This window comes from Sceloporus occidentalis, unplaced genomic scaffold (assembly GCF_023333645.1).
Source record: "Sceloporus occidentalis isolate IW3139 unplaced genomic scaffold, rSceOcc1.0.p SCAF_5, whole genome shotgun sequence".
Taxonomy (NCBI): Eukaryota; Metazoa; Chordata; class Lepidosauria; order Squamata; family Phrynosomatidae; genus Sceloporus; species Sceloporus occidentalis.
The window spans coordinates 48,398,484-48,470,572 of NW_028316985.1; the positions used below are offsets into that span (position 1 = coordinate 48,398,484).

A 72,089-nucleotide genomic window follows, 5' to 3' on the forward strand; every position below is an offset into this window, starting at 1 on the left:
CAGGTCTAGCATTCTTCTCTCCCTCTGAGGCCTGGACCAAGGCAGATGGACCGGAGGGAGGGCTCTTCTTCTTCAGGCTAGCCCCTGATGGAACTGGGCCAGTCTACTCTCTCCCTCAGAGGCCGAAAGAAAAAAAATATTTTTTTATATATTATATATATATATATATATATATGCAGCAAAACAATACACATGCAAATCACTCCTGCCTTTCCAGGTCACACAATATATATATATATATATATATATATATATATATATATATACACACACACACACACACACACACACACACACACGTCCTTTCCAGGCAAACATTCTCTGAAGATGCCAGCCACTAGAACATGGCCACATAGCCTGAAAAACCCACAAAAAACTATGGATGCCAGCCATTAAAGCCTTCAACTTCACATGACCCTATTGGTTTTGCTAGACTGCTCAATGATGCTCAATGGCATCACATATTATATTTTTCTAGATTGCCCAACTGGGATCTGAAGGTACAGCTTTTGGGTGGCTCCAGACATTTTTGGAGGGACAATTTTAAAGGGTATTGCTGGGTACTCCTGTTTGAGCATACTGCTGGATAAAGCTCTGAATCTAGATGACATTTCAGCTATGGCAATGAATGCATTTGTATATTTGTAGCAAATATACCAATTGAATCCATTTCTGGAGATGTTCTTAGACCCAACAAAATTGTTAAGAAACTTCTGATAGTCCAGAATATTGTTACCACACTATTCACTAGGGCAGGATACCAAGGTTCTAGGCAACTTTATGTGTCTGGAACCTGATCAGTTCAAAGTGCTGGTGATGGGCTGACTTTTATTAACTACTACATGAGTTAGAATCAAGATATTTGACTGACCATATTCTTCTATAGAGTTTGCCCAGACCTTAAAATCCCCAAGAGAGGCCCCATTATCTGTCCTGCTACTGGAAGAGATATATTTGAGGGGAATATATCAGATTACTTTCTCAGTAATTGCTCCCAGTTTCTGTTACTCCCTGACAAGAATGAAGAAATGCTGCACTTTTACCAGTTCATTTGACATTATTTGAGTAAGCTTTGAATAAGTTATTATGAATGTGAGTTGGCCAGAAACCTAGCTTTGCTGATGTGTATTGGGCGTACAGTAGTGGCTACTTTGGTTATGGTTGCCTGGGAAGGTAGGTTCAAGGTGAGTTTGAAAATGACTAGTGGCGGAACCTTTCTTTATTTGCACTGGTTGTAGGTCAGGATGATCAACAAATGTGATTGGCAGCATAAAGGTCTAGAAAGAAGATAACTGTTCAGAGATTCTGGCCAGGAAATTCAAAAAGTGTACACCTTTACAAAGGAGATAAGGTTTTATGATGGTCATTTACCATGTTCACATGGACTGTTGCATTCACCAGATAAGGCACCAGAAAATCAACAGATGTTCACCCTAATTGAACTGCCTTCCTGCTGGTACTCTCAGCTGAATCCTGTACTAATTATCTCTTTATATATATTCTAAATGGGATCTATTCTTTGAATGTTAAATGGTTTCCTGAAGACAATAGGGATTTATAGCCTAGTGTTACCTGGCTTCCCATATTCTGCCTTACCATATGACAAACTGATTGGGTTGGAAAGTGACAGAAGGTCATCACTGCACATACCCTGTCAATACAACAAACAGTCTATGTTCACAACAGTTTACCATGCACAAAGATACAGAAAACAACATCACAATAAGGACACTTCATGACAGATTGAGATGCTCAAACTCCTCACCAAATGCATCAGTTCTCTGCAGAAGTAAGTCTAGATATGAGACAGTTATGTAATTGGTGACTCATTGATATATATTTTGTGTCTCATTAACAACACATTACTTTGGGTTTCATCACTATCTGCTGAATGTGTGAAGTACCTTTACTGAAAAAAAATTGTATAGCAGGCTAGAAGGAAGTTGTTTTTTTAAAAGGTGTGTAATCTCTGATGACTGTCTCACATATGTCTCACACATTGTTTTAGCCCCATTCAAGCATGTATTAAAGAAGTTGAAATCAACACAGGAGGAAGAACATACAAACGACCTTTTCTGATTGTGTTGCTCTCTTACAGTTGGCTCAGCAGGCAGAGATAACTGTTTAAAGACCTCCAAAGAAGGAGATTCCGGAGTCTGGTGGAGTCTCCTTCTTTGGAGGTCTTTAAACAGAGGCTGGATGGCCATCTGTCAGGGGTGCTTTAATTGTGAGTTCCTGCATGACAGAGGGTTGGACTGGATGGGCCCTGTGGTCTTTTCCAACTCTATGATTCTATTATTCTATGCCCCATGCCCACTGCTCTCAGTAGAGACCCAGCATAGTGTTTTGCACATTGAATTGTGACTCTGGAGATGAGGGTTCAATTCTTTGCTTGGCCATGGAAACCCACTGGTGACCTCAAGTGACTCACATACTCTCAGCCCCAGAAAACTTGAAGGCACACAACAACAACAACAACAACAACAACAACAACAGCAGCTTTCATTGAGAAAGAGGGATTTATGTTGAAAAGATCTGATAGACTGAAAATTGTTTTCCCTCACTAGAGCAAGCTTTCAGGGCTTTGAAAATGGCAGTGGATCTACCACACTTCCTCCTCTCTTCCTAGTGCTCTGTCTCTGTCCTAGGATTCTTTTGCATGCAAAGTATTAATAAAATAAGTGAAAAATTAGACACATTTAACAATCCTTACTTCAAAAATCACTAGTAGCTTTCCTAATAGTCTTTCCCCCTCCCCCGCTTTAAATATGAAATTGCTAGAAGTTCCTGCTAATAGAAATTTATGCTTGTGTAATGCAATGCTTTTCAGTAAGAGCAAGTGTTATGATCTCATAGACTAGAAACCTCAATCCCAAGATGCCTAAAATTCATATGTCACAGTCCACATAAAAAGACAAGTCCAGTGAATAAAGCAGAGGGAGGAATCATATTCTCTCATCAGGTGCTGAACTGTAATTCTCAGCATTCCATATGCTCTTTGGCGGGACCAGTGGCAGTTGCAGTCAGCATCATCCAGAGGGCTGAAAGATTCTGGAGTTAGGGAAGCAGCAGAAAGTTATATACGGAAATGCTTTGATTAAACACACATATGCACACATATATGCTTGACGTTTTAATGGTTTCCTCCGCATTTATTTAATGTACTGTTTATACATGTTTCACAGCTCTTCTCTTGAATTAATCTCCCTACTTTATCCACATATTTTATTCACATATACACACTTCTACATTTTTCAGTTTCTATTTAAAAATCCATAGGGGGAAAAAGATTTGGGAATTTACAGAACTCTGACATTTAGAACATAGATTCCATTTTTTCTACACTTAAGGAACAAACTACATTCAGATAGATTCTGAACATATAGACAATATTTATTATTTTATTTATTTACAGTATTTATACCCCGCCCTTCAGCCCTAAAGACAAAAGTGAGGATCTAGTCTATCTCAGAAGGGAATTCCAGAGTCTAAAATGCCTTTCTCTCTCATGCACTCATATGTACCTCTCAAGTGGGCAGGACCAATATTTGTAAACAAATATTAGGGACATGTTTTCAGTGTTAATTTTAAAGGTAATCTGAAACAACTGAGATCTCCACTGATCTGAGCCTCCATTGATGATCTTAGATTTCAGACTGGCTCATATGGAAGGCCATGTTTCCGATTACACTTTGATTGAAATGGGAAAGATGGCCTCCTCCCATATGAGCTTATCTGAACTGTAAGATCATCAATAGACACCTTGTTACATGTCCCGTCATTCCACAAGGTTAGGCTGGTGTGTACATGACAGGACCTTCTGTGTAGCAGCACCTCAATGTGTGGAGCACCCTTGCAAAGGAGGTCAGATTGACTCAATTCCTTCTGAGTTTCTGGCAGTGAGTAAAAAGTGTGATACAGTAACTCATGGAAGTCACTCTCCTGGAGATCTGGTGAGTCTAGGGCATGGCCCAATGGATTCAAACTACAGGAAAAGAAATTCCACCTCAACATTAAGAACTACTTCTGGTGTTAAGGGCTGTTTGATAGTGGAACACATTCCCTCAGAGTGTAGTGGAATCTCCTTTGGAGGTTTTTAAATAGAGGCTGGATGGCCATCTGTCAGTGTTCCTGCACAGCAGGGGGTTGGATTGGATGGCCCTTGAGGTCTCTTCCAGTTCTATGATTCAGTCCAAAAGCTATGGGGCTGTACAGATTAGAAGAAAGGGGCAGCCAGAGGCCATCCCTTTCTCTTCCAGATCATTGTCGCGGCAACCTCATGGCCATGACAATGGTCTGCCCCAAAGAAGAGTTGCGAAATGCAGCTCCTGGCGACGCTGCCAAGGTGCCATTAGCTCCCTGGGGCATTGTGGTGATGTCATGCATGCGCTGTCCCATTTGGACATGGTGCGCGCGCGCCATGTGGATGGTGCTGCATAAAGATGTTGCTACTGTGACATGCTAGGGTTCGGGAGCATGAGGTTGCTGCATGCTCCCAAACCCTAGAATTGGTGCCAGCACGCCGCTTTCTGCCTGAGTCTACCAGGCCTTTGTTTGGATTGTACAGTAGACCCTCCACATTCACTGGGGCTAAATGTACAGGACCTCTGTGAAAGTGGAAAAACTGCAAGTAAAAAAACCAACATCACTACTTGTTTAACCTAGAATACCTTTCTAGGAATCTCTAGGTCCTCCAGCAGAACTCCATCTCAACATGTTTCAGAATTTAACCATAGAATTATGCTGCAAAACCTACAAATGCCTAGAGAAGTGTTTTCTATGGCAATCTCTAGGTCCTCCAGTACAACTCTATGGTCAACTTCCAGCAGCATTTCTCTGGAGGACCTAGCAATTTTTAGAAACAATATATTAAACAAATCCGCAAATAATCAAATCCACAAAAGTCAAAGCCACAAGTGTGGAGGGTCAACTGTACTCTGAAACTCAGAAATCTATTTGTTTACCTCAAAAAATCACACTGGCTCCTGAAATTGGAGCAGAGGCATGGAGTAGCAAGGCAGTTTGTATTAACAAAGCTGGAGTTTAAATTTAAATGTTGCACTAAGTACACTGAGGCCAAACTGTGAGTATATCTAGTGGTTACAGTTGGGAGAAGCCTCAGCACAGAGCAGCCCCTCTCCCAAAATGGAAAATCAATGGCTGATCTTTTTGTCTCCAGCTGAAGGACAGAGAACAGCCACTGACCACGCAACCTGGCAAACATCCCTAGGTGTAAACTGATACCATCACACATAATTATTTTCCTCTAGTCTGAAGTTTCCACCTTGATCATTCACACTACAGAATAACTCGGTGTGGAAACTGGGTTATTTCAGGGTCGTTCACACTGGCACAGAGTTGACTCGGTGCAGTTTGCGGGAGGGGGCCACACAAAAAACCCAATTTAAATTGGTGTATTTGGCACCGGATCCCTTAGCAGTTCTTTTTTTTAAGAATTGCAATGATCTGATAATGTGAATGTGCTATTGGATTGATTTGGATCGCACAGCTACTGTTTAGGAAATGGAGGTGCCTCCATTTTGATCTAGAATGGTGGTAATTGGGAACTTCAAATTGGATGTAAATGCCGCAGAGAGATTCGCTGCCTTTAAAAAATTTTTTTATTTTTTATTAATATTTCCATAAACAAATATCTCCTACATTCTATTACATTTTAACAGATTATTTTGTATACCTCTCAGTGCCCCCCTTCCCCAGAGCCATTTCCATCTTTATATTCCATCCAAAATTTCAGTTCACCTTCTGGAGATAATCTTCCATCTTCTTTTCTCAGTACTTTCTCAATAAATTCTTTTCAAATCCCTTCAAAGTCATTTCTTTTCCATAGTCCTTTTTTTACTTTCAGTTTACATGTCAACTTATCATTGATAGCTAATTTCCATACCTCTTTGTACCAATCCTCCACTTCTACATCTATTTTCATTTTCCAACACCTTGCTGTTATTAATCTCGCTGCTGTAAGCAAATTTGTTACCAAATCTTTTTTTCTTTTTTCCATTTCTCTGAGTTATATAATGATAGCAAAACAATACTCAGTCTTCTATCTATGTTTATATTCATAACATCTTCTATTTCTAATAGCACTTTTTCCCAAAAATTTTGTACATATTTACATTGCCACCACATATGCATATATGACCCTACTTCTTGACAGCCTCTCCAACAATTTTTTGAGTTATTCTTATTAATATTATGTAATCTCACTGGAGTCAGGTACCATTTCCAAGAGATTCGCTGCCTTAAAACAAAGTGGGAATGGTTAATCAATTTTGAATCATTTCATAGATGCAAATCTTTCCCTGCAAAAAAAAACATAAGTGTGACTGACCCCTTCATGGCCACAGACAGCATCTGGCTAGATTTTCTGGACCTTTTGTCACTTCAGTCACTTTACTTGTAATCTGACCTTTTCCCACCTGTCAGTTTAAGTACCACCTACCCTGATGAAAACTTCTGGAGAACTTGAAAGCTTGTATACTTCTGTGATCTTTGTTTTAATAAAGGTATTATTACCCATTTCTGATTTTTCTTTCTACACCTGAACCATAGGGGTACATCTGAGGGGTCATTTCATTTGCTATGGAATACACTTCATTAGCTGTTCACGGAGACACCATGGGGCCATTCACACTTATGTTTTTGTCCCAAGGAGGTCTGGATCTCCGCGGTGACACAATACTGAATTGATGTTTCCACTACGGTTTACATGCTGGAATCTCTCCATGGCATTTAAACCCTGATTGACATTCACATATGCACTGGATTGATTCAAAATGGAGGTGCCTCCATTTCTGGAAATGATACCGATTTGGTAGCATACACACACTACAAAATATTTGGATAGCTCTGGACCTTTACAAAAGACTTGGTAAGGGACCCGGTGTTGAATACACTGGGTTAAGTGGGTTTATCCATGCTCCCCCCCAACAGCACTGGGTGCATTCGGGGCCAGTGTGAACACTGCAGAAATAACCTGGTTTCACACTGTGAATAGTGTGCATAGGGCCCTAACTTATCACCCAAAGGTGATGATTCCCCACTGCTGAAAAGGAACTGTATTGCACAAAGGGCTCCATCTTCTTCCAAACACTAGCCAAGACTTCTAATGTGGTTATTTTTGTTGTTGTTAACTGCTTTTGAGCTGATCCTGACTCTGTGAATAACCCTGTGACGTTTCCAAGATCCTTTATCCTCTCCAGCTCTGCTCAGATCCTGCAGGCTCAAGCCTGTGGCCTCCCTCATTGAGTCCAGACAACTGGCATGCAGTCTTCCTCTCTTTCTCCTACCTTTCCTAACATCGTCTTTTCTAATGAGTCATGCCTCCTCATGATGTGGCCACAGTATGACAGCCTCAGTTTCCTCATCTTAGCTTTTAGGGGGAGTTTTGGCTTGATTTGTTCAAGGACCCATTTGTTGGTCTTTTTGGCCGTCCACAGTATCCTCAGCAGTCCTCTCCAGTGCCACATTATTTTCTTCTTATCCGCTTTCTTTATTAGGCCAGCCTAAATGTTCAGTCCTTTTCTCCTCACCTCTTTCTATTTCCACTTTGCACACAGGGCTTCCTTGAAATCTTGTGACCTGCCTTCACGTTGCCAGTGACTTACAGAGACTCTTATCCTAGGGTTTCTCTTGGAAAGAGTGATTATTCTGAAGTTTGCTCTTGCTTGCATGTGAGGCTGAGTTTAGCCTTGTTCAAGCTCTGTGGCCCAACAGGGATTGTAACCCTGGATTCCCAGAATTTGGGGTCAACGCTCAAACCACAACAGGATCGCTCTCTCCCTTGAAATGTATCTCCTTTTTTCTACCCTCCAGCCCATAACTTTGGCTGCCCAGGAATCCACCACTTCTTCTAGAGGTGTGACAGCAGGAAATATCCCCTCTTACTGTCCCCAGTCTCTCTGATGCAAAGCCCAGGTAAAAGAATGAGCTTTAGGCTGCATCCACACTGCAGAACTAATCCAGTTTGACACCAATTGAACTGGCATGCCTCCATATGATGGAGGTGCCCCAACAAACTACCATTCCCAGAACTCCATTGCAGGGAGCCTGGGCAGTTCAAGTGGTGTCAAACTGGATTAGTCTGGAGGTGCCCCAACAAACTACCATTCCCAGAACTCCCTCGCATGGAGCCATGGCAGTTCAAGTGGTGTCAAACTGGGTTAGTTTGGAGGTGCCTCAACAAACTCCCATTCCCAGAACTCCACCTAAGGGACCCATGGCAGTTCCAATGGTATCAAACTGGATTAGTTTGGAGGTGCCCAACAACAAACACCCATTCCCAGAACTCCAGGGCAGTTTCTATCATGGCAAACTGGGTTAGTTTGGAGGTACCCCAACAAACCACCATCTCTTGGCAGGGAGCCATGGCAAAAACATTTTTGCTTTGTTCTCGCTGGAAAGCTAGTCTAGGGATGGAGGGGAGGGGGAGAGAGCCCCTCATTCTCCTTCCTTTTCATGCTGGGGGGGGGGAGGAGGAGGTAGATGATGGGAGTGCCCCCCCTTTTGCAGGCTGCTCTGCGTCAAGGGAGGGGCGGCTCCTCGGTCTCTCCCTCCCTCCCTCCCTGCTTGAACCGCCCCTGCGTAGGAAGAGCCGAGCACATGTCCCTCTGCTGCTGCTGCTGCCTCTCCCCATCCTCCTCCTCCTCCTCCTCCTCATCGCACACCGTCTTGCTGGCTCCTGCCCCTCGCCCAGCGCCCAGCACTGCGGTAGAGACAGAGAGAGACAGCGAGACAGACGCCCAAGCCACGCTGCTGGGCGCCCTTGGACAGAAGGTGAGCCCGGGTCGGGGCTGGGCTTTGTGGGGGCATAGGCAAGGGCCCCTGGACCCAGAGGGAGAGGGCATCCCTGGGTGGGTGGCCAAGGCAAGGGTCCCTGCTGCAAGGCAAGGCAAGCAGCATCCTTACTCATGATTCATTAGAGGGGCTGGGAGAAAGGCAAGATAGAAGACATTGTTATTACTACTACTATTGTTATTGTTATTATTATTAGGGTGGCTGGGAGAAAGGCAGGATCAAAGTTATTGTTATTGTTATTATTGTTAGGGTGGCTGGGAGAAAGGTGGGGCATAAGAAATGAAATTATTATTATTAGGGTGGCTGGATAGAAATTATTATTCTTGTTATTATTCATAGAGTAGCTGGAAGAAAAAAGGGATATAATAAATAAAATTATTCTTATTCTTATTAGGATGGCTGGGAGAAAGGCAGGCTAGAAGTTATTATTATTATTATTATTATTATTAAGGTGGTGGGGAGAAAGGTGGGATATAATAAATGAAATTGTTATTATTAGGGTGGCTGGAGGAAAGGCAGGATAGAAATTATTATTCTTGTTATTATTCATATTGTAGTTGGGAGAAAAGCAGAATATAATAAATAAAATTATTATTATTATTATTATTATTATTATTAGGGTGGTTGGGAGAAAGGCAGGATAGAAAATATTACTATTATTATTATTCAGGTGCCTGGGAGAAAGGTGACATATAAATGAAATTATTATTATTACTATTATTATTATTACTAGGGTGGCTCGGAGAAAGGCAGGATAGAATTTATTGTTGTTATTATTCATAGGGTAGCTGGGAGAAAGGCAGAATAAATAAAATTATTATTATTAGGGTGGCTGGAATTATTGTTATGATTGTTATTATTCATAGGGTAGTTGAGAGAAAGGTGGGATATAGCCATTATTATTATTATTATTAATGTTAGGGAGACAGAGAGAAAGGCAGGATATGAGTAATTATTATTATATTATTAATGGGGTGGCTGGGAGAAAGGTGAGATAAAAGTAAATATTATTATTATTATTATTATTAGGGTGGCACATGGATTGTGCCCACCCCTGGCGTGACACAGCCAAGGTGTGGGGATTGGGAAGCCATTCTCCCCCCATCTCGCCCAGGAGACTATTCTCCACTCCACTCTGACATTGAGGTTTTTAAACAAATTCCTTCCTTGGCCAGTGTGGTGGGAATGTGGGCAAGGAGGGTTTCTTTCCCAGCCAAGGAAAGGAGGATGGCTGGAATAGACCAGCAGATGGAGCATCTTCTGGGCATTTCATTGGGAAAAAGGCCCGATGGTGGTGGTACCCAAGGCAGGGAGGTATAGGACTATTCTCTCAGTGGCAGAGGGATGGGGAAGAAGAGCCTTGGTGATGATGATGATGATGAAGAAGAAGAAGATATGGGGGCTTCAAGGTGAGGGATGCTGGATCATCCTCATCATCTTCATCCTCCTCATCATCATCATGAGGGCAGCACAGGGCCGTGGCCCACAGAATTGGGCCGCCTGAGGCTAGAGAGGATGCAGAGAGCATCCTTCCCATGGTGGAAGTTACCCTGACCAGGGTGGCCACAAAGAAGGACAGGGCACCCCCTCAAAATGGAGGACATTCCAGAAAAAAATAAGGGAGGACAGTCCCAAATAAAAGCTTAAAATACTCCCAGAAATAGAAATGCCTGCTTCTTAGCCCTGCTCCCAAGGGGAGACATTTTGAATTTCCTCCTGAGGACAGAAGGCTGAGATGGAGGACAGGTCCAGGGAAAGGAGGACACCTAGTCACCCTGATCCCCTGACACAGCAGGATGGAGGCAGGCATAGGTCGAGGAGGGAGAGACGTAAACAGGAGCAGGCCCCCCAATAGAAACATGTAGGTTAGTAGGATTTGGGGGCGATCCAGTCTGAGATGTTCTGTGCAGTCCAGCCAGTGGGTCCAGTGGGATCATGTTAATCCAGTGCTTTCCAAGAAAGTAAGATCTCTTCCTCAGCATCTAGAGTCCCTTGGGATCTTCTTCAGAATAGCTGAACTCCTGCTGCTCCTGTATTAGTATTAGTAGTTAGTATTATTATTGTCATAGCATGTGCTCTCATGTACAAGAAGAGGAAGAAATCCGGCATTTTACATCAGAACACATGGGCAGGCATTTTAGGTTCCTTGTATTGCATCAGATGGAAGCCTGGCATTTCAGCAAACCCAGGCCTGAATCCTGTTGGTTAGCTGCAACTCGAGCAAACTTTTAGAAACCAAAGGACAATAATAACACCCCCAATCCACAAACCAGGGATGCCTTTCTTCAGTTGACCAAAATGCCCCAAATACATGTATTTGGGGGCCTTTTGGTCAGCCAAAGAAAGGCATCCTTGGTTTGTGGATTAGGGGTGTTATTATTGTCCTTTGGTTATATGGCCAACATGCCTACCCCAGAATAGGTTCCCTTATGGTGAGTGAACACATAGGTAAATCCCATCAAGTCAGTGGGTCTACTCTAGTTGGAACCTAGAACACGATCCAAGTTTCTTTCCCTTTTCTTCCCCACACAGACCTGCATTGTGCTTGTTCTTGTTGCTTTTCCTTTTTGGGTGGAATTCACACACACACACACACACACACACACACACACACACATCTTTGGGTGTCTGTGAGGCTTGTGAAAAGACCAAACTGATCTCTGTTCAGTAGATACTCCTGGGATAGATACTCCTGGAATAGATCCAGGAGATGAGAGATGGCATCCTGGATACTACACAAACTCTTTTCCTAGATGCAAAGGGATCTTCTTGTGACACAACCCGCTGAAAGTAAGAAACTAGTGGCATGAGCTTTCCTAGACTTGAGCTTACTTCTTCAGGGGCAAGTCCAAACTACCACTCCCACAATTCCACAGGATTGAGCCACAGCATTTAAAGCGTGGTCAAACCGGATTATTTCTGCAGTGTGGATGCAGCCCAAGTTGGAAGGGATCCAGTTGCTGGGCGTGGTCCAGCGCGAGCCTCACACCCGTTGTGACGTCACAATGTTTGGGTGGGTATGCAAATGAGGAGCTGATCTTGGTGTCTGGGGGCTCCCTGCCCCCTCCCTTCCTGGCTTAGAGACCTCTCCTTTCCCTTATTGCCAAATAATAAAGAGAAGACCATTGCTTTTATTAGAGAACCCTCCTGGAGGCAGACCCTTCCTCCCCAGTCCCTTTCCCCTGGTGGTTATTCCTTGCATGGGGCTGTTTCAAGCCAAACAAACCTGGCTTACCTTTCCTTTGTCTGGAAGGAATTCCATGTTCTAAAAGAGCCAGCATTCATTTGCTAATATGCTTTGTTTGTTAAGGAAACTTCTCTTTCAGGATCTAGTAGGTATTCATCCAAAATAAATGTATGTGTGTGTATTGTGTGGGTATAAAATACAGCCGGCTCTCTGCATCCACGGATTGAAAATATTCAAAATGCACGCACACACACATGCACACACACACACACACACACACACATATATATATATATATATATATAAATTTCAAAGAGGAAGCCTTTTTTGTAAGGGACATGATTTTACTACACTGTTGTACTTAATGGGACTTGAGCATCCATAGATTTTGGTACAGTAGGTCCTGGAATCAAGCCCCTCAGCAGATATCTAGGGCCCACTTTATATGTGTGTGTGTGTGTGTGTGTGTGTATATATATGCATATACACACACACATATATAATAAAATAATAATATGGTTTCCTACGGATCCAGGTGGGATTACAGCATAAAATTACAAACACAGTAAAATAGAGCATAAATAAAATTAATACACACACACACACACACTTTATATGTACACACACACACGTATGATAAAATGCAATTATATAGTGTACAGATCCATAGGAGACTCCATCAGGCATTGTCCTTTCCCCCCATTTTCAGAACAATGCATTAGGAGTTTAAGAATGTAGTGCATGTCTACTCAGAAGTAAATCCCATGTCCTGAGCTGGACATATTCCTAGCAAGGATGTTTAATACTGTACTGAACACTGGAACATATTTGGGAGTGCATGGGATTGCATTGTTTTTATTTCATTCAAGCAAGGAGCGGGATAATGTCTTCCCTTCCCTCCATCTTCAGCTTTTCCTGTCAGATCCTTCATCATTTTCATAGGTTCCTAGACTTTCATGGGGGATGTGGAGGGAAAGGCCCTGAGACTTGAATGTAATATTCCATTTTATGCACAGAAGGGATATTTAAAGTGAGAAGATGCAAAGAAATTCAGTTTCTGTTTTCTTCAGAAGATAGAATTTTATTTCTTACTGTTGCCTTCAAGGTCATAGCATGCTGGACACAAAAGGTGTTGGAAGCAGTGTTTAGCCTTGCTAAGTGCGAGGGGAGGGTATATGGCAAAGGAGACTGAAAGTCAGTAGGCAATTTGAATTTTCCTCCTCCTCTACGGTGTTTAAATTCGAAAGCTGCTGTCATCCGAGCCAGCTATTTCATCAGTTCTTCTGCTATGACTGGGCACTCAGATTTGCTTGGGTTTTTCCCCTCCCACTTCCCTGTAATGATAAGAAAACCAGCCAGTTAGCTTTTATGTGAAAAGGCAGAAGTCAGCTATATTCTGCAAAAACAGCAACAAATTGCATCAGAACTTGACTGTCACCATCATATATACCTTCTGATGCATACCTATGCAAATTTGTCCATCAGCTTCATTGTATCAATAGTCTGAATGACAAAAGGAAACCTGATTACTGATTATTAAGTGTGGCCCTTCAAAATCCAGTCAGTTTTCTGTTCCCTTGTAATTATCTGCAATTCACATAATAGTGGTTAGGCGCTGCAATTATGTGGAATACCTGGAACGATTTTTGTACACACCCAGATTCTTTTGAGTCTGAATTTGGGCTGAACAGTTCGAAAATAACTCTAAATGATTTTATTCTAGGAGACAAAATCGCAGATGAACCAGCAAGTATACATACCATTGAGCTGCTCAAGGAATTCCATGTTTCTTTTTGCAGATTATATCTAACTTCCTTCACACAGAGGCAACACTTTTTGTGCCAGATTTCCCCTATGTCCTCATTCCCTAAAAGTAAAAATACTAGGAAGGTTGACATTTCATGATACAAATCAACACAAGTAGTGATTGGAATAGGGAAGCTCTACAAGATAATGTTAGTCTGTAATGTTAATTTTCTTAGAACACGTTCACTGAATCATGCATAAAATAAATAGAGGAAGACCTGTGAAGTCAATAGGACCCAAGGGGGTCTGCCTCAGGACCAGAACACTCAGAACTCTGTTATATCTAATATACAGAACTGCCTTTTCATAGACAGTACCACCTGTCCATATTCCTGTCCTCTTCAAATTCATTGGTTATTATATACTCTCAGGTTTCAAGTATCTTTGCCAGAGGTAAACCTCTAGATCAGTGGTTTACAGCCTTTAGTCTTCCAGATGTTTTGGACTTCAATTCCCAGAGGTCCCAGCCAATGTGGTGAATATTCAGGAATTCTGCAAGCTAAGTTTCAAACATCTGAAGGATCAAAGGTTGAGAAACACTGTTCTAGATTCTAAAACGTAGGCATGGAAGTGCTTTACACTCTGCATAGATGTTGGCTACCAAGCTGCTCTCTTCCTGGTTACAAAGAAACTGATAAGTTCTGGGATGCTCCAGATGTATAAGGCTTTAACTCCCATCATCCTTGGCCATTGGCTATACTGACTGTAGTTGTTGGCAAGAACACCTGGAGTGGAGTTGCCAGGGCATCTGTCAATGCTGTTTATCCAGCTGTAGGAACATAGCTGAATGTTCCTCTGCTACCCTATGCTGCTCTCAATTGGCCAATAAGTGGCCTTTATTCCACTAGTGTGTTCACCAAATGTGGGTGTTTTTCAACCTTTATCCCAACAACAGTGGGCTTTACACTTGGGCAATCCTGCCAATGTCACCAGCGGTGAGGATTTCTCTCAGGCAAGCTCACCACTCTGACCAAATTGGGAGATTTATCTTTTCACCGAATCACAGAACGATATAGAAGAGACCCTATGGGCTTTCCAGTCCAACCGCCGCGATGCAGGAATACATAATCAAAGCACTCTTGACAGATGTACATCCATCCTTTGTTTAAAAAAACCCTAAAGAAAGAGACTCCACCACACTCTGAGGCAGCATATTCCACTGTCAAACAGCTCTGACCATCAGGAAGTTTAACCCACCAATTGCAACAATTTATAAGCTGCTGTCATCAGAGCCAGCTATTTCATCAGTTCTTCTGCTATAACTAAGAGTGAAAGCTCTCCCTGACCTCCATCTCTGTGACACCAAGTTTGGGGACTGTCTAACTACTCTCAAGGTACCTATGAGGATCTATGCAACTTCAGCCTTCAATGGATACTGTCCTATGCTGCAGTCAGCGAGTGACCCAGGAGTCACCAGAGGATAAGGCAAGATCTGTCCAGTAGTTGATCCAGTCCAGGTCAGTCAGAGGTTATCCAGCAAGACTAAAAGAAATGCAAGATCACTTAGAGTGCTATAATTGTGTGTTCCTAACCCTTTTCAACACTTAAGATTCTGTGATTCCATTGCATCCTCTGACCCTGTTCCAGAAGCAGTTTTGTAACTACTTTTACTACAGCTCTTTCTTTTATTTTACAGTGTGTCAATGACCTACCAACCTACTTACCTATATGAGGGCACTTAAGAAGAAGGATAAATCTTAGAAGCCTACTTTTTTCTTTCAGTGATGTTCTACCACAGAAGAATATTTTATTTATTTCTCTCCTTTGTTTATTTGATCTAAGTGATATGACACACTAGGCAAAGTGGCTTCTGTACAGAGTTTGTCTCCCAACGGCAAAAATCCAGCTCTTCTTTCACTTTCATTTGTGCTGCTTTCTTGCACTGGCTGTGGATGTACATGTGGCTCTGACCTTGTCACACATAGATGTGATCAGGTCACATACTCTGTCACAATCCTTCCTAAGTATGAAGCAGTTTTGGCAGATGATTTTAGGAAAGTTATATGGAATGGAGAATGGAAAAGTCTGGTACTAAATTCTCAGGTACAGGTGTCTGAGGAAGTAGGAGAAAAACAGTTACATCAGTATCTCATTTTTAGTGTCCAATTGTTTTTCAACACATGAATGCTGAAAGGAGGAATCCTGTTCTGTCCCCAAAATAGAAAAATGGATATTGAATGAGCATGAGTGCTCTTTCATCCCTGACAAATACTGTCCACATTTTGTAAACAGCTGGAGTTTTATACCCTAGTCCCAGATGACACAAGCTGCTGCCACATTGCAGAATTAATGCAGTTTGACACCACTTTAACTGTCATGGCGCCATCCTGTGAAATTCTGGGATTTGTAGTTTGTTGTGGCATCAAAGTTCTCTGACAGAAAAGGCTAAATCTCTCACAAAGCCACAAATCCCAGAATTTCATAGCAGTGAGCCCTGGCAGTTAAAGCACTGTCAAACTGCATTAATCCTGCAGTGCAGATGCAGATTTAGAGTAGGGACAGGCAATTGGACAAGGGCAAAATTTTACCTCCGAAGCCCCTATGCAGTCTGCACCACTACAAGCAACATGACTGGACGTGATGTAATGTCATTTCTGAATTTGATTTTGGCCGTTTTTCAGATGTTTTTCTTTTTCTCTTAATTCCTCCCTTCCTTCCTTCTTTTGCTCTTTGGGGTATGTGGCAGGAGCCTGGGGTTGGAGAGCAAAACAGAAGCATTTTATAGTAGTTTTGAGCTGTCTGGACTCCCTGGGCTCACTGCTATGAAATTTTTAAAAGGTAAATTGCATAATGCTATTTTAATACCTTTTGAGTTCTGGGCTTTGTGGGGGACTTTAGGGGATTTCAAGGCTTTGGAACTTTAAGCTTTATGTGCAGTTTTTAGCCTGCACTTTGTCCACTTCTGCCTTGGAGGGAAGGGTCATGGATAGATCTAGTGTGTTCCACTGTCACCATCCAAGCTACAAATGTAACAATTAGGAAGGAATGAAGCCACAACCTACCTCACCCATTGCCTTTGGATGTTTGGAACTGAATCTATATTAGGCTAAGCAATGGAGAACTAAGAAAAGTGGACTGCATATCTCAGATTACCACAGTTAGCATGGCCATAGGCCATACATTCTAGAATGTGGGTGACTGTAGAAGCTGTAGTCCAAAAACATTTCCAAACTCTAGTGGAAAGTCCTTCACTTAAACTTACAATGAGACAAGTTCTTTCATATAAGCAAACATTGGACTTTCTAGGGTAGAAGATGGAAGATTTTAAAGACATAGCTGTGTTAACCTGGATCAGCGTGCAAAGGAATATTGTAGGACCTTTGTGACTAACAGAGAAAGACAGTTGCAGCATAAGCTTTTGTAGTCTCAGTCTCAGTGGTGCTACAGTATCCCTTAGCAGATCAGAGGATGAACAGTCTTTTGTAAAACGTGGGTGCGCATGTGTATGTTTACATGTGCACATGTACCCTGGAAGATTTTGTTTCTCTGATTAAAAAGTTTGCATATGTTTAATTTTCTATTGTGGATTATTGCAGAAATGTTTTTAAAGAAATAATGAGAGCTCTTGCAGTTAGCTCCCTGGAGGTCTCTCATATGACCAAACCATTTCTGGTTTATTTATGTAGAATACTTAGTCTTCACTTTCTTCATTTTCCATTTTAATCTCCTTTAAAGTAGAAGAGTATCTGATGTAATTTTTTTTTAAAAAAAACTGATTATTAAAATTTATGAACGCTACTAGGAATTTATTTATGTATAAGATAATTTAGATGGCTCTCAGCAGAAACATGTGTGGTACACTGGTAATGACAATCTAGTAATAATTTAATCAATTGACATTACAATATAACTGAACTTTTTCCCCATCAAAAGTGTTACATACTTAATTAGATTTTGTAACATTATAATAAACTAGTGCTATAAATGGAGAACAAAGGAAACTTTCTGATGAAGTGTCTATCTGCTGCCCTATACACAGAAAATCAAATAATTAGAGGATTGAATTCATGTCCAATTCAGATTCATCAGTACACCTTAATCTTTAGTCAGATGTTAGTTTTCAGTTGTGAGGGCTTGGGAATTAGTTAAATAACTATCAGTCAGTTTAGATAGGTTTCTTGAAGGCTGTTCAAGTGTTTCTTGAACACATGTATTATGTTCACAAAAAACATACATGGCCAGATTTTTTCACATAACTTTTGCATGTATACAGATATACTGCTACATAACATTAAATACTGTAGTAACAAGATTTATTAATCGATAAAATAGACGAGACTTTCAACTATATTGTTTTCCACTATGATCTCTCCTCCCCCACTTTTTTTTCTTTTCCCCTTAAACACTGAGAATGCTTATTTCCTTTCATTTAATTGTTTGAGGTTGTTGTTTTATCCCTCCTCTCAAAATGTTTGTGTTTCCCAGAAAATCTGTGAGACTCCCTCCCTCCCCGCCTGCCTGCCTGTTTTTTATTGATCTGTGTCTCTTTCAGTGATCACATTTGACTATCCATACGTGTGACTGAAGTCTGAGTCTGCATCTGCGCTGCAGAAATAATTCGGTTTGACACCACTAACTCCCATGGCTCAATGCTATGGAATTCTGAGATTTGTAGTTTGTTTTGGTACCAGAGTTCTTTCATAGAAAAGGCTAAATGCCTCAGAAAACTGCAGTTCCCAGAATTCCAGAGCACTGACCCATGTTGGTATATAGTGGTATCCAACTGGATTATTTCTGTTGTGTAGATATAGCCCTAATGATGTGCATAATCATTACTAATATACAAAGTGATTAGTAAATAATACAACACAAACAATTAATACTATGAAGAATGAATGTCTAGAACAAGGATAAATGAAAATAGATTTAGTAGTTTTGAAGTTCTAATTGGTCTTTTCCCAATGACTGTTCTTAAGAAGTATTGTCTTACCCATCCATAAAAGGTATATAGGTAAACTGAACCAAAACTACACACCGTTCAAACATGCTAAATCTAGCCAAATATATTTAGGCTTTGAGCAAAGGTTTCCATGAAACTCATACTAAACATGGAGTTGAAGTCTTTCATGGCTGGCATCCATATTTTTTGTGGGGTTTTCAGGTTATGTGGCCATGTTCTAGAAGAGTTTTCTTCCTGATGTTCTGCCAGCATCTGTGGCTGGCATCTTTTCCAGGCAAGCATTATCTGAAGATGCCAGCCACAGATGCTGGCGAAACGTCAGGAAGAAAACTCTTCTAGAACATGGCCACAACCCGAAAAACCCACAAAAATCTATCATACTAAACGGATTGATGATTTCAATCCAAAATAATAAAAGCACAACTTTGATGTAAATTGCATTGCTCAATCTTTTTTTTTTCATTTAAAAAAATCAATTTACTTCAAAGTAAATCAGTGTAGGAGTTGGAGTAAGCAACATATATAACAAAAGTACTGTTTGATCTGGACCAGTTGGCATATTTCAGTAGTGAAAGTTCAGATTTGACTTTTCATCTGTTTGTAACAGGTTGGGGGACAATTTGTTTTGGAGTGTAGCCCTGGAGACAGTACTAAATGTACTAAATTTTCATAGCAGATTGTAAATAGTATTATAAGTGGAAATCGTAATACAACGAAGAAAAGGTCTATACCATTCTGTGCGTCAGGTAATTAAATTTGTAGACTAGCCCAAATTTAGAATGACTTTAGAATTGCAGGTGGTGAATATCATTAAGAAAACTGAATGTTTGAAATTCCATGAATGAATAAATGAATAACATGTTGCTTCCCTAACAGAGAGGAAAGGATTGCTTCTAAATCCACTCAAATTAGCCGAAAACAATGTATGGTTACATTACCTGGCATAGCATTGTCTTTGCACGGATGGGAGACTATACCCCAATAGCAGTTATGCTCCCTGGACTCCACTATTGTAAGGGGTGTATTTGACAGGGGAATCCTATTCAGTTACATTGGAACTCTGTGCTCTATCGCCCCAATGAATGCTCAAGATTTAATTCTCAGTGGAGCCATAGAATCATAGAGTTGGAAGAGACCAGAAAGGCCAGCCAGTCCAATGAAGGAATACACAATCAACACACTCTGGAGTGATGACCATCTGGACAGATGACTTCTGAGAGATGGCCATCCAACTTCTGTTTAAAGACCTCCAAAGGAGCAGGTTTTCCCCACCCTCTGAATCAGTCTATTCCCCTGTGAAACAGTTCTTACAGTGAAAAGTTTTCCCGGATGTTTACATGAAACCTGTTTTCTTGTAATTTGAATCCATTGGTTTGTGTTCTGGTCTCTGGAGCAGCATAAAATAGGCTTGTTCCATCTTTTCTATGATATCCCTTCAGATATTTAAAGACGGCTATCATGTCACCTATCAACATTCTCTTGTTCAAGCTAAGCATGCCCAATTCCCTAAACTGTTCCACATAAGCTTGGTTTCCAGACCTTTGTTCATCTTGGTTTCCTTTCTTTTGATGTGTTTTGGCTTGTCAATATCCTTTTTTGAATTGTGGTAGATTCTGTGTTGGAAATCGGATTGAGATTAACATTGCAGCCATTCTGTGCACACTACCAGGACAATATAAGACTCACTCAAGAAGCACTGATCTTATATACCAATATATGTGGAATGGATTTCTTCTTCTATGACTAGAGCACAAATGAGGGCTTTGTGGTGGGACACTTTGCAAAACAGCAGTTCATACAGCTCTCCTCCCCAGGACTTAAAAGCCCAGGAGGACTAAAATATGAAAAGCAGGTGAATAAGACTTTATATCAGAATCCATGCAAGTACTTTGGTTCAAGAAGCTAAAACTAAAAATGTACCATCAAGCACAAGCATGCTGGATCTACAAATACAAAACATGATGTATAGGTAATCCATGGAGGAAAGAGAAGAAGAACGTAACACAAATTCTATTGTGAATACCAACTGGTGTAGATCTATAACAGCAATGGAAATTACTTACGTGGTGTTGTTACTTTCAGCATTGTCAACTACATTTTGACTTTGTCCCAGTCTGGAATTCAAGACAGCTTATAAATTTAAAACAGATACAGCTTTAAAAAGTCAAATAAGTGTTGACTTACTAAGGTATTATTGATTCAGTGGTTTTACTCTCGTAGGGATTAATAGTAAGAATTAGGCCCATGTTTCATGGGTCCAAAACACACTGCAAAAGTGATCCAGTTTGAGATCCCATTAACTGCCCTGGCTCAATACTAGGGAATACTGAGAACTGTAGTTTTGTGAGACATTTGGGCTTTTCTATTAGAGAGCTCTAGTGTCACAACAAAGTACATTTGCCAGAATTCCCTAGCACTGCATCAAGGCAGCTAAAGCAGTCCCGAACTGCGTTATTTTTGTAGTGTGTTTTCGACCACACTTTTGTACCTTCTCCATCAGCAGGTCTTCTGTACCTTCTGTACCGTCTCCATTTGCAGGTCTCTATACACTATGAACAGTGCAGGAGCTACAAAATTCATGGCCATAGATTCTCCTATGTCAACTTTATGAGGAAATGGTCTCCTTTGCTGTTGAATATTAGATACTCCTGGAGACATCTATTAGTAAGGCTGGCCAAACACAATATTCCCCATAATACAAACACAAACAGCTTCATTTATATACCGCTTCATTCTGAACTAACAGTATCTAAGCGGTTTACAACTATAAGCTAATTGCCCCCAACAATCTGGGTACTCATTTTAGCGACCGTGCAATGATGCAAGCTTGAGTCGAACGAGCCCTTTTGTTGGTATTGAACTCACAACCTTATAGTTTTGAGTGAGTGGCTGCAGTACAGGCATTTAACCACTGCACCACCACAGCTCACAGCCAGAACATGAGAAGCAGAATAAAGAAGAAATAGAAAGCGTTCTAATACACTGTCCTACCCAAGAGGTATGGCGATATTATCAGTGGGAGAATGAGGAGCTGGACTAAAGTATAAACAATCTTCTTTACTTTTACTTAATAGGCTGTAATGGGCACCAAGTTTCTAGATCTGAGTGTTGCAATTGCTACCTATTACTCCCATACCCATATTTCTTTTGTCTCTCAACAAGAAACCAGGAAACAATTCAACAAGCATAGAAAAAGAATACAGTGGACCCCTTGTTATACACTGGGGTTTGGTTCCAAGATCCCCCATGGATAACAAAATCTGTGTATGCTCATCCCATTAAATATAATGACATAGCAAAATGGTGCCCCTTATAAAAAATGGAAAATCAAGGTTTCATATTTGAAATTTATACTTTTTCTGAACATTTTCAAACTGTGGCTGCTTGAATCCATGAATAAAAAATCTATGTATAAGAAGGGCTAACTGTATTATCTTTATTATAGTAACATGCATATATATTCAGTGGGGCCCACAGTAGTGGGCAAGGGAAATATCCTTAGCAATTTCACTAGGGCAAAAACAGCTTGAAGCTCAGTATCAACCAGTTCTTTGACTTCCATGAGCTTTTCCAGATATTCCATGTAGTATTTGTAGTTCTGCAAAATATGTGGCACCCTGTATGTTCTCAATCACCCCTCAATCCGTCAGGCAATTGCGATCCTCATAGGAGACTTGCCCTAAGCTTCAAATAAGCAGAAATCAAGAGTGTCTACCTTTTCATTTTAGTAGGCTTCTGTGTGTTTTGAAAATGTATGACATTTGTGAAACAGGAGCAGCTTTGTCTAGCACAGAAAAACTGTGATGAGGCCATCTGCACTTATGTCTGTTGTTTGGTTCCCTCTCACTGGGCCATGCAAAATGAAAGATAAAGTTGCCATCAAAATTCACTCCAAAATAATCAATAAAAATGAGTGTCAGATTGATTGTTCTCATGGAGGTTGACAGATAGGGGACTCCTACTCCCTGCTGCCCTTCTTAGCTGTCCCAGCAGTGGAACATGAAGTGAACAGTTCAGAGTGCTACCTGTTGACTCTTCTTCTGTGTGGAATCACTGAACCTCCTTTTCTCTAGAGGCGATGAGTTTCCCTCAAAGCCAAAACAACAAAGTACTGCATTCTTGGGCAGAAAATTTAACAATGAGTTTGGTACCAGGAACAGAAATGACAATAAGAAGAGTAGTTTAACATATTTCAGCAAAATATTCAAAAATGACCAATATACATATGTTATCTGAAACAACCAGATCAGGTTAGGTCTTGCGTCGTCGTCATCATCATCATCATCATCATCATCATCATCATCATCATCATCAATTTTATTTCTTACCTAACTCTCCTCAAGGCTCAAAGCACAGTACTACATAGTTTAAGACACATAAAACTATTTTAACACATAAAGGGGCTGTACACACAGCCCCTTTATGTGGATTGTGGCCACGGCAATCTCACACCGCAGCCCCAACCTGGCCTTTCAAGGGTGCAAAAAGGAGCTGGAAACAGCAGCTTCTTTTTGCACCCTTGAAAGGGCACCATAGCTGCGTTGCCACAGCTATATGATACTCCTTTGGCGCTGCATCTTATAGAGTGGAGCGGTGTGCAGCATCAGGGCTCCCTGGGGGCTGGAATTGGACATGCATTGTGAGGACACTACGTCCCAACTCTGTCCCCATGCTGGACTTTCCTGTCAGTCTGCACAGCCCCTAAGTTAAAACACATAAACTGATTAAAACGATCCAATACAATATGAAAATATAACAATTTAAAATTCATAGTATAAAATAAACTAGGTAGGCTTGCTGGAAGAGGTAGGCCTTTAATACTGTTTTTAAATGAGACAGCATGTTTAGCTTCCAGATCTCTCCCAGCAGGTCATCCCAAAGTTTAGGGGCAGCTGATGAAAAGATCCTCTGGGTTACAGTTGTCAGTATAGTCCAGGCTGGTTAAAGTACAGTGTGCCTGCGTCATATGCTGAAAGCAGCGCTGGAAGAAGTGGTGCCATGCGCCAGAAGAAACAATGGCGCGTTTGCCAGTGGCGCGCACACACCGCTGCCACCTCGTGCTGCTGTGAGCATGAGTCCCATTACTTCTAATGGGGCTTTGAGCATACGTGCTATTTCTTTTATGCAGGGGTAGGGGTCTGGAATGGATTCCCCTCGTAAAAGAAAGGCGCACTGTAAATGTTCCCCAGAGGACATGAGTGTACTTAAGTAAAGAAAAGCGTTTTGAACCTTCTAGACTTTACTTGCAGTCTTCTTCCTAAACACATTCTTTTCCTTTCAGGAGCTGTCACTTTTCTTATGATTTCCATTTTGGTTGTCACACTTTAAGATCTATGGCTTTTTAAAAACAACAGCACATGCTGGCAGTAACTGGTGAGGCTTATCTGTTATCCTGTTTTCCTTCTGTTGATCTTCATGTAAGGGAGCAGTAAAGGATTCTGGAGGTAGCTGAAGTTTACCTTCCTTGGCACTTGTAACAGCTATAGTAGATTCAACCAGAGTAAATTCCCACTCTTTCCCAGCTCAGGCTTTATTTATTGCATTGTTTTGCTGTAGACACACTCTGACATAAAGTCTTTTCTGCAGTCTTTCTTCACTATCCTTCCAATGCTGAGGCTGGTTAAAAAAAAATCTAATTAGACACATATCAAGAAGGAAAAGGGAAGGGGCTGGGCAGGCAGGCATAAAAACCTTTCAGAAAGGAAACTTCATTGTCAGAGGCTTCATTAACTGAAGTATACCTGTATGCGGTAACTGATGTTTTTTTGCATGCTCATAGCATATTTCAAAGCTTTCCTTTACAAAGCTTCTGGGTTCTCTCTTGGGAAGATATACAAAAAAGTTATTCTTGCAGTCCCTCATTGTAGAGGGGACTTTTGTATCTGTTAGGTTGGATGAAATCATGAGGTCATTTAGCCACCATTGTAATCTTTTTCCTGCATGGCAGGACAGTTATCTATGCAAAATATCACCGTTTGTGAGTACTGGTAGAATTGCCAGGAATTTTGTTGTATGACAGTGTTGCTCCATTTGCCTTTGTTTCTGCATCTGTTGTGTTGTTAGCTGTGCAACAGGGATTGTATAGAAACATGAATGTGTTACACTGGCTTTGACTGTGGAATAGCAGCCGCCAGCATAACAGGACCACAAGAGTAGCTTGTTTGTGTATGAAAGGCATTTGTGAGGTTGCTTTACACTCTGACACTTTAATTAATCAATATAAGACCACCCATGGAGTTTAGAATTATGCTACTTTAATTTCTGGATAACAGTTGAATAGGGCCCCAAAATTACCTCATGAAAGGACTGAATGAAATTGGGAATTGCTGTGTCAGGGGGAAAAATATATTATGGTATAGAGCAGCTCTGTAAGAACAATGATCATGAATTGTACAACAAGTCTCAAAAGATAGAATAATTTGTTAATAACTCATGGTCACAATCTACCATAGATTAGGCATGCTTAAACCCCATTTTTTTTAAATATAAAGACACTTAACTGGCTAAAGTATTTAATAAGTAGCTACTTTCTTTGAAATGGAAAAAAAAAATTCCCAAGGTTGTCGTTTGGCTTCACTGAAATACATAAACAGAACTTGGGTAGGGATATATAGACAGGAGAAGGATTGAATCCTAGTGGGTGGAACCTCCACTTTAATGGAATTCCTAATTGTATCCTTTTAGTTTCTACAACATCTGTAGAATTGCTTCTATAGGGAAAAAGTTGACATATGTGACTTTTGGACTTGCACTTGAAGATTCTGCTGCTAAAGGCAAAATATTCCCTGAGTCCCTGACCTACATTTAATATTTTAAAAGTAAAAATAAAATAACATTATGTAGTATCACTTTCCAAAAGTCACATATGTCAAAGTCACTTGAATTTGTTGTTGTTGTGTGCTTTCAAGTCATTTCCGACTTACGGTGACCCAAAGGCCATCAGGGGGTTTTCTGGCAAAGGTTTATTCAGAGGAGGTTTGCTTTTGCCATTGCCTTCCCCCTGAGGCTGAGAGCATGTGACTTGCCCAAGATCATCCATTGAGTTTCATGGCCAGTTTAATTTATTGTAGATTAATAAAATGAATGGGTGCTCCTTTAACTTTCTATCAGAGATACATGCTTTAATGTTTCTGGGGCAGTTATTTTCAGTGGTCCTTTCTACTTGCATTATATATAAGAAATGAACACCAAGCAGCACCAAAATTATTCATTTCTGTTTGTTCTCCCAATTTGCCTTACTTAAATGTTAGTTTTTACAGCAATGCAATATCCTATACTTTTTTAAAAGTCAGCCATCAGTGGAAAAAACCATACTCCCCTTTTACCCTCAGACTATTCATTCTTATTGATAGGAACAAGGGGAAGAACTAGATCTTTGTACAATATAAGAAAGTATATATAAGCACAGTGAACTGTTCCAGGCAAACATGCTTTTACATTTGAACTACTAATAAATGTCTTGCACAAACCATAAAGGTCCTTTATTTGAGACTATCCCAAGAGTTGCAAAGGCCTTATACTGGGCTATTTTAGGCTGGTGGGGGTGAAGCTGAATCAGATTAACTATACAGTCCCATAGATGTCTCATTAGAAGTGAGCCCTACTGAATTCAGGATGCCTTATACCTTAGTAAATACGGTGAAGAATCAGCAAAATGATTTGGAGAAACAAAGGTCTAATGTGCACTGCAGAAATAATGCAGTTTGACCCCACTTTAATTAAAATGTTTCAATGATATGTAATTCTGGGATTTGTAGTTTGTTGTGGCACCAGAGCTCTCTGACAGAGAAGGCTAAATATCTCATAAAACTACAAATCCCAGAATTACATAGCATTGAATCATGGCAATTAAACTGGGGTCAAACTGCATTATTTCTACAGTGCAGATTAGACCATAGTTGGAGTGAAGTTCACACTTTGCAAAATATTTTCTCAGAATTGTTCAATTTCATCTATTCTTGACTGAATCACTATTTCTCCACTCCCTAATATTAGTACTAACCATAGTTTGCCATGGTGTCTGACCTCTGTAAACTATGATGACTGCTGAACAAAGTTTGTTTCAGACCAGAATCAGAAACCATTATGAACTGTGTTTCATGTCACCATGCCATGGAAGGAAATTAACGGCCCAGGACAGATGGGCCCTTTGTGGCATGGCGGCGGTGCAACTAGGGTTAAGGTCCATGCAGCAACTGCACAGTTCCTAACCCTAGAATGCACTGGCAGCGCTAAAATATCAGCACCCCATATACACGTGTGCTACCATTATGACGTAATAGACGCATAGCACCTGTACGTCATGCTGTGCCATTGGCGCACTCGTGACATAACTATGGCGGTGGAAAAAGAACCCGATTTTTCTGGATTCTCTTTCCTCCAGTTTGGCAGCTGCGGTTTTCCTCTGGAGGAAATTAGGCTGCCGCCAGCCCGGACTTACCAAGAGGTATGTACCAGGCCAGTGTTAGTAGTATGTCTACCATGGGGTCGTAAGTGGGAGGAAGATTGGGGGAACTCAGAGGAGGAAGGGAGTTATAATGCATTGCTTGAACCAAGTTGATGAGGCTTGAGCTCACCAAAACAGACAGCTTTACTCTCTATCCCTGAATGTTTTGCTCTAATACGGGGGTGGTAAAGATTGGTCCATGGCAATATGTGGTCCTTAAGGATATTTTTGCACCCTGGGCCCTGAAAAAGTTACTTCCAATTATTCTTTTTAAAAGCCTGCAAAAATGGCCTATCACACATCTAGGAGACTTCTGGGGCACAGTTGGTCAATGTTGGCAACAGTGGGTAACTGCATTCTTCTGAAAGTGTAGGCAAGTAGGATTAGCATGCCTTTAATTTGACTTGCCTCTTTAAAAAGAAGTTGACATACAGTGGATCCTTGGTATCCATTGGGGTTTGGTTCCAGTATCCCCCGTGGAAACCAAAATCTGTGGATGCTCAAGTCCCATTAAACACAATAGAATAGTAAAATAGTGTCCCTTATATAAAATGGCAAAATCAAGGTTTGGTTTTAGGAATTTATATATTTTTAAAATATGTTCAAGCCGTGGATACTTGAATCCATGGATAAAGAATCTGTGGATATGGAGGGCTGACTGTGCGTCTAAATATTCATTAATAGTTATCCTCTTGCTGTTTCACTGCAGTGTTCTAAATTTTGAACTATTTGTATTTTTTATATTTTTGTTGCCTATTGAAATATGTGTAATACATATTTCTCATCCCATGTAGAGATATACAGCCGGCCCTTCTTATACATGGATTTTTTATACACGGATTCCAGCATACACGGTTTGAAAATGTTCAAAAAAAAGTATAAATTTCAAATATCAAACCTTGATTTTCCATTTTTTTATAAGGGACACCATTTTGCTATGTCATTATATTTAATGGGACTTGAGCATACACAGATTTTCTTATACACGGGGGATCTTGGAACCAAACCCCAGCGTATAACAAGGGTCCACTGTACTTATTTTACATTATATTAATATCCATGTACCTATCCAGGTCCTAGGACTTTCATGTCCTAAATGTTCACCTCAGATACCTAAGGATTGGGTTGCTTAAAATTCTAAAGGAAATGATGGAGATTACTGCACAGTAACAGAGGTGTGGGTAACATGGTTTTTATCAGTTTCTGATGGATCTTACCACACTGTCCCATGTCCAGGCAGTAGGCAGCCTGTATGCAACCTAGTCTTCTCTGGCAACTTTTCAAGAATGGGAAATACCATGCTGGCAGAAAGCAAAGAGAGAGGAAGAGAGAGAACAAAGAATCATAAAATTCTTAACCCCCAGAGAAAGAAAGGGGACCGGAAGTGACCTCTTTACAGCTACACTGACCAAAAGGACCATCATAATAATCAATGCATCTGTTTCTGGGAAAATCCAGGAAGCTTTTTGATGTCTCTTTTGATGCTTGCATATTACAGATGCTTGCATATCATTAATTTGATGAGGGGTCTTCTCTTTCACCATTTCTTCTTGCCTACGAGGATCACTTGGGATCACTCGCTTGCAGATGCCTGCACAGTTCCAAGCCTTGGCTTCTGAAAGAGTGGACCCTTCCTTGAATGAATGGAGCTTGTCTGTGTAATTTACAACTGTGGACAGAGCAGACTTGTGTCATTTCTTCCTATGGAGGCTTATTTTGGACTGATCATATGCACATGCATGCTTTGCTTGCAAAACAAGCTGAGAGGAGGGAAAAAACCCCACTACGCCTCCATAGTCATCGTGGCACCTATTCCAATTCTCAGCTCTCTTTGGAAGTAGTGGCTGCATGTGAGCAGTCCAAAGTGAGCATTGCTTCCCCCTTTCTGCATTCAGTTTGTGGTGCTTGTGAGATTGTGAACTATGCTCTTTCAATCTGTATTCAGTAATTCATAATGCTTCTGATATTGCAGGTAGAATATCTCTTACAGTTTTAGTGCAGTACAATATTTGTGCTTATAATACAGTACCATTTTCATAATAGCAACTAAGTGCAATGATAAAGCTAAAAGAGACCATAAGATTTTCAGTTTGCAAGAAAGGCTAGAACTAATCAAACTTAGCAAGGAAGGCATGTCCATGAGTGATCTGAGTCATTCCCCACTCAACAGTTCGTACAATTGTTAGGAATAAACCCAAGGTATTAGATGAAATGAAAAATGCTACACCAGTGCATACTAAAGTTATTAATCTTATTTGAAGTTGAGAGAAGGACATTAAAGGTAAGCCCTTGTTCATTTTATTTCTCTTTGTGTATATATATGTGTGTGTGTATAGTGTCATTTAGTTTTTGCATGCATTCAAAAGTGATATATAGTGTGTTATTTACATTTTTGGTGATCAAAATGCATTTGCAAGCTTTAACCCCCCCCCCCCCCCCCAGAGTTCCACATTTCAAATGATTCCACTTTTTGACAGTGTTCTGGGCTCTAACCTGTCAGATAAGTGAGGACTTCCTGTATGAGCATTCGGTTTAGCCCAATGCTGTAAGAAAAGTGCATCTGTCTTTCGGAGGCTCAGTAAATCCTTCAATTCTTCTCAGACATTTCCAAAATATGTCAGTGGCCAAGTGACAAAGTTGTCAAGGGAAATCAGTATTCTGCTGCAGACAACAATTGTCTAACATCAGAGTGTCAGACAAATGTGGAAGACCTGGTGATACTTTCTTAAAGGTTGAGAACCTTTGAAAGGAAGAAAGAAGCCTACGTGTGTCTGTGTGTGTATGTAGGAGTTAAATAAAGAAAATATTCATCATTGGATCTTCCATTGACCATTAAAAAACAAAGACAAAACCCAAAACATTTTGTTCCATACTCTATTTCTGAGTTTGTTATTAAAATGACTTACTAGATGGAGGCAAACAAAATGGACTGAGTTTCTTTTACAGTTGGCCCTCCTTATCAGTGGGCTAGCCATCTACAGATTGGAGGATGCACAGGTGGCCTCATCTCAGTGGTGGCACTTATACGCAGCCACACCGATGCAGTCACACACATGTCAGCATCCATTGATGAAAATGGGACTTGAGGTCCCTCAATTTTTGGTATCTACAGGGGGAGGGGGATCCAAGACCAACCAACCCCCCCCCCCCCCCCAATTGATATGGAAGGCTGACTGTATTTTCATTCTGGTCATCCTATCAGGACTGAAAAGGAAACTGGAAGAAAATTCATCTCTTTAGAAATCAAAAGAACTAATGTTCTTGGAGATTTTGTTTCTAGGTGATATCTCCCACAGTGGTGCAACTGGTGGATCCCAGGGCTGGAGCCTTCTGTAGAGTCAGTTGCCCATTATCAGTAGGCTACAATCCTTAAGAACTTCCACCTGGCCTCCTTGTACTAATATAGTTAGATTTCCAGCTAAGGTTTTTCTTTCTCAACAAGCATTTAATCTGGAATACATTACTTTTGTTATCTATTCTATTGCTAACTTTTTAAAATATTGTTATTTCATGCCTTCCAACAGTCCCAATTCAACAGGGGCCATCCCAATTAATTCTCTGTCCTTCCACTTGCTTCACCACACAGGCCCCAATTTTTATATGGGAAATGTTGGAAGGTATAATACTTTCAGATCTTAAATCTAAGATTTGTTAGCTTACTGTTTTAGTTGCTATTTTTTAGTAGTTTGGGATTTGTATGTTTACAGACCTATTCGAGGCATTTGTCAGTTGGATAGTATGTGCATTTTGTAAATAAATAAAAATTCCAAGGCCTGATTTCTGTATTTCATCTCAGCTCTGAATTATCCATCTGCATATTTATAACATATTTTATAATGAAAATCCCAAAGTAGTTTACAATAATGAATGTCAACAAGATACGATAAAGTTGAATAAAAATAATAAAATACTGGTCAAGCAGTAAACTATTTCATTACAATTACCACAGTAACTGGGAAAACTAGTTTGTAGCATTTGGGCTGTGTAAACAATGGTGTACTCAGTTGATACATCTGATAAAAAATTAAAATTTAAGGGAAAACCATTTCTAAAATACAGAAGGAGAAAGAACTGCCGTAACTTTAGAATGTTTCTATACAAGGACATGATTCAATAAATTGGCAGTGCTTGCCTATTGTGGGAAACCTGACTACTCATAGCCATTATCTTGTCTAATACTCTTACACAAGACAGACTCGCCTTAGGGATTTCAAAGAGCCAGACTGACTTATCAGTAACCTCAAGATCAACTCACATGGCATGATTGACGTAGTCAGCATAGGAGCTGAGCTGAGTGAATAGAGGCAGTTTGTTCACTCATTTTGTAAGGCAACCCATATTCATTGGATTGTCACAAAGTTACCAGAAGTGGGTTAAACTGGATTGTGTTGCTATCAGCATTGCATGGTGTGAAGCAATACACAACTGTTCACCCGACTCAGATCTTGAGTTTGCTTAGCCTACCTGTACACAGAGCTAATTTGATTTGAGAGCAGGAGGAATGTATGCCTTAACACCTTATTTCTTCTCATAAAAGTCGATAAAAATGTTGTCAATCTATGTCACACTGGGCTTTGATATTGCAAAATACAGTTGCAGTGAAAAAAAAGCAGTCTCCTATATGATATGATTCAGCCAGTAATGATTTCTTCCAATAGATTGTATCTAGTCAGAGTGGGAGGTAATAGATTTTGGTTGGCTGGAGAATTCTGCAAGATATAGCATTAAAAAAGTAGCATTTCTAAACTTTTCCTCTCCTGTCTGAGAAACAAACATTTCTTGCAGTTTGGAAATCATGGAGCAGTTTCCTGACTGACACTGAAACACTGAAGCACTTTATGCATTTCCCATAATGTAATGGAAATGGAGAGCCTAAGGACAGACTGAGAACAAAGGAAGAAAATGGGAGAGGGAGGAACTGTGACATTTTAAAAGCAGCTAAAAAAAGTGAAGATTAAATGGGACTGTCCCTGGCAAATTGGGACAGTTGGAGGGCATGAGAGAGATTTTATTTATTTATTTATATGCCACTGTTCTCTTGGAGTGGGACCTAAGGTGGCTTACAGATAAAATTGATTAAAAACTTACCAATACAGTTTTAAAAATGTAATCATTCCATTTAAACAGTATCAAATTATGGTAAAAATATGAGTGCACTCCAATAGGAAGCCTGCCTGATAGCAATTACTTATTACAAGCCTGCTTGAACAAAAATGTCTTTGCCTACTGGCAAAAGGAAAAGAGGGAAGGGACCAGACTAATCTCACCCAGAAAGGAATTTCAGAGGGTGGGAGCAGCTTTCTCTCATGTCCTAACCAAGCAACAAGGGCATCACTATGGGAAGTGGGGAGGTGAAAGATGCACCATGTGGCACCGTAAGGAGGTGATACTACATCTGGTTTTTGGCAGAAAGAGGTTTTGACATTCACCTCATCTTTTTGAAATGTTGGAACTCAGCAGAAGAGATGGTGTGACTCAGGCAAGACGCAGTGGGAAGAAAAAAATCTTAAGATTTTAATTTTTTTTAAAAAATTTCTTACAAAAACACACCTTACCAAAATTTCACTTTAACCACATGAAGCTATGTACATGTAAGTACATTTGGGCTGTGTGTATGATATTGTATTTTAAAGATATAATTTTAATTTTCCTAGTTGCTTATGTCACAGCTATTGCCATTACATCCAGTGATATGTGAGAATTACAATTTATGAGCTACATTAATACATTTTTTTTTACAAAGGATTGTGTATAGTATGGTGTGGGAGGTGGTCAGTGGGTAGGTGACACCATGGGTTACTGCAGCGGTGACACCAACCCTAGTGCCAAATGAGTCTGCAGTGGTGATGGGACTGTTAAGAAAACATTCTCCTGATGATCTTAAACCTCTGGCAGGTTCATATGTGGAGATATGCTGTTTCAGATAGTCTGGACCCAAGCTATATTGAGCTTTATAGTTCATGACCAGCACTTTGAATTGTGCCCAGACAAGAACTGATAGCTGGGGAAGCTGTTTTAACAAGGGAGCTATATCCTCCCTATAACAAGCCCCGGTCAGCAATCTGGCTGCAACGTTTTGAAGCAGCCTCATGTTACAGTAGTCAAATTTTAGAATGTCAAATGTTTTGATGTTTCCTAAACCCTCCCTGCCTTCCACCAACATGGGGGCATGAAAAAAGGAGCAGGCTCACTCAACCTTTCCCCTCAGTTTTGTTGTGGGAAAACCCCCATTATCCTTCCGTTGTGAGCAATGAGAGGGATACATTTAGAACGTTTACTGTATGCTGAGGACATAGTGGAGGGTGAAAAGGCTTTGGTTCTTGCATATGCAGGGACTTCCCCAATCAGTCCATGCTAAGCCTCCAATCTGCCCATTATGTTTTCTGATATCAGAGTTCCTGTGTTGGTGAGCTGTGGATTTTTCATCATAGTAGACAGAGGGAGCTAGGATTTTATATGTCATGCAGCCACTCTGACACTATTTCAATTATCACTAGGTTGCAGTGTAACAAATACAAATAGAAATACTAACTTCTTAAAATTCCTGGGTTTTGAGGATGATGAAAGCAATATATTTCCATAAGTAAGCATGCTTCATTAGGATGTGCAGGATCTCTCTTTTACCTGTCTGTCTATCTGTCTATCTATCAATCAATCATCTTCCCATGGTTTTCTGTAAAACATTGTGTGATCACACCATAGAATTAGCTCATTTTCCTGTTAATTTGTCAGAAATATAATGGTTTAGTCTAAGCAGATATTTACATTCTATTCTAAGGACATACCTGTTTCAACCTCTTCTTAGAATAAAACATGATATTGTTGACAAATTTTAGAAAGAAATGATTTGATTCTATAGTCCAGTTACACAACTTTTAATACACGTCTCCAAAAAGACCACTGGTATATATTTTTAAAAGCAGATATCCAAAAGGTTTATACGGAATAATGTAGCTAAATAGCTGAATTTCTAGATAGTTACAATTAACTATTTAGATTTTATTTATATGAACAAAGATACCAAAAACAAGTGGTATGCATTTTTGGTCATTCAATGAAATAAATAAATAAACTTCAACTAACCATTGACACATTTTTTTCTATACAATCATTCATTTGTTTGCAGGTATTTATGTTAACGGCAAGCCATTACGAACAGCAAGCCATTATAAACATCTTGATCACATTGCATAAAGGGACTCCGTTGACATTTTGTCAAACATTTTTGACTTGGCAAAAAACAGATACCGACTGAGGCTGGATAGCCTGTCTGAAGTGAGGCTGATCTGGCTTTTATCATTTCCCCATTGCAAATGCCTAAGAACAGCAAGGTGGTAAAAAGAGAAATAGATGATGATGTCATCGAGTCAGTTAAGGATCTCCTGTCAAATGAAGACTCTGTCGAAGATGCCTTCAAGAAAAGCGAGTTGTCTGTTAATGATTCAGACGACAAAGAAGTAGATGTAGAAGAAGGATCGGATGTAGAAGATGAGAGACCAGCATGGAATAGCAAACTTCAGTATATTCTGGCCCAAGTTGGATTTTCTGTAGGTCTTGGGAATGTGTGGCGATTCCCATACCTTTGTCAAAAAAATGGAGGAGGTACAGTTTCATATTTCCTTACTGACTTTGCTTGTGTACCAACTACACTCTTGGTTTCTATTGCTTTCATACTCCTTTCATAGTCCTGTGGTATTCAGAACTATCCCTGGGCCAAACTAGACATGATATTAAATGAAGACTGAACCCTTTATTTTAGGGCCAGAACAAAGTTGTAGATATGCTATATTTGAGGTTAAATCTGCACTTGCTTAATCCAATTGAGGATAAATAAGGAGGAGGTTGGGATGATTTCCAGCCTCACATCAGCTCACAGAACTGAGAGATAAAGAGCATGCAAACATTAGAACATTATTTGTCAAATCTAATTTTTTAAATCCATGTACATTTTAAAGCCCTTATAAAGGTCTGGAAATAAACACACATGCACACACATGGCTTTATATTTATTTGGCATTTCTTTTCCCTCCTTTGCCAAAATAATTTAAATGTTACCGTCCTCCTTTACTGCAAATTACTGGCAATTATTCTTCCTGGAGCTGCAAAACAGGCCTTCTATAGCTTCCTGTTGTTGTTCATAGTTAATGGATTTTTCATAATTACCAAAATGCCCTGCTATTTCTACAGATGGACATTTTTATAGATTATGTTGCTTGGCATGCATGCCCACATTCTCTCCAAGTATATTTAATATTAGAAAAGTTATCCTATAATGTTTTGATAGTTCTTATTCTATGGTGTCCATCATTTGTGTTGTCTTCCTATTTGTTGTTGTTGTGTCCCTTCAAGTCATTTCCAACTTCTGGCAAGCCTAAGGTGAACTTATCAATGAGTTTTCTTGGCAAGATTTGTTCAGAGTAGGTTTTCTTTTGTTCTCCTGTGAGGTTGAGATAGTGTGACTTGTCCAAGGGCACCCTGTGGGTTTCCTGGCTGAATGGGCATTTGAACCCTGACTTCCAGAGGAGTTGTCCAAAGATCAAACCACTACACCACACTGGTGCTCTTCCCATATCATTGTGTAAATGGCTTGTCAAAATTTTCCCCACAAGTGACCAGATAGCCCATTCCTCTCCTTTCCCTATAGCACTGCATGGTTCCAAGTATTCTCTTGATGGTTCTCCAGACCTTCTGGAACAGAACTGTGTGTGTGCAAATTCTGAAGGGGAAGGGGAATCAGGGGTGCACCTTGGGTTGTTGGAAGCATACGGTTGGATACAATCAAATATCTTAGAGTGACTATTGAAAGATAAATCTTAGCTGCCCAGCAAGAGGTGAGCAGTGATGAGACCATATGCATTTTAAACAAAAACAAATCCAGAATTCTACACAACCGTCCATAAGAAAAAGTCTGCATCCTGTACTCACCAAAGAGATTTTAGATGACCAGAGATCTAGAATACACTCTCAGGCTGCACCCATACTGCAGAAATAATCCAGTTTGACATCACTTTAACTGCCATGGCTCAATGCTATGGAAATCTGGGAACTGTATTTGTTGTGGCACCAGAGCTTCCCAGAATTCCATAATATTGAGCCATGGTGGTTAAAGTGCTGTCAAACCCAATTATTTCTGCAATGAGGATGCAGCCTCAGAAAAAGACATCAGAGTTGAGGTACTCCGTTAAGTAATTGCATCCCTTTAAGATCCCGAATACTCCCATTAAATGTTACATCTTCCTTTGGCAAGAGCTGGGTGAAGATTATGTGAACAGAAAACCAAGTGTTTCAAATGTCTGTGTTTGTGGTCTAATTTCACAATCTTTCAAAACTATGTGGGTGTTAATAAAACATGGATCTTGCCTTTGTGAGGAAAGAAAATCTTTTTGAGGAAAGGAAGAAATAATTAAAACCAGAAGTGGCAGGTTAGTTGCATATATACAGGTTAGAAAGGGGAATCACTAATATACCTTTGACTTGATTTAACATGTGTAATTCTCACGAGGACTTTAAGGATAATGTCTCTTTCACAGACCTAGAGTGTAGCTCTTACAGAAGATCAGAATCATGAGGAGTTGATATCTTACTCTGCACTTGCCTGCAGAGAGGTAGTTAGTCCCTCAACCCTTTTTAGTAATTTGTTATTGCAACAAGGAAAGTCCTGATCATAGCTGAAACACAACAGTATTGCAGAACCCCTTCCTACATAATTTTATTAAATTGCTTACTCATTTTATCTTTTGTACTCTCTTCTGGGCTTAATGCATCACCCCACTGAATTCTGAACCACAGCTAACTGGCCCCTGAAGTGAGCTCACATTTAGCAAAGCACAATAGGCTTTGCTGTTGTCACATCCACACATCTGCTTTTATTCCTATCTTTGCAATTCTCTATAAAAATCATGTTGAAATTGACACTGTAATGGGTACACCTACCAATTATCATATTCTAATAGTTACACAACAACCAATTTGGTTCAACAGGTGCCTACCTTGTGCCATATTTAATTCTGCTGCTGGTCATAGGGATCCCGCTTTTTTTCCTGGAGCTTTCAGTGGGTCAAAGAATCCGTCGTGGAAGTATTGGAGTATGGAATTATATCAGTCCCAAACTTGGTGGAATTGGATTTGCAAGCTGTATAGTAAGTCATTGAATTTCCTGCAAACCTTAATATATGGTAGGATTAACTCATTTTCTTTTATTTGAAAGCGCTAGTCTGTGGTAAGATTAATTTGATAATTCTGTGGAGTATTGTGGGCCCTTGGTATCCACTGAGGTTTGGTTGCAGGATGCTCGCTCCATGGATATCAAAATCTGTGGATGCTCAAGTCCCATTAAATACAATGGCATAGTAAAATAGAGTCCCTTGCATGAAATGACAAAATTAAGGATTGTTTTTTTGAATTGATCTGTTTTAAAGATACTTATAAACCATGGATGCTTGAATCCATGGAGAAAAAAAATTGTGGATATGAAGGACTGACTCTACCTAGGCCACATATACTAAAACAAAGTGGTGTGGCTCATGTAAATGTCCCTCAAATTTGGAAAGCAGTCCATAAATACATGCTCAATGTTTAGATAAAAGCTAAAGGGAGAATAACTAGAGCCTAACAAAAATAAATAAATGCAAAGAATAAATGCAAAAAAAGTGTTTAGTAAATGCTTCCAACTTTTTAAAAGTACATTACCAGATAATCTTATCCTTCTTTGGATTTTAAAACTATTTCAACTGTTGTAGGCTAAAATGGTTTGTGCTAAAGTGTAGAGTTTGAGAAAGTTCTTTTTACTACTTTATGGTTACTGATTGTGTTGACTTGGGAATACTGGACATCATAGTATAAAAAAGTAATTTTCTCACTTTCTGGGTCCATCCTGTTTTTAGAAAGTTGTGTTTTTATTGTTAAATATTTGCCTTTATATTTGCCAAAATATTTTCTGTTAAAATGCATCTCTGTATGCTTATTAATAAACTAACTTTTAAAATTGTTTTCTTGCATTGTAGGTGTGCTTTTTTGTGGCCCTCTACTACAATGTCATCATTGGATGGAGTTTGTTTTACTTTTCTCAGTCCTTTCAGCACCCACTGCCATGGGACCAATGTCCTTTGGTGAAAAATTCTTCTCATACCTGTAAGTTATGGCTATACTAAATCATTATCTTTCTTCTTCTCTGTTTCAAATTACATTTTAAGTATTTTTTAAAATAAACTCTACACTGTTTAGGCTGTGATCCCTGGGAATAAGCCACAATGAATTCTGTGGGACTTAACTTCTGAATAAATATGCACTGGACTGAACTGTTAGTATGGCTAAATCCAGTTGCTGCCTCTAGTTAGCTTTACAATATTTTCTATTACAAAAACAGGTAATCTAGAATATTAATGCTCAGTCTTTAAAAAAAAATAGAAAGGAAAAAGTCAGTAATGTTTCCGTGTTTTGAGTTGATTTTAATTATTATTTTTTTAATTTTTAGCAACTTAGACTTTTGCATTTTTTTTTCTTTCTCGGGATGTAAATCCTTACTTGGAATGGAACAACAACAACGACAAAATAATAATAATAAAAAATCTCCACTGGGTGAGATTTCCAACACTTATGTATACAGTGGACCTTGTTATCCACTGGGGTTTAGTTCCAGGATCCCCTGTGGCTAATAAAATCTGGATGCTCAGGTCCTATTAAATATAATGGCAGAAATACAAGTTACTGTAGGCTATATTTAAGAGGCTGCATCTGCATTGCAGAAAGAATCCAGTTTGACATGGCTTTAACTGCCATGGCTCCATTGTATGACTTCCTTGGACTTCACAGAACTACAGATCCCAGATTTCCATAGCATTAAGCCATGGCAGTTAAATCAGTGTCAAACTGCATTATTTCTGCAGTGCAGATGCAGTTGGGAAGGCAATGACAAACCTCTTCTGAGGATTTCTTGTCTAAGGGATATCCTGTGAAATTTATGTGGCCACTATAGGTCATCAGGTTGCTTGAATGTGTGCGCGAGCGCACGCACGCACATGCGCGCACACACACACACAGAGTAAAAATTCACAAATAAGGATGTCAAGTATTGACCCTGGCTATGAGTTGAGGAGCAATGTTCTGGGCCCTTTACCACATATATAAAGGGCCTTAGAATTTTTTAAAGCAATAAAGGATGGATATGTGTGTAGGATACTGAAACAGAATAACAGCAGCAACAACAAATGTTATTCTGTTCTGAAATGGGTATGACTGTATAAGTAAGTGTCTTAGGATGCTTTCGAGAACTGTTCATGTGCTGCTTTTATGTTCTTTTTTAAATATCAAATTAAAGTTTTGCATTACTCCTGCCCCATTTCTTATTTAGTTGTGGAGCCAGAATGTGAAAAAAGCTCAGCTACAACCTATTACTGGTACAGAGAAGCACTCAATATTTCCAGCTCCATCTCAGAGAGTGGGGGTCTGAACTGGAAAATGACTGTGTGCTTGCTGGCTGCTTGGGTTATGGTGTGTCTAGCAATGATTAAAGGCATCCAGTCTTCAGGCAAAGTAAGTATTTCCTTCCCTAGTTTAGGTCTTCTTCACACATGCCATCCAAGCTCTTAATCTACCACACCTTTTTGCCTATCCTCCCATAAAGTCTGCATTGGCAGGCTAAAAGCTATGACTCACCATGCCTTTTTGTAATCTCAAGTGGGGAAATGTCCGTATATCCACTTTCAGTTGTACTCTATTAAAAATAGAGAAGCTTTTCTTGGATAAAAGGTGGGAGTGTTGTGGTATGAGAACCTTCTTTGCTTTGGTTTTCCATAGATAATGCTTATAATTACATCTCAGCATATAATTAAAAAAAGAAAACACAACAAAGAATAGGTTGGCCAGCTGGCTTTGTGAATATTATTGCCTCTTTCTTGATCTGCGCTAGATCCATGAAGAAATAACGTTGCAAGGAAGGGCAAGTGACAACACTTACATGCATTCAGGATGTTAGTGATCAAGGAGACACTCAAACAAAGATAAAGATTCATATGTAGGGCAGAACAGGGCAGGCCAAGCCATTATTTATAGAAGGTGTAAATACTGATAAACCTTGCTTGCGGCATGTCCCACATCGCATAGCAGGTGTGTGCAGAGGAAATCAAACACATTTCCATGATTCTTCTGCCCATGTACAGTTACTCACATGGGAACTCTTACAATGATTTCCATTTCTTGGGGATGAAGATTGAGTCATGCTCTGGAAAGGGACATAAGAAGACTAATGGCAAAAAGAATGCTTTTTTCATATGGCACTACCCTAAAGGCAACAAATCTTGTCTGATCTTGTCTGCTAAGCAGGGTAAGCCCTGGTTAGTACTTAGATTGGAGACCACCAAGGAATACCAGGTGCTGTAGGCTATATTTCAAAGGAAAAAACTGGCAAAACCACTCCTGTGTATTCTTTGTCTAAAAAAACACTGAAATTCATAGGGTTGCCATAAGTTACTTGAAGGCACATACACACACACTTCAAATAACCACTAGCCCCTGTGAACTGCTTTCATAAGCTTAATTTTAATGTGACTGGATATTACCATTGTTATGCAAGATTGTTAGCTGTGTAGTATATTCCTTACTTACAGTGTGGCCCTCTTACTCTCATGGGACAGTCTTGAATTTAATAATTAAATAACCCATGTATCAGATTACAGTTACCATCTTGAGACAGTGTACACAATTTCTAAAGATACAATAATTACTAAATGACCTTCACATTAAATCCACATTATATCAGATTGAAACTGAGCAATAATAATTAAGTTACGGACATTAAATTAAAAACAGGAGTTAATTTTTAAAAAATCTTTTAAGGCAACCTGCCCCAATCTGGTGCCCTCAGCGGTCTCAAGCAGATGGGGCAAAAGGAGAAGCCATAGGCCACTCCTGCCATGATTGCTGCAGGAACACAGCAGCCACATGTGCCTGGTCCTGATGTGGGCCACTGCTGCAATCTTGAACTGGGCTGTTGAAAAGGAGTGCTTTCCCCCCCACTCCTTTTTGGCCTGGCTTTTCTGGGCTGGGGCGGGCTCAGTGTAGCTTCCAGCCTGGGGCTTGCATTGTCCAAATGCCATGCCTTCAATGTGGCCCAATGGTGGCCCTTTTGGCCCATGTGTGTTAAATTATGGCCATGATGTGTTAAATTAAAACTCTTACTGCTGTCCATGCTGACTGGAAGGAAGCAATATGTGTGGCTAATATTAACGTTATTTTAAAAGTTTCCACTGATGAAGCCACGTGTGTTTTCTGATGAGAGGAATTCAGTAGGTGTTGGATCACCACTGAAAAAAAACTTATAAGGTGCATTCATAAGCACTGTTCACATATTCTGTAAAATTGTGTAGTAGGGCACACAAAGAGAGGTGTGTGAGTGCCCACTCTTTCACCACTTCTATCACTCTCTTCACATGGATAACAAATTTATGAGTCCCATCACTGGAGGGCCTCAAGATACATAAGTATATCATTTCAGGAAGGTGTGCTCTACATGTGGAGGGCATGTTTCCCTGCCTTGTCTGTTTATTATACCCACTAACAAAACACCTGAGTAATATTTCATGGAAACATGTTCTGGCTTTCATCTTCCCAGATGTTTAGCTAGTATGAACTCATTGTGGGAGAGATATTAAAATCTTATTTCAACAATAGAGTAATTAAAATATAGCCAATTTTGGTAAAGATTTTTTTAAAGATAAGGATAAAAAGGCAGACTATCACTACTCTTTAATGTTAACCTTCAGCAGGTGTTTAAAAGTAATATTATGCAATATTCTGCCCCACAGATTCTTTTTTCTCAGAGTCAAAATATTATGCAATACTTTTTTCACATAATTATTTTTGCACATAATTTTAAGGGCCTCAGACTCTTATACTTCTGCTTGTGAGGCAAACAAAAGTTGTGGAGTGACAAAGAACAAAATCCTGTCCTTTAATACAAAAGTTTGAATCCAATAATTCTTTTTTTTCTAATGGAAAGCATCCTTCTATTAAAGCATGACTCCTTCCACAGAAATAAGAAGATGATTGGCTTCTTCTAAGAGATTCCCGTGAGATTTGGCATGTGTACTCCTGCTTCCTGTCAGAATTTTTTTTCCTCCCCTTTCCTTATGCCAGTGTTACAATTTAAATTTATGTGGATTTGCAATTTGAATTTATGTGGATATAAATCATATTAAAATGCAAATTTTGTTCTCTCCATAATCATTTGCAGTCCCACTTCAAATCATTATTAAAGTCCCTGAGGGAGTCATGGTTTGTGTTAGCCCTCATTTGCATTAAACCACAGTCAACTTTTGAGAGGGAAGGTAGATAGGAAGAGATGGGGAAATAATATAGTCCTGATGCTGACTCCCACTGTCAACTCATGGCTGCGATCCAGTTCAGTGCCGGTAGAGAACGATGTTCTGTCAGAGTACTAATGCAAAAGTTTAGAATGACAAGGCAGCAACAGCAATCTGATTACTATTATGGTCATGGGTGGTTGGTGGGTGAAAAGGAGCTCTGCTTGTATAAATGCTGGCTTTTCAGCAGGGGCACTCTTACACAAGAAGATGTTACATACTTTCTCACACAAGCAGGATAACCATCAGTTTGGCAGGTATGAAGCCCTTGTCCTCAAGGACTTGGATGATAGTACTGGGGGTATACTTATCAAATTTGCAGATGACACCAAATTAAGAGGAATAGCTAAAACCCCAGAAGACAGGATCAAAATTTAAAATGACCTGAATAGACTAGAAAGCTGGGTCAAAGCTAACAAAATGACATTCAACACGGATAAATGTAAGGTACTGCACTTAGGATGGAAAAATGAAATACGTAGATAGGATCAGAGACACCTGGCTGAACAAGACTATGTGTGAAAGGGATCTAGATGTCCAAGTAGGCATGAGTGGAACATGAGTCAACAGTGTGATGCAGCAGCTAAAAAGGCCAATGCGAGTTTAGAAATATAGTGTTTAGATCAAGGGAAGTAATAGTGCCACTGTATTCTGCTTTGGTCAGGCCCCACCTGGAATACTGTGTCAAGTTCTGGGCACCACAATTCAAAAAGCATATTGAGAAACTGGAATGTATCCAAAGGAGAGCGACCAAAATGGTGAAGGGTCTGGAAACCATGCCCTATGAGGAATGACTTAGGCAGCTGGGGATGTTTAGCTTGGAAAAGAAACTGTTAAGAGGTTATATGATCGTCCTGTTTAAATATTTGAAGGGATGTCATACTGAGGAGGGAGCAAGCTTGTTTTTTGCTGCTCCAGAGAACAGAACTTGGAAGAATGGATGAAAGCTATAGGAAAAGAGATTCTACCTCAACATTAGGAGGAACTTCCTGACAGTAAGGGCTGTTTGACAGTGGAACACACTCCCTCGGAGAGTGGTGGAGTCTCCTTCCCTGGAGATCTTTAAACAGAGGCTGGATGACCATCTGTTGGGGATGCTTTGATTGAGAGTTCCTGCAGATCAGAAGTTAGATCTCTTCTAACTCTATGATTCTATGACAGGATCTGAACCAATAATTTACAGGTACACTGAAGAATTATTCCTGCATTCTTTTGTGAATAAGAACAGAAGTAACAACGGACACACCTTTGAGCCCCCACTGAGAAAGATCTGAAAGCTGTAACTGTATGCAAGCAAGTGCAATTACAGAACTCTAGCAGAAGTCCTACCTTAACAGTATTGCTGACTATGGAGAAATCAGCCAGATGCTGTTGCATCTTATTTTCAGTCTTTGGAAACATGGAGACATTGAGGGGAAGAAACTGTGTTGTAATGATAGTGAAGATACTGTATTTGTCTGGTTTTGTCATTCTCAACATTTTAAAAAAATTCTGGATGCAAAGCTTTTGGTTCTTAATGAATACACATCACTTGCAATTGTAGGTCCTTTCAGATTGATTTGAGATTTGTTTGAGTAGTGTCTGACCTTTTGGATTAGGATCTGATCTTAGGTTTCTGAGGAAATAGTAGAGTTAGGTAAATGCAGGACATGAAAGTCACTTATGTGTGTGTGTTTTTTAAAAAGTATTTCATTTCCCTATTTTTCAGATAATGTATTTTAGCTCTCTTTTCCCTTATGTGGTACTTATATGCTTTCTAATCCGAGGGCTGCTCTTAAATGGTTCATTGGATGGCATTCGTCATATGTTTACCCCTAAGGTATGTATTTAGTTTTTGCTGATTATGTTTGCTTGGCTTAGTTATTCTGCTTTAAGCCTGAACAGTTTGAGTAAACTCTCATTTTGGAATCAGATTATATTGTAATCATTTGGAGGAAGTCTATTATTGTACTGTGTACCTGCTGTGATATGTAATTCCAGCTCATTCATATATCTATATCAATATTGATATTGATACTGATATTGATATGCTCACAGTTGTATACACTTTAAAATAACTCTTCAGCCATGGACATTTGTGATTTCCCCCCAACTGATCACATTACTCCTTGATTCACACTTGTCTCCCTTGTTTCATCTGCTCTGCAGAAATAATGCAATTTTCTTTAACCACCATGGCTCAATTCTATGGAATTCTGGAATTTGTAGTTTGTTGTGGCACCAGATTTCTCTGACAGAGGAAGCTAAATATCAAAAACTACAGATCCCAGAATTCCATTGCATTGAGCCATGGCAGTTAAATTGGTGTCAGACTGCATTATTTCTACAGTTCAGATGCAGCCCTAGTAGTGTAGAATCATAGTGTGGGGAGACAGTAACTACTATGTCTGTGTTTGTGAGAGGGTGAGGTAGAAGGAGACTGAAGGGAACCTACTATAAATACAAATCTAACCAGCCTTTGAGCATAACAGGATAGTTTAAGGGTTTGGAATAACTAAATCTACATTGCATAATCTCAAGTATGCATCTATAGATAGTTACTGAAGCTAGAACAGTTCCTTTATGTTTGGTGCCTACTATTCTCTGTACTAAGGTTTTAAGAAGTGCACATTAAAAGCATCAAGAGACATGTCATTATTTCTTCCTACATTCTTCTCAACTAGTTCTTCTCTTTCCCTATTCCTTGCCCTCTTAACAGGGCTGTGAAGTAGGCTGAGAGGCAGCAACTAACCTAATGAATATTATGGTTGATGGGTGAATTGAACTCTACACAACCTTGCCCAGCTGCATTCATGTTTTAGAACATAGAAATATGCTGGAGAACTCACAACACTGAGTCAGCATGCCAGCATTTACTGAAAGAATCACCTTTAGAAATGTAGCAAAGCAAATGAAGTTCAGCTTTGTTCCACCTCTACAATACCTATGCTCTAGAATACTTTATTTTACCAAATGTATTGAACCACTCAGGAGCTTCAGCTCAAGAATATAAAATTTATACATGTCTCTCAGACCAGTTTCATGTGTGTGCCTACACAATCCCTGCACATAAATATCTTAAATAATCTTTGTCCCATTACAAGAAAATCAAAGTTATGTGAAAGCATCAGGTAAATAAGAAGTCAATAGTAAAATGATGACCAGAACCTAGTGAAAAACCATACTATATTATTAGAATTTGAAAAGAGCTGTTCAAAGGGATTGGTGTTATTATATTTTTCTCTGTGGAAAATTCCCAACTTCATACACAAGATCATTTGTACAAGATAGTAACAAATGTTTCTTTTAAAAAAAACAAAACAAAAAACACTCCCTACCCTGAAGCCAAATACAGAATAAAAGACTGAAGATATTAGTCATATCTGAATTATTAAAAAATAAGCCAGGTCATGATTAAAAGATTTAGGAAAAGTCACACGGGAAGTCTCAAGCAGCAGTTGGACTGAACTGAGATCTTGTTAATCCCTCTAAATATGGGCATTCATGACAGTTCAGGTATCTCTGCCAATCTTGGGATAGTTTTGCCATTAGTTGTGCATATGCTTATCACTGATAAGATACTTTGGACATAGTTACTTCATGGTCATTTAGGAGACGAGCTAATCTTAAAGAAGTAGTGTTAGTCTCTTGCACTAGGGGAAAGGGAGAGGGAGAAAAAAGAAATGTGCAACACCCTGTAGACTATTTTTTAATTTTACCATGATCTTTTCTAGAAGCTCATTCTAAAAGAAAAAAAATCACTCTTAAAGATGCTGTTTCATTTCTTTTTTTCCTCCCCTTCCTTTTTGTGAGCTGATCTCAAAATCTGATGCATACAATGCAGTAGTATCTTTTCCCATCACTGCATCTTGCCACCGTGCGGTATTTTATTTGTATTCCACTTCTGTCCCATATGAGACTCTCTTTCACAAACTATTATCCATTTACATCTTACTTTTGGCATTATGTCTTAGATGCCAGAGATAAAGTACTAATCCCCTGGCTCTGCTGCAGTGGTGGAAGATCTTGTCCAGTGACTAGATGTTTCTCAGATAGCCAGAGCTTTAGGATGTACTCTTTTCCCAGAACTGTTTCTTAGAATAGACTGCATATAGAAGGTACATCTACATTGGCTGTTTAGTCTGAGGCCACTATGCCCTAGTTTTGCCCTGGACCAACCATGATGGTGACCACATGCATCATCTAAATCTGGTGTGATGTTGGGTTCTTGTGCATATGGCCAACCAGGCTGACAACACATTGGAACTGCTGGCCCATAGCCATCACTGTCACTTCTGCTGAGGCATGTGATCATCAAAGTGGGGGTCGTTCTATCCTCTTCTTGTTGATTGCAAAGATGGTCTATTCTGACTACAGCAGACGCAATGATGATGGACAGGCTCTTGTAGGGAGCTCCTTGGCCATTACAGGCAATGGCTCGAAAGATAATCCATTCTCTTCCCTATACTGTTTAGTGTGGAGTAAGGGAGATGGTTCTGGGTTGGCTTTTTGGACAACTAGAAATGGACAATCAGACCTGATCCAGCTTTCCAGACAGCCTAGAAAACTGGAGGCACTGGGCCTCCAGAGTAAACCATTCATTCTAGATGAATGGTTTAGAACAGTGGTTTTGCTGCATATATGGCCCTATGGGTGAGTCTGGTGAATATCCTTAGTATAGAGAAGCCCAGAGCTTGAACAGTTATCTTAAAAACTTATCAGTTTAGGGCTACTTTTTAAAAAGAAAAGCAAACCTAACATGTTGTGTTCTTTACTAGCTGTAATTTGTTACTTTAATAGTAATACCTTACTTTTGGAGTATAATTACTTTTTAATAATTTTCTTAAAAAATAATGTGTTGTTTAGTATATTAGTTTTTATTGATTTGAAATTTAAAATCACAAACCACCCACCCCTTTAGAAGTATTGATATTCATTCTACCAAAAGTAACAAGATTACCAATTGCTATATTATTTTATAAAAATATTGTTGTTATGCTCTCATTACCCTAGAAATTAATGTGTTACAAATAATGATGCTCCTCATCCCATGTTATTGCCAAGCCAATGGTGCCTAGTGTCTGGTGTCAGTGGCATGCTAAATATTCTATGGGTGTCAGTCTGAACTTTAAAGTTGCTGTCCAAGGTACCAGACATGTTTAGAGCTAAAGGTCAGCACCTTTGATAGGTCCTTTATGGTTTAGAGAGTGAGAGATTAGTGTAATCAGTTGTAGTTACATGTATTTAGGATAAAAACATTAAGAATAAATACTTTTAAAATACTAAGCAATGCAGGAGAAAGAAAGAGAAATGAGACACCACGTTCAACAGAGGTAGAAGTTCAGAGTATGAAAAATGTATATTTAGCACCATCTAGTGAGCAAATGTGGATATGATTGTATGTGAAGACTGTACAGTCTTCATAGAAAAATATCTCAGCCTAAATGTTTCTAATCATAGTAATATATTATATGTAAAAGAATCTCTTTTTAGTAAAACCAAAGCATCTTTTTAAACAGAAAGAGGTAATAGTTAGTGCCAGTGGAAATAATGAAATAATTGACTCTTGCTTATGTCACTATGTGATTTAGCTGAATGTGTAACCTTTCAGATATCGCTGATCTACAACTCTGACCATGCATCACTAGTGACAGGATCACTGGGTGCTTATGGGAACTAGAGTCAAATAACATCTGGGTGGTCACATGTTCCCCAGTCCTAATTCACCCAATAGTGACATACAAAACATATTGAAAATTTCACAGGTTTCAGTACTATATATATATATATATATATATATATATATATGCTTGCCTGAAAAATAAATTCCATTGAATGGCCAAGTAGCTTGGCATAGCATTGTGGAGTATGCTTTGTACCAAGCTAAGAAATAGTTCCATTGACTTTTCAGAGTGAAAATTCTCATACTTCAGGTGTAAGACAAACTATCCCAGGTTCTGTGGACTCTGTGAAACACATAACTAGAAAAGAAAAGAAACCTCTAAAGTTTAAATGTCACCCAGTTTCTATTTTGAGAGAGATATTTTCGAATTGTTATCTGTATTGTTTCTTTCAAGGCACTAAATCCAGCATTAGTCAAACCTTGAGTAGACCCATGGCAATCAATAGGATTGAAATTACTCATTGCCAGCACATTCCATTCACTCTTCCCTTAGTAGGACTAGCACTGGATTTAGCATATTTTCTTTTAAGTACTGGTCTATACCCAACATTGTGCTAACAGATGCACATGAATATCATCAAAATTTCTTCCTGTCCCCTTTCCCCTGAAATACAGGTCTGGGAGGTCTTTAGGCCTTCAGAGCTGGTTTTCTGGGTTCATAGTGAGCTCAGGATCATTGTACCATCATACTTGCTGACTGGAGTAGTTCAATCAGAAGAAGCAAACATTAGATCCTATCCACACAGTGGTAATACACCATTTACTGTGATGATGCTTTGCATGCAAAATGACATTATATCATATGGATTTAATTGTATGAATTAATATCTTATTACGTTCCCTCCAGTTTTAATAGAGCTATATACCTCTTTTCTTAAAAGAAAAAAAATGTTAACAACCACATTGATTATCTTTTTTTGAGGGAGTAGGGTGTAAATATTAGCAAAATAACCTCAGATGAATATGTTTGTGAGATATGCCTTTGTCAGAAATGCAGATAAAGGGGACAGTATACAACAAATTATTCAATGGCAGATTTCAAATTCAATTTTGGATTTGCATTGTGGTTTAACATTTGGGTTGAGAATGTAGAATGATGTGGGTTATCTTCCTGGATGATTTGTTGCCTCTCCATTTAGGAGAAATGCTATGTTTTGTAGCTGACATATATTGTATCTAATTTCAAACAGCTTGAAATAATGCTGGAGCCCAAGGTCTGGAGAGAAGCTGCTACTCAGGTGTTCTTTGCCTTAGGGCTTGGATTTGGTGGAGTCATTGCCTTTTCAAGCTACAACAAGAGAGACAACAACTGCCATTTCGATGCGGTTCTGGTGTCCTTCATCAATTTTTTCACTTCTGTGCTGGCAACTTTGGTGGTGTTTGCTGTTCTGGGCTTCAAAGCAAATGTCATAAATGAGAAATGCATTATCCAGTATGAATATTCATTTCTTTATCCATTTTTATATTTCACGTAGGAATTTCCACAATAATTTTTTGGCCTGACTGGATGCATTTTTATTATCTTGTGTTTTACAGAAATTCTGAAAGGATTGTTAACCTTCTGCATATGGGAAATCTTAGCAGAGATGTCATTCCTGCTCATGTTAATTTCTCAAGCATTACAGCAGAAGATTATAATCTGGTTTATGATATCATCCAGAAAATAAAAGAAGAAGAATTTCCTCTTGGACTGAAACCCTGCCTGATTGAAGATGAACTAGACAAGGTACTTCATTCTTTTGAAGAAAGATTACATATAAGCAACTGTTTTAATAGCCTTTAAAGGTTGGACTCCACTGAATATTCAAAATCACCTTTCTAATATATTTCCACACATTGGACTCTGTCTAACTCCATCCACCTCTTATTAGCTCTATATCTGAAACTTTATATTTGTTTTACATCCTGCAGGGCAGCATAAGTCTGTGGGACACATGCAACTTTTAGGGGCTTTCCCGCTCTACCAGGCTTTTGCCAGCTATTTACAAGTCCATTTACTTATTTTTTAAAATATTAAATGTTTTACACCTCAAAGTGCACTTTTAGATGCCACTCTTGGGGGAATTTACAATCACCTTTAAGACTCCCATATATAGATAAACTTGCCCAGAAATTGCATCTGAAAGGAAATTTGTGCTGTGATTTTCAGCTGATTCTGCAGCTGAAATGATGTGGGAGATCCCAAAGTAGTGGCATGTAAAAAAAAAATCATCCCATGCCATTATGCCATGGCTCCTGTCCCTGATAGATAGAACTAATTAACCTCCTTACCCTGAAGCTCTATACTAGGAAACAGTATGGAATTTTCCAGGATGCACAGCTTTGTACTGTAAGTCAATCATGTTGTAAGCCATCCAGGATATCTTGCTGGTTCTACCAAGAATGCCCACCATAATCCAACTAGTCATAGTACAGCCAAACCTAGCTGCTGCATGACTTTAGAGATCCATGTTTATTACACCTGTCTTTCTCTTTTTTCCTACCTGTTCCACACATTAATATACATCCTTAAATATATGAATATTCTGTATGGAACAGTTCATATATCATCAGGAAGCACCTTCCTCTGTAGCCTCTAGCAGATATTATTTCTGCATTTGATGAATGTGCATAGAAGGTTAAACAGTGCAGGCTTTGTTTCTAACCTTATACAGTAAGGATGAAGTTCAAGCAGTTCTCTAGATAATGTTGGAGTGCAGCTCACAGCATTTTAAACTATTGGTTGTCCTGATTACAGCCTCAATCCTATTAGTTATTCCCAACTAGAATAAAAATAACTTGTATTACGTTTTCTTTCTTCTTTCCCCATAGATACATAAGGACTTCTCTCTGTCTCCACATACGCTGCAAAAACTATGGAATTTGACACTGCTTTTAGTTGTCGTGGCTTAATTCTATGGAATTCTGGGATTTGTAGTTTTGTGAGATATTTCTGTCAGAGAACTCTGGTGTCACAACAAACTGCCAGTCCCAGAATTCCATAGCCTTGAACGATTGCAGTTAAAGCAGTATCAAACTGCATTATTTCTGCAATGCAGATCAGACCAAAGAAAGCACATTAATAAGTCCACATTCTGGGTTAGTTTTTCTGTCATCAGTGGAAAAGTTCTAAAGTGTGGTGCTCAAAGAATATGGTTCTCTTATCCCCACAATTTTACAGACAGTATATATTAATTCTGCTGTGATTTTGCCAAGTTCTCCTATCTTGCTTTAATTATTTGAATTTCTCCTTGACAGGCTGTTCAAGGAACTGGTTTGGCTTTCATTGCCTTTACAGAAGCCATGACACACTTCCCTGCTTCTCCCTTCTGGTCAGTGATGTTCTTTCTCATGCTGGTAAATTTAGGGCTTGGCAGCATGTTTGGAACCATTGAAGGGATCACTACCCCTATAGTTGATACCTTCAAAGTAAGAAAAGAAATACTGACTGGTGAGTTGTTACATATTTCTTTAAGTTTCATTTATTTCCAGGATAAAAGTCTCTTGACAAAAATTAATTTTGCTGTAAGAGCTAATGACTTTTTTAAAACAACAACAACAACAACACTCAAATTGTAAGGCATTATAAGTGTAGAACCTATAGACACTATAGATAGTATTATAGATCCTATCTGTATTGCAGGCACGCTGATGTCCTTTTCCAAGCTGTCAATCTTTCAGTCTGTATATACAGATGGTAAATCCACTATAAGTACAGAACAAAAATGCATGTGTAGTAATAAATGGCAAAGTGTATATTTCAAAAACCTGAAGTGGATAAGAGAAGAAATCATTGTATTTTTGATGATATAGTCAAAAAGAAAACCAAATTTCAGTACTTTAAACTCCTAGCTCTAATTTTTTCTAAGTTGCCTTTTCATATGTCAGTTTCCCCATTAATACTACATACATATGTTACATGACTTTTTATAAAAGGGTTTTAGTACATTCCTCTACAGCAAAGATTGTACAGTGCGCCCGCGCAGGGAGGAAGGGGTGGCACATCCCATAGGGACAAATGGGGCGCGTGCCTGTGGTGCACGTGTGCTGCCGCGCCACCACATGCACGAGCCCCATATATTTAAATGGGGCTTGAACATAGGAGTTTTTTGTTTTACGTGGGGGAGTCCAGAATGGATCCCCCGCATAAACAAAGGGCACATAGTAATTGCTGTTACCAGCAGAATCAGTAATTGTTTTTTCAGACTTCTACCTGTCAAGTATTATCAGTTTTTCAATATCTACAGGCCCTTTCACACTACATAATTATAGCATTGTAGAACTGAAATGAGAAATGTAGGAAGTTAAAGAATACTTCACAAAGGCCAAGAATTCTTGTTCATTTCAAAATGACCAGTTTGGAACTATGAGGGCAAATATTTCCAAATCAACCAGTAGCAAACAAGTTGTGAGTATTTGCATACAGTGTCATTCAAATTTAAATAAACAAGGCAAGGAAACTGTGGGTTAGATCCAGGTTTAGATGCTTAGAGAAGGTACATACAAATAAATGAAAGTTAAGTCATCTTAATTTAATGGCCAAGAGGCTATACAGGCCACCCTTTTGGGGCGGTCTGCAGCCACCCCTTTTCGCCCAGATCGGGGCTGTGGCAAATGCATGCTACAGCCCTGATCTGGCCTTCAGAGGATGCAAAAAGGAGCAGCAAAATGCAGCTCCTTCTTGCGCTTTTTAAAGGGTGTATATCCATCACAGTGTGGTGTGATGACACCCTTTTGGCACTACATCATGTAGATGCAGCACCAGAGTGGCATCATCATAGCATGTGCTGTGTAAATGGCCGTGCACCAAAATGGTGCCATGGGGGCGGAGTCACAGCATCGAGTGTGCAGATGCTCTGCCGTAACTCTGCCCACATGCCAGCCTTTCGGGCCAATCTGTAGAGACTCTAACGTAAGTCTCATTGATTTTTGAATATGACTAAATATAGATTCAGGTCAATATATGGATTCATATTTGTGCTTCATAAAATTACACAAAAGGGGCAAGTGACCTACATATTTGGAAATGTGAAGCCCTCATTCCACAATGCCTTAATATACAAGTTCCAAATTTTTGTGTAATTACACTGCCCTCTTTCCTGATCTGTTTCTTTTGTTGTTTAAATACAGAGTTGCCAACTCATGCCATTGAAACCCCTAATAGCTATTAATATTTATGGCTAGGAGATGTACACTACAAAACAATCAATTTGTCAATATTAGTTTCTAATTTTTCCATTCTGTACCATATTCCCATTTCCATATTGATTTGCTTAAATGAAAACATGAGCTCAAATTTTGTAGTTGCTGTGTTTGTTCTTGCATGTTAATCTTTGCTTGTCTCATATTATGTGCGAGAATGAAAAATTTCAAAGGTTTTCAAGAGTAATGAGAGATTTTCTTGCATTTTTCTCCCCCCTCCCTTCTTTGGGATCTTGTTTGCAAAATATTGCATGAAAAACTGTCACTACCATTTGATACAAGATGTAGTATCAAGTGAGAACTCACCACTAAGAAAAAACATAACAAGAATATAAATGTTTGAATGATGACTCACCTTTTCACCTGTTTTTTGTTTGTTTGTTTTGTTACAGTTACATGCTGTCTTCTTGCATTTTGCATTGGCCTAATATTTGTGCAGCGGTCTGGTAATTACTTTGTAACTATGTTTGATGACTACTCAGCCACATTACCTCTGCTTATTGTGGTCATTTTGGAGAACATTGCCATGTCTTACATTTATGGGATAGACAAGTAAGTGCCTCTCCTCCTCCTCCTCCTTCAAATATTTATACTCCACTCTAAATCAAGAGATCTCAGGATGGCTTAAAAATGGCCTTAAACAGTTTAAATAAGTTTAAAACAATAAGATAATTTAAATGTTAAAACATATTGAAAAATGTAATGAGTTAAAACTAAATGTTAAAAGTTTTAAAAATATATATAACAGTCTTTGCATTAAATTAATGAAGCATAAAGGCTTTGTTAAATAATGAAGTTTTAACTTGGTGACATGTGTTTTGATGCCAGCCAGGTCTCCAGGGACAGACCATTCCACAGTTGAGGGTGCTATGGTTGAGAAGGACCTCCCCCATGTTCCAAGACAGTGCATTGACCTCACTGGAGGGACATGGAGGAGCAGATCTTAATCCTCAGGCAAGCACATATGGAAAATGGCTTATTAAGGTCCCAAGTCCCAAGTATTGAGGTCCCATGACATTTAGGGCTTTAAATATCATCACAAGCACCTTTAAATCATACTGAAAATGTATTGGCAGCCAGTACAATTCTTTTAAAACTGGCATTACATAATGTATAGATGATATTCCACTCAGCAGTTGAGTTGCCACATTTTGCTTTAGGTGCATTTTTCGAGTCTTCTTCAAAGGCAGCTCTACATAGAACACGTTACAACAGTCTAATTGAGAAGTTACCAGTGCATGGATTTCTATGGCTACATTATCCTTGCCAAGGAAAGGCCATAGCTGGTGCACCGGTCAAAGTTGGCACCAAGCACTCCAAGCCATTGAGTCCACTTGCATCTCCAATGACAAGAAGGGCTCTAAGACTATTGCTGACCAACTCATTAAATAATGAGACCAGACATAGAGAACTGGGTTATAAAATGGGCAACTTTATTAAAATTCAACCTATTTAACTTTATTTCTTGAGAACTGCAAGTCCAGGGGGGAGAACCTTGTGCAGGAACAGTTGGCAGATGGTCTGCTCCAAGACCAATTCCCCAGCTTCCAAAAGGGTGAAAACACTTGAGCCCCAAGGGCAATCCATACTTTGGGTTGCTTCCTGGCCGGCCCTCATCCGGAAGGCCAACCCAAGACTCCACCATTTAACTCTCAAGACTTAAGTGAGGGTTTAAATATCAAGCCAGCCCCAAGGCAAGTCTCTTTCCCTGCATGTTTAGTCTCAAGACATAAACCTCCGTTCCGGAGACCCACCTTCACCCTTTAGAAGGGTGTCGAGGTGCTCACCGAACCGACTATCTCCCCCTGCCTATGCATGAGGCCTATTTATGGCCACACTCTAAGCCAATCATCCAATTCCCCATCCAACAGTGTAGGGTAGGCAAAAAACCCTTGGGAAAACAAGGGCAAAAATTCCTACCCAGCCCCAAAGCAATCAGAATGAATCTTACACTGTCATTGAGGTGGGAGGGTGGGCCAGCTCTTACAAAGTGACAGGGAGTAAAGGGTGGGAGAGCCTTAAATAGGCTTACCCCGTCCCCTCCCTGTCTAACGGCCACACAAAAGCACGCCATTTTCTTTTAAATGTTCTGGTCTCTCCAATGAGAGGCCAGCAAATCCTTCTCGCTTGGCCAATGGGCCACGAGAAGAAATCCCAAGCTACTTAGCTGCTCCTTCATAGGGAATACAGTCCCATCCAGAACAGGTTGTTTACCAAGTTCTGACAACCACTAATCTTCAATTCTTTAAATACCAAGGATTAAACAGTAATGCCTACTACAGTACTATTGGCACAATTATTTAACTTGTCATATTCTGTAGTGTATGTATTATATATATTAATGAATTCATATCATTCACCTAGTAATAGAGATTTCTGTTACTTTGGGGACTATATTAATTCTTTTGAATTAGTAAACACATTATTTTTTTAGGCCATATATTAGTACAGTGGGCCCTTGGTATCCCCTCAAGTTTGGTTCTAGGATCCCATGTGGATACCAAAATCTATGGATGCTCAAATTTCATTATATCTAATGGGTGTGGTAAAATTGTGTCCCTTATATAAAATGGAAAAATCAAGGTTTGCTTTTTGGAATTAATTTTTTTTAAAAAAATACTTCCAAGCCATGGATAGCTTAATCCATGGATACAGAGGGCTGACTATCTTACATCACTTGGATTAACAATATCCCTTTCTTCCCAGGTTTATGGAAGACCTAAAGGATATGCTTGGCTTTTCTCCAAACCCATACTATTACTATACCTGGAAATATGTTTCCCCTGTTGTTTTATTATCTTTGCTGGTAGCTAGCATTGTCCAAATGGTATTAAGCCCTCCTGGTTACAATGCATGGATTGAAGAGAAGGTGAGTGATGACTTTAAAAAAAGGACACAGACACTACCCATCTTTGAAGTGTATCAATAACAGCAGTATAGAAAAGCAAACAATTAGAAGCTTTAGTTTGTGTATCAGATACCACATGCTAAAACTTATAAAACATAACACATTTCTTTTTTCTTTACAAAGTATTAAGCATTTTAACTTCCAGAACTTCTTTCTAGAGGCAGTTAGGACAGAGTAGAGGTTCTATAATGTATATGAAGAAGATCTATGCTAGTGAGGGATAGCACTTCACCCTAATTGTTGTTATGCACCATTGTTGGCTTTGATTTACAGTGACCTTAGAATGAGGCCTCCCAAAGATCCTGTTATTAACAGCTCTGCTTAGGTCAGGCACACTCAGGGTTGTGACTTCCTGCTAGCTATAGGCCCTGGGACAAGGCATCTCAGGAACAAGGTAGGAATGGCCTTCTATTCCCCCATAAAAATTTAAAGGCCTTTCCTCCCTCACCCCATCATGGTCATCTCACTTTGTTGTAGACTTTTCACTACTTGGAACCAACAGAAGCGATTTTTGTTAAAAAGGAAAAGAAAATGGAATTGCCATAGTTGATTAAAAAAAAACAACAAAAAACTAAAGCAAATCCACTGTCACCACACATGCAATGCACCTCTTCTGAAGGGCTTGAAGGGCTTCTGTGGGCTTGCAGGGCTTTGGAAATGGTTGATGATCTTGACTTCTGCTCTACACCACTGACTTAAGATTGTTCCATAAATTGTTTCATAAATTGTCCAGAAAATAGCCATTGCATTTTTGTAGAGAAACATTTGCCTGTTGCAGTTATTTGTTCCTCTTTCTTTTAGTCACCATCCTTTTATTTGCAAGAACTGTGTATCACTATGCTCATGAAATTGTTCAACATATTTTATCTTAACTTTAGACTTACAAACTTTTATATATTTTGGGGGTGGGGGGCTTCCTTTGGAGCTGTGAGAACCTGGGAGGGCTTGGGAACTGAAATATGTATCACCAGCACTTTGCTTGAAGGACATCCATATTTCATGTTCCCTACACTGCAGTTTATTGTTATGTTCAACAAAACATTTTATTGAAGCATATATGATGTCATATACTATCCATTTAACTAATCCTTTTACATTCAGAGTCTCTGCATTATACTATATAATCTCTTCTGATAACCTATATTTCACATTGGTCTTGCTTGCACATCTTGGAAGAGTTCTTTCTTGGAATCTGTCTCCCAGAATCTTTGATCTATTATAGCCAGTGGCTAGAACTTGTAGTCTGAAAGGACCCTTTACAAACACTTTAATTTTCTTTAATACTGGAAATATCATCACTGGTTTCATCTTAAGGAACCATCACATTATTTTTTAATGTTAAGAAAGAGGATATTTTTTCCATTCTGTTGCTTTCTTGTTCTTGGGTTAAAAGGCACAGATAAATGGAAGAAATGGATGGCTATAGTAAATACATATTTGTACATGCATAGTAGTACTCTGTAAAAAATTGGAAATGAAGAAAGCTAAAGGGTTTGAATGTCTTAATACTTCAAAAACAAGATAAATAATTTGAGAAAATTCCAAAATCCAGGGATAAACTTTGATTGAATAAATTTTTTTAGGAAAAAAATCCATATTTCTGCCTCTTAGAATTTGGGAGCTTAGAATTTAGAGTGAAAACTTTAAAGAAGAGGATTTTGCAGCAGGAAGATTTTTAACAATATTTTTCTCTCTCTCATTCTTGGTTTTCACAGGCAACTGAAGAATTCCAGAACTACCCAACTTGGGGGCTAATTGTCTGTATCTCTCTCATTATTTTGGCTATGCTTCCTGTCCCAGTAGTTTATGTGATCCGCTGCTGCAATCTCATTGATGATAGTTCTGGTAGTTTGGCAGCTGTTTCCTACAAAAGAGGACGGATTATCAAGGAGCCCGTGAATCTTGAGGGAGATGATACCAGTCTGATCAATGGGAAGAGTCCAAGTGAGGTGCCATCTCCAAATTTTGGCAAAAAGATATACCGAAAACAGACTAACTCTCCAACAGTGGATACTGCTCCCAATGGTCGCTATGGTATTGGTTACATAATGGCAAATATGTCAGATATGCCTGAGTCTGACTTGTAGCTACAAAAGTAGGGTTGATGCCTTTGTTGTTATTCTGCACCACTGAACATTTGTTCTCTTTAAGAGAAGTGGTCCACTTCCCTTACTAGAGCGCAATCTCAGGTGCCCAATGGCTGTGTCCTTTTAAAAAGATCATGACATACGGTACAAAGAGCTTGAAAATCCCTTTTTGGCTCACTTCTCTGGTTTCCCTTTGTACTGAAGGGGATGCACATAGATATTAATTGGTAATGGCCTCGCTTTGTCAGGTTTGCCAGATTTTTTAAAAATTATTTTTGCATTTAATTTGAAAGTTTTTCTATCTTTAAAGTACAGGTGTTACCTCAGTTTGTAGCAATTTTTTAAGTGAATTCATATTTCTCTACTGCTGTAACTGGAATTTCCTTCTTTGTTCCTGCTGGTTAAATTCCCCCTTATTGGAAAACAAAAATGAGTTCCAAAGAGTTTGCCAAGCCTGTTTTGACTGCACTTATTTGTACATAACATTTTGTAGATAATCTCGTACTTTTTTTAAGCAACCACAATTCCTTAGGCTACTAGCTGAATTTAAAAAGAAAAAAAGGAGAGAAAGCAGCAAACCAACATATTTAAAACCCTGCAGATTATTTTCTTACATGTAATAGCTGTATAGAGCAATAGTATTAGTAAATCAAGTATGATTATGCTGGAAACAAAAGAAATCCTCAAACCTTGGGGAACTGCATATGACGTGGCTGTACTATATTTGGTTTTTTCAGTGTGAAAATTATGTCAGAGCGAGTCACTTCAAGACTCTTAATGATTGTGCAGATTCTGCATTTTTCTAAGCTGTGTGCCTAAAAACAAACAAACACAAAACCCCTCCTAATATTTATTGTGGTTACAAGATTATATATATTATATTTATATATAATATACTTGTAATGTACATATGTATAGTAATATTGTATGTAACAGCTTCAAGCCTTGAAGCCAGATGACTTTAAAAATTGTTTCTGTTTTGTTTCTGTTTTATGCAAAAAAGATTGTTTTCCCCCTCAGTCAGTGATAATTAAGAACTGTATGCCATTACATTTAATCTAGGAATAAAGAGAGTGGAAAGTTGTTTACTTTGTATTTTCTGGAATGTTTCTCCATATGAGTCTTTCAAATGAGTTAGAAAGGGAAGGTCAAAAAGAAATGTTGGCAGCTTCAGAATGAGATGAATTTGGGGCTATAGTTAGCAACTCTTTCCATGGAGAAAGGAAAATAATGTCCATATGCCACAGTCCTATGGGACTTTATCACACAAAGCTAGCAAAGCAGGATTTCTATAGGATAAAATTGTATTTGGCCAGTATTCATCCCACAACGTTGTGTCCTTCCTCCTGCTGCTTTGCATTCTGTTTGTTACTGGAGTACATCAGTGGCCCGCTATGTTGCTGCTTTTCCATTAGTGCTTCCTGTACAATAGGTCCCTTCTGGTGCCAATCCAATATGTTGACAGTCACATGACACCAGTGGATGTGATTCTCCTCATTTCTCCCTCTCCTATCCTCCTGCTCCCTATTTTCAACCGGCTGTTTTCCTTTCTTTTCCTTTTATATCCCCCCCTTTATTTCATTACATTGTTCAATTGTGTTAAAAATATATATAAAAAAATAGAAATGCATACTCGGGCAGGAAGGTGGGGAAATGAAAGCTGATTAGAAGAGAGACTATGGGCCAAAGATGATCAAAACAACACTTTAGCACTGTTGCAGAGAAGTGTGATAATGAACGTGGCCAAACTAGTGTGTTTCCAGTTCTTTATACTAATGTGACTGTGATAAGACAGCACTCTGGTGTGATAAAATCCATGGTCTTTAGGATGACAGTCCAGAGGCCATAGAAAAATGGTGATAATCCATTCCAAAGGCACATAAAGAGGTTTACATTCAAAGAGCAAGATCTGGCCCAGTTTGAAGACCCCTGGCAGACAGATTTGGAGGTAATGGCCTAAGTCCTATGTTTCATTCCAACTATTGTAGTCCCACTGATTCAAGAGAATTTCCGTATGTGTTGCCTTAACACCATCCCATTGATTTGATGAGTTTCCTGTAGCTGAAACTAGCAATTGGATTCATACTAATGAGTAACAAGTAACAGATCAGTTGCTTTTTTCAGTGTATCAAGAACGTAGTAAAAAGTGAAATTACATTGATGGTGTAACATGTAACTGTTCTGATTTTCTTTTCAAAGTTATGCCAAAGAGCATTTTTAGTGGCATTTTGATTTTTTTTCATGTTTTATGCTATTCTTTGAGTAATCCTAAAGAGGGGATAGAAGGAATTGCTAAGAGCCTCATTCCCACTTAACCTCTTGATTCAATTCCTGATTCGATTTCTGAAACCGGTTCAGCAAACAGAGTGGTTTCCACTTTGTTTGTGCCGGATGCAAGAACTGGGGCAGGACGTCACAGCCGCGGCTTCTCTGCCTTGCCTCCCTCCATCCTCCTGGCCATACCGGGCGTGGAGAAGAGGCTGGGGCGGAAGGAGAGAGGCAGGCTGGAAGGAGGGAGAAGGCATGGAGGTATGGCCAGGAGGCCGAGGAAGCTGCTGCCAGTGGGAACCAGGGTAGATTTGAATCTGATTCGAATCCACATGGTTCCCACTTGGGCTGAATCAATTTATTTCCAAATGAACCGATTTAGCCCAAAAAATACCCTATTTTACCTGCGTCTTTTTGCTGCGGTTAAAATAGGTAAAAATGGGTAAAAGCCATGCCCCCCCCTTTCCAAATTGCTGCAGTGATCTGAATTAAGTGGGAACCATGATGGTTTAAACCGGATCACTTGGAATCACGATCCGGTTTAAATCATAGTGGCAATTAGGCCAAAAAGTAACGGGAAGGAATGGAACAGTAGCAGGTGGAAACAAGTTAATTTTTCAACATTGAAATTATTAACAACAAAGAGATGCTCTTTAAGCATTTTAATGAGTAATGGAAATAAATTATTTGTGAAAAGTATCTAGCCAAGGTCTGCTCCCAGCTACATTGAATACTTCTGAAGCTGTCCATTCTCTGAAATTAGACTTTCAGCATCAAAACTAGATAGATGTCATGTCACATATGGTAGTTGGTGTGCTGAAGTGGCTATGGGTTGACAGGATAAACAGTTCCCCAGAGATATCACCAGACTGGTTGCTAGCCCTGGAGCTGATTAGATTACTGCTTTCAGTCAAAGACCTAACAACATCCAGCAAGAAGATAACATAGTGGCCATAAACCTTGGTCACACTCAATGCAGAAGCTAGGATTACTTCATAATGCATACATCATGACCCTTAAACAAAACAGGCCTAATAAGGCACTCATATCTTTGAAACATATAGATGAGTCTCAGTTTGTCCTATCCCAATTTATGACATTTTGGATTTGCATTTCTCCAAAGATAAATTGACAAATGAATATATCATATTCAATGCATAGCTCTCCCAGTGTGCCTGGGCAGTCAGTTTAGGCAGGAGAGCAAGTAGGATGAGATACTGAGTCTGTTAAGAGTTTTTTGCTGTGCTGTTTTGAGCAATGGAAGAAGCTGAATGGACTGTGTTTCTTTTACCTGCCTAGGATGGTAAGGGGTGGGGGAAGCAACTGGAGTTTTGTTGTTGCTGAAAAGAAGGGGAGCATTTGCCTGCCCAGAAGAGGAAGCATGAGGGGAAGGATGAAAATTGCAGTAGTTTGGGGAAGGGGTTTCCTTTGTCTGTTTAGAAGAGTCGGGAAGTGAAGGGCTTCTTTAGCCTGAAAAGGATAAACTCTGATATTTTATGCTGTCTTTAGACCTCTTTAAAATTGGTGGTGAATGTATTAAAATAGCTAACTTGGTGGCTACTTCATCTGGTCTCACGTGATTCCCTATGGAGCTGGCTCCCCTTCTCCCCATTTACATCAGTCTCAGATTATACTGCACGTCCAGGACCACAACCACAGTGTAAATCAAGACCCAGCTATAACATAAGAAGCAAACTTAAAGATGTTATAATTTGCAAGATAGTGGATTGTTGTTTTTAAAAAGTGATTGCAAATTCTTTAGTTAGAATCAGCCCTGAACACTGGAACCTAATACTGTGCATTACTCCAAAGAAAATACAGCATGGTTCCTCCCTCCCTCCTTCCTTCTGTGAGTATATAGTTGTTCCCACATGGGAGAGAGCAGACAAAATGGTTATTTTGTCTAAAACTTTGTTTATTAGACCATTATTAGATTTATTCTTGTATTCTTATATTTTACTATTTCAGAATCCAACTAATGCATCATATATAATAGAATGGGTGGCAGTGACATAAGGAACAATGTATTTGAGTTTAGTTCAGAAAATTTCAGGTACATCTATCTGACAGCCTTGGGCTGATCTGTTTCACACTGAGTTGAGGCCACATGACTGCCCACTTTCCTGCATCTCAACTCACATAGGGACCAAAAAGAAAGTGAAACATCTGAAGTGTGATTTGAACATACAGCTTCTTGATCTGGAGTCAAATATGCTACCATTGCACCACAAAGCTACCACTGGTTCTAAATCGATGCTCTACAAAGCTATTTGTGGAGTAAAAAGCTTTGAAAAGAGAGTTAAAGAAGAGCAAGGCAGGGCAATGAAATCTTCAAAGGTATGTAATGAAAGCCTACCTGACTTGAATCCTGGATTTTATTTTATTTTGCTTGGAATCTGTTGAATATCCAGTTATCAGAAGGGGGAAAAGTAGGAGGAGGGAATCCTGATCCTGGCATGATTTGAACACACAATCTTCTGATCTGGAATCAGATGCACTACCATTGATCTGCAAAGCCAGTTGTAGTTCTTCATTTAACCTACAGTGGACCAAAAGTATTGGGTTCACTGACAACATAGGATGACAACAGTGGACTAAAGGTATTGTGGGATTCACTGACAACATAAGTTCGCTGACAACATAGGAAGAGTTGACTGTAGTACAAGGAGAATGTGATTTGAAAGACAAGCTCATCTTATTTGTTTCTTTCGTGCTTGAAGGACAAAACCAGGCAGCTAGCTAGCAATATCACTATCTTCACTTTTCAGAACAGTGGGAGCTTCCATTTGGAAAGGCAGTGGTTTGAAGGATGGTGCATTTGTTTTGGGAGAGGGCAAGTGTAAATCCTGCCCCATTTGAGCCCTAGGCTGCTTCCCTTTGCGTTGAACCAATGTCATCCCCTCTCCTGCAGAGAAAATGGGTGCTTCTGTAGGTGGAGTCAGAATCCTGACCCTGATGTGATTCAAACACAGAGCTTTCAGACACAGTACTATAAAGTCAGGATCACAGTTAAATTGATCCTACAGCAGAAGGTATTTCTGGGAGCCAAAACTCTGAAAAAAGAGAGGGTTAAGAAAAGGACAAGGCAGTGGTTACTTCTTGACTAGTCAAGGGACAGGAGGAGGAGGTGTATTTTGCCAATGTGGAATCAGCTATATTACAAATACACTCCCTAGTAAGTGCTGTGTTTACATTTCATCCACAGCAGAAGCTGCTTGCTGGGCTTTCTGATACTGGAGAACTAGAAATTAAATGCCTTGGGAAAATTATTGGTAGTAGATGCCAATTGAAGTTTCAGGGCTAAAGTTCATATTTCTTCCATTCTGAAAAAGAAGCCAATCTCAGTTCTTTCATTCATGACTCAAGCCTTGAGAAACAGGGGGAAAGTTCAAATTTTCACTGACTTCAGGTTCTCAGGACTTCAGGTTCTCAGGATCTATCTGTGTTGAAACAGCTTTTGAGATTTTGAAGATTTCACATGGTTGAGGTTAGAGATGCATGTCAAATTATACATCTTGTTTATAAAATTATCCTCAGGCTATGTTATAAGGTGTATATAAAACACATGAATTTCATGTTTAGGCTTACATCCCATCTCCAGGATATTTCATTCTGTATATGCAAATATTCCAAAATATGAAAAATCCCCAAATCCCAAACACTTCTGGCTCCTAAGTATTTTGGATAAGGGAGATTCAACCTGTATATATAAAGTTCAGTAATCTTGCAGGGCTCCTATACATTATTACTTTTGTTCTCTCAAAATGCTGCTGTTGTCCTGCAAAGTTTCTTAATATTTAAACAGTGTTTCTTTATGTCATATTCCAGTCACCGAGCAACCTGTATATGCATTATCACTTGAGTTCTTTCATTTGCTATTCCACAATGGTATATGTTTCACATTTTCAACAACTGTTCATCTTCTGCATTCCAAGTGGATTTAAGCGCTAAATATTATTAAACCATTGCCTTTGTAGTAGCAAAGTGCTTCATATCATTCCATATTTAAAAAATAAAGATATGTTCTCCCCCCATTGACCACCATTGTTAAATATTTTACCAAACGTATGACTTTGCCCTCACTCCATTTTTAATAGCCACTGAATTGCATTAAAATGTAAATCTCTTTCACATGACACAAAAGAGCTTCACCAGAGAGCCCTGTGTATGTTAAATATTTACCAAAAATCTCTTTTTCTTTACTGCCAAGCATCTTTAGCTCTCAGTTTGAACTTAGCTTAGTGATATGTGTAATGCATCTTCAAAAAAGCTGTTTCATGCAGCTGCCTCACAATTATCTCAGAAAGACAATACAGAATCATAGAATCATAGAATCATAGAATTGGAAGAGACCACTAGGGCCATCCAGTCCAACCCCCTGCCATGCAGGAAATCCAAATCAAAGCATCCCTGACAGATGGCCATCCAGCCTCTGTTTAAAGACCTCCAAGGAAGGAGACTCTATCACCCTCCGAGGGAGTGCATTCCACTGTCGAACAGCCCTTACTGTCAGGAAGTTCCTCCTAATGTTGAGGTGGAATCTCTTTTCCTGTAGCTTGCATCCATTGTTCCGGGTTCTGTTCTCTGGAGCAGAAGAAAACAAGCTTGTTCCCTCCTCAATATGACATCCCTTCAAATATTTAAATAGCGCTATCATATCACCTCTTAACCTTCTTTTCTCCAGGCTAAACATCCCCAGCTCCCTAAGTCGTTCCTCATAGGACATGGTTTCCAGACCCTTCACCATTTTTGTCGCCCTCCTTTGGACACGCTCCAGTTTCTCAATGTCCTTTCTGAATTGTGGCGCCCAGAACTGGACACAATATTCTAGGTGGGGCCTGACCAAAGCAGAATACAGTGGCACTATTACTTCTCTTGATCTAGACACTATACTTTTACTGATGCAGCCTAAAATTGCATTGGCCTTTTTAGCTGCCGCATCACACTGTTGACTCATGTTCAACTTGTGGTCTACTTGGACTCCTAGATCCCTTTCACACGTAGTTTCATTCAGCCAGGTGTCACCCATCCTATATCTGTGCATTTTATTTTTCCTCCCTAAGTGCAATACCTTACATTTCTCCGTGTTGAATTTCATTTTGTTAGCTGTGGCCCAGCTTTCTAGTCTATTCAGGTCATTTTGAATCTTGGTCCTGTCCTCTGGGGTATTAGCTATTCCTCCTAATTTGGTGTCATCTGCAAATTTGATAAGTATGCTCCCAATTCTGTCATCCAGGTCATTGATAAAGATGTTGAATAACACTGGGCCCAGGACAGAGCCCTGTGGAACCCCACTGGTCACTTCTCTCCAGGATGAAAAGGAGCCATTGTTGAGCACCCTTTGGGTTCAGACGGTCAACCAGTTACAAATCCATGTAACAGTTACCTTGTCTAGCCCACATTTTACAAGCTTGTATGCAAGACTGTCATGGGAAACCTTGTCAAAGGCCTTACTGAAATCAAGATATACTATATCCACAGCATTCCCTTCATCTACCAAGCTGGTAATTTTATCAAAGAAAGAGATCAGATTTGTCTGGCATGACTTGTTTCTCTGAAACCCATGTTGAGTTTTTGTGATTATGGAATTGCCATCTAGATGTTCACAGACTCTTTGTTTAATTATCTGCTCCAGAATCTTTCCTGGTATTGATGTCAGACTAACTGGATGATAATGGTTGGGATCCTCTTTTTTCCCCTTTTTGAAGATGGGGACAACGTTTGCCCTCCTCCAGTCTGCTGGGACTTCTCCCATTTTCCAGGAGTTTTCAAAGATTATTGCCAATGGCTCTGATATTACATTTGCCAGTTCTTTTAATATCCTTGGATGGAGTTCATCTGGTCCTGGAGACTTAAATTCATTTAGATTAACAAGGTGTTCCTCTACTATCTCTTTACTTATTCTGTGCTGAAATTCCCCTATTCTGTCCTCTGCTCCATTATCCTCAGGTTGAGCACCCTTTTCCTTTTTTGAGAAGACTGAGGCAAAGAAGGTGTTGAGTAATTCTGCCTTTTCTCTGTCCCCTGTTAACATTTTGCCATCCTCTCGACGCAGTGGCCCTACCATTTCCTTCTTCTTACTTTTGCTGCGGACATATCCAAAAAACCCCTTTTTGTTGTCTTTAACCTCTCTAGCAAGCCTGAGTTCATTCTGTGCTTTAGGTTTTCTGACTTTACCCCTACACATGCCTGCTATTTCTTTGAATTCCTTTTTCGTGATTTCCCCCTTTTTCCATTTCTTATACATGTTCCGTTTCAAACCTAGCTCCGTTGAAAGTTCCTTAGTCATCCATCCTGGTTTCTTGAGACTTCTCCCATTTTTCTTTCTCACTGGAACTGTTTGAAATTGTGCCTTCAGTATCTCCCTTTTGAGAAATTCCCATCCGTCCTGAACTCCTTATCTGACCATGGGATCGCCCTCAATACTTCTCTAAGGCCTGTTACAGACTGCCAAAATAAAGCTGCTTCGAGTCTCTTTGGAGGTATGCTGTTTAAACGATGCATGCATCCTAAGAATCCGGAAGCTGCACCAAAGCTGCACTCCAGTGCTTAGGAATGGAGTGTGGCTTTGGCGCGATTTCCGGACTCTTAGGACCCATGCATCATTTAAATAGCATACCTCCAAAGAGACCCGAAGCAGCTTTATTTTGGCAGTCTGTTAACAGGCCAAAGTTTACTGAAATTCGCTCTCCTAAAGTCTTGAATGTGTGTTTGACAATGCCTGGCTTCTCCTTTCCACTGTATAACAAACTCCAGGAGAACATGGTCACTTCCACCTAATGATCCCACCACTTGCACCCCATTAACCAAGTCATCCTTGTTGGTTAGGATCAGATCTAAAATAACTGACCCTCTTGTTGCCTCTTCCACCTTTTGGACAATGAAATTGTCTTCCAGGCAAGTGAGGAATTTGCTAGACCTTGAGGATTTTGCTGAGTTTGACTTCCAGCAAATATCAGGATAGTTGAAGTCACCCATCACTACTACATTTCTCCTTTCTGAGTGTGTGGTCATCTGTTCTAGAAAGGTATTGTAACAGAAATTTCAGGAAACTTAAAAATCTAGGATTGGCAGAGCAAGGAATTCGCAAGAGGACCTAGTAATTGAAAATCCATAAGTTTATTTCCAATTGTCGACAAAGGAAAACATTGAACTCAGTGGAATTCAAGTTCCAAAAAGCTGAGACTCCGAACAAGACAAAATGGCTCTTTTTATATTATTCAAGACAAAGAAGCTTCTTCAATACACCTGATTGGCTAATTACAATTTAAACATACAGAATTCTTACAATCAGAACAGAAATACATGCATACATTAAAACTGCATCATCACTCCTTACCCCCTCCTGTAGGAATTTAGTAGCTTTCCTCCTAACCTTGCTTCTGAACATCAACAATGTATCCTTATCTCAGTAGTTTATGTTATGTCTTTTTACTGGTGCCAGCTTCTATCCAGGTCAAGATGCACTCATTATACCTTTGCTCTAGTTTTTCTAAACTCCAAGCCTTTATTTCAAAAACCATCTCTCTGGCTGACAAAGGTGACTCCATCTTACTATAGTTTTTTTATTTCAACAAGGAATTTCCACCACAGTATCATCCAATTCCTCAGTCTGACTTGGGGGTCTGTAGTAGACTCCCACAATAATATCCTTGTTGTTTCTCTCCCCTTTAATTTTTATCCACATGCTCTCCTGGCTGCCAGTATTGATGTCCTGGATCTCTTCACTGGTGTAAATATCTCTGACATATAGTGCTATTCCTCCTCCTTTCCTGTTTGGCCTATTTCTCTTAAAAAGGTTATACCCCTCTATTTCCACATTCCAATTATAAGACTCATCCCACCAGGTTTCGGTGATGCCTATTATATCATATTTGCTTTGTTGTACTAGGAGTTCGAGTTCATCTTGCTTATTTCCCATGCTCTGTGCATTAGTGTAGAGACATCGCAGATCACGGGTCGCATTTACTTGCTGCTTGTGCAAGTTTTTTTGCCTCCAACTGTTGGGTCCTTGCACTTTTTTTCTTGTTTCCTCTATGTCAGTTTGACTATTTTCACCATCCCTTTCACCTTCCTTAATATTGTCTCCCTTCCCCACGGAACTCAGTTTAAAGCCCTCCTGATCAAGTTCTTGAGACTGTTGGCAAAAACATTTCTTCCAACTGGCGTGAGATGCAACCCATCTGTTGCAAGAAGTCCCTCCTCATGGAATCTCAGCCCATGATCGAAGAATCCAAATCCTTCTCGGCAGCACCATCTGCGGAGCCAGTTGTTCACATCCGCTATTTTCCTCTCCCTTCCTGGACCATGCCCTTCAACTGGCAGAAGAGACGAAATGACAGCCTGTACATCCATTCCTTTCAGCTTCCTACCAAGCGCCTCGTAATCCCTTTTGATGTTCTGCAGGCTGTGTCTTGCAGTATCGTTGGTTCCTACATGGACCAAAAGGAAGCGGTATTGGTCAGTAGGCTTGACCAGTCTTGTCAGCCTCTCTGTCACATCACGGATCTTTGCACCTGGAAGACAACACACCTCTCGAGACATCTTGTCAGGCCTACAAATCACTGCTTCTGTACCCCTCAGCAAGGAGTCCCCCACTACAACCACATGCCTCCTCTGAGGATTAGTAGTGACTGTTCCCTCGGGTGGGACTCTCTTGCTCCCCTGCTCTGTCCCTGAAGTCTGTCCATGCTCCTCTTCTTCATCTTCCTTGATAAGGGAAAGAGCTTCGAATCGATTCTCTAGCTGTAAGCTCCCTGAAGAATCCCTTCTTGGCCTACTTCTCTTTGTGACATTCCTCCAGCTGTCTTCCTCCTGTGTATGTGAAGTGACCTCCTCCACCTTAGCATCTTCCTCTGCGTGGTACTCATCCAAGATCGTTAGTTCTGTTGTGTCCAGGAAATCCTCATGTTCCCTAATATGCTGAATTGTAGCTACTCTGGACTCCAGCTGCTGCACTTTCTCCTCCAAGAGTGCTACCAACTTGCACTTGGTGCATGTGAAGTTCTCCACTTCTGTAGGCAAGAAGAGAAACATCCCACAAGAGTTGCAGGTGACTGCAGCAGATCCCTCATTGTCCATACTGCAAAGTCTTTAGTAATGACTATAACAGTCAATCTACTGGGAATACTACTTTAAAGGAATGTCCTGGCTGCTATCTTACACTTAAAGGCAAGGTTCTGTTTCAATATCTGATTCTAACCCGATGCCACTTGAGTAGAATTGTTGAGTTAAAGAAAATTACAGGTGGTATATAAAGCTAGTCTGCTAGCTCCACCCCCTTGTGACTCACAGATGTAACTCACAGAAGCTCCGCCCCTTCAGCAACAAGCACACGGTCTCAAAATGGCTGCCCATCTGCTCCTCTCCTTCTCCTCTCTCTGGCCGGACTGATGTTCACACAATGCCCTGGGCTGCTCCCAGAGTATTCCAGCCCCGGGTTCCCTGTGTTACCTCTGTACCCTGGAGTGAGACCACACAGCTGTCTGCACATGCATCCCACTGTGAAATGACTTGAAGGCCCACAAACAAGTAAACTTTAAAATAGTGTAAAATAATGTAAAAAGTTGACAATAACAACAAAAGTACAGCACAAAGATCCTATTAAAAGAACATACATCATAGCCAATTAGGCCTTATGCAGGCAGGCCTTAAAGGCCAGCTTGGTGGCAGAGTTGGGGCATAGCATCTACATGTTGCTCACCCCATCTCCACCCCAAGGATGGTGTGATGCCGCACGCTGCACCGCACTGTGTGCAGTGTCATGGCACTCCTTTGGCACTGTATACGCATGACACAGCACTGAAGGAGTGCCGTAAAGCCACAGCACTGCAGTTATTGTGCCCCTTTAGGGGCACAAAAAGGAACTGCTTTTTGCGGCTCCACTTTGTGCCCTGGAAAGGTCAGATCAGGGTTGCAGCATATGGTTGTGATGGCCCCAATCTGGCTGTAAAAGGGGTGGCTGGAGTCCGAACCTTCAGGGCTGTCCGTACAGCCTCTTAGTCAACAAAAAGCTGTTCAAGCAGAAAGGTCTTTACCTGGCACTGAAGGTCAAGCATGGAGGGATCCAGCCCAGGGTCCTGTTAGAGAGAATTCCACAGCCTGGAAGTACTCACTGAGAAGGGTCCTTCCTATGGCCTTGCCAAACATATCTGTGATGGTGCTGGGATTGAGTGAGAGTTTTCTCATAAAACCCATGCTGGCTAATAGTTTTTTACTTGTATTCCTGGTGCATCATTGGGAGTTGCAACCAATTTTATTTGGAATATCTACTATATCAACTAAAAGATGCATTTTGTCTTCTGATTATATTTGTGAAGAATGAGTATGCTGGAAATATAAGATGAAAAGGGTTCACAGAACAATGAATACCTAGAAACCACAACCTCTTCTGAAATTATTTGTGTGTTTAAGCAGCTGATAATTTAACCAAGTCAATGAATGCTCCTTCAAGTGGAGTATGTATATATTAACTGAAACATTTGGTGGTCAGCCACAAATGCTAGAATTGACAGGACTGCCTGTGGTAAACCTCAGGCTACCCAATATAGACATAAATGTTGTAAAATCTTCTTTTGGGTAGCAAGAACTAGCTATGAATGGCGCCATTGGGGTGATGGATTTTTATGAAAAAATCAAAATGATTAAATTTCTTTCAGCCTGCCATAAGCAATTTACTGAATTTCCCCCAAGATATTTCATCTTCACCAAGCAGAAAACAAAGTAACAAGGCTCATTTTTCTAATGACATCTGATATAAAAAAACTTTATTAATGTGTTGGCTATCCAGGAAAATCCAACATCCACAAAAGAGTGGTACATTTATTGGCCAACCAAAATGCAGAAAATACATCATGCAAGCTTTTGAAGCTGCACTGGCTTCTTCCTCGGGCAAAGATGTAAAAAAAATTTCAGTAGAAAAGTGACAATGGCCCCATACAGACAGGCCAAATAAAGCTGCTTCGGGTCACTTTGGAGGTATATTGTTTGAATGATGCATGCGTCCTAAGAGTGGAAGCTGTGCCAAAGCTGTGCTCCAGTCCTTAGGACTGTAGCATGGCTTTGGTGTGGCTTCTGGTCTCTCAGGACACATGCATCATTTAAACAGCATACCTCCAAAGTGACCCAAAGCAGCTTTATTTTGGCCTGTCTATTCGGGCCCAATGTTAGTCACAGGCCTACACTTTGTCCCAGATGTTATTTCTGTTATTAGTTAAGATAGTTTAGACTCAAGGGATATCCATGCAAGCAACAAAAAAAAGCTGCTTTTTTTGTGTGATGTAAGAATGGGGAAACAAAGAGTAGGAAAGTCCAGGTAAAAACATTTCAACACCATTAGGAACAGAAAAGTCACTTCCCTTGAAATCCAGTATTTAGATTTAGATTGGATTGAAGTGACATCATTTTAGTCACAGCAGGTAGACAGCAGGAAGAAAATTGCTAAAATTGCTTGCTGCTTCCTTTGAGAAGAA

General features: G+C 39.7%; 1 protein-coding gene across 2 annotated transcripts; it reads left to right on the forward strand.

The window, feature by feature from the left end:
• Positions 1-8,662: 8,662 nt before the first annotated feature.
• On the forward strand, positions 8,663-59,414 carry SLC6A15 (solute carrier family 6 member 15). 2 transcript variants are annotated; one of them, XM_089524011.1, is made up of 12 exons: positions 8,663-8,793; positions 34,280-34,755; positions 37,135-37,292; positions 38,157-38,283; positions 39,503-39,684; positions 44,221-44,331; positions 49,365-49,606; positions 49,711-49,900; positions 51,412-51,604; positions 53,748-53,907; positions 56,062-56,224; positions 57,979-59,414. In XM_089524011.1, exons 2-12 carry the CDS (start codon positions 34,467-34,469, stop codon positions 58,348-58,350), a joined length of 2,187 nt encoding a protein of 728 aa, XP_089380137.1. In that variant the 5' UTR covers positions 8,663-8,793; positions 34,280-34,466; the 3' UTR covers positions 58,351-59,414. The 2 variants fall into 2 exon arrangements, with proteins under 2 accessions (XP_089380137.1, XP_089380138.1); XM_089524012.1 differs by lacking the exon at positions 44,221-44,331.
• Positions 59,415-72,089: the final 12,675 nt, after the last annotated feature.

Coding starts and splice junctions, on each gene's coding strand:
- SLC6A15 (XM_089524011.1), top strand. CDS start 34,467: ATGCCTAAGAACAGCAAGGTGGTAAAAAGAGAAATAGATGATGATGTC. Junction 37,293..38,156: donor TTGGATTTGCAAGCTGTATA/GTAAGTCATTGA, acceptor CTTGCATTGTAG/GTGTGCTTTTTTGTGGCCCT. Junction 39,685..44,220: donor GCATCCAGTCTTCAGGCAAA/GTAAGTATTTCC, acceptor CCTATTTTTCAG/ATAATGTATTTTAGCTCTCT.